We start from the raw sequence: 56941 nt of genomic DNA, 5'->3' as shown, positions 1-56941 counted from the left end.
TTCAGAATTTAAACAAATTGGACATATACAAGTCCATGGGACCTATAGGATGCACCCATGAGTGCTGAGGGAGCTGGCCAATGTCATTGTGAGGCCACTCTTGATTATATTTGAAAGATCTTGGCACTCAGGAGGGGTTCCTGAGGACGGGAAGAAAGCAAATGTCACTCCTATTTTCAAGAAGTACAAGAAGGAAGATCTGAGGAACTGGGATGGGGCTGGTTAACCTTGCCTCAAACCCTGTAAAGGTGATCGAGAAAATCCTCCTGGAAGCCAATTCCAGACATGTGAAGGACAAGAAAGTGGTTGGGAGTAGTTACTATGTGTTTATGAAGGAGACATTATGCTTAACCAACCCGATAGCCTTCCACAATGAGATGAGTGGCTTGGTGGATGAGGGTGAAGCAGTGGATGTTGTTTGTCCTGCCTTTAGCCAGGCCCTCAGCCCTGTCTCCCATAACATCCTCGTAGACAAGCTTATAAAGTATGGGGCTGGGTAGGTGGACGGCGAGGTGAACCGAAAGAGGGCTGACTTACCAGGCTCAAAGGGTGGCAATCAGTGGCACAAAGTCCCGACCGGTGCCTAGTGGTGTAACCAGACATTGATACTGAGGCCAATATTATTTAACATCTTTGTTAATAACCTGCGTGATGGGGCAGAGTGCTCCAGGGAACTCCTGGAAACTCCATCTGAAACTTAAAAAACCACTTTTAGGATGCACTGTGAGAGAGATCAAACACTGGCACAGGCATTTGAACTGCACTTTTCTCTATCAGGAAAGCAAATCAGTTCCTGCTCATGCTGTAGGGAACAGGCTATGCTATTAGACCTTCTCCATGCCTGAGAACATCTGTTTGTTATTTCAGGCACAAAGTCTGGATGTAGCTTTTCAGATGTTTTACCAAAAATTGGACTTGGAGACAGTGTGTACCAAGAACAATTATTATATGAGACTCGAATGCTGCTTGACTTTCACAAGGTTGAATCATAAATTTCTGAGTCTGTGCCATTGCCTGGAGCTGCAGTACCTGACCAGCCTCTTCATCTGTGAAGGGCTCCTTGGGTCCTGTATAGTACACGATGTGCCATCAGGTACTGCTGGATATAACCACAGCAGCATAAAATTCTAGTTTTCTAGAGAGTCTAGTGGCAAAACCAAGAAAAGATGGGGGCACACAGAGCTGAATGTCATTATGTCTAACTTATGGCTATTGCCTGCTTTCTCCAGTGGATGTTGCTGTGAGGTATGTAGGCTACATCTGTACTAGTAAATGAAACAGTCCAAGGAGGCCAACTCACCTTGAGGCCAGTGCAGCTCATGTCCATACAGGCAGACTCTCCCCCTCTGAGCATCCTGCCTGCCTGCATAACTCTTGGGTCATGCATGGGCATAGGCTAGCAGACTGCTGGTCAGATCAGGCCAGGACTGTGCCAGGGAGCAAGCTAACCATATGTTTTTTGTGCATATATCGCCACCCAGGACTGTTTGCTTTCCTAGGGCTATATCTGAGCCCCAAATTCTTTGTCCACTTCATGGGGAGGGCTAGGTATCTTTATGGTTCAATGCAACCTGTACTTCCATGGAAGGGGCTAGTTAATTTTAACAGGCTGTTGGAGCACGGTTTCCCAAGATGTGGACTGTACCTGATAAGGAGTTTAGAAGAGATGGCTGGGAAGGTAGTTGGGCATGAGAGTGTAAGTACATTAATACATTACTAGTGAGGGAGAGGGGCAAGAATGAATGAATTCACCTAGAGCAGGAGCATGGAGCAAAACTGCTGGAAATGCTGCTCTGTAGGAAAGTCAGCAGGAAACCATGAGGTTTTCTTACAAAACACTTGGTCAGTGTTGTTAGAAGGTTAGCACTATGAGAGCTCTGAGTCCTCTGGAGAAGAAGAGCCTACCTGCTCTGTGCGATTGCTGGAAGAGCTGGGCTGACTTCACCCTTCTGTCAGGGAACATGGCAACGTTGCTGCAGCTGGTCTGGGTGTCTTCTGCACAATACCATTGGGTTTGGAGGGCTCCCCAGAAAGCCAAAGACTTGAATTTAGATGCACCTCAGCCAAACGACGTTCAAATCATTAACAACTTCCCCACAGAAGGAGCCCTCAGGCTGTGTTCAAGGCTCCCACCAGAGAAGAGCACATGTAGGTCTGGTGATTGGGATGTTCACCTGCTAGGCGAGAGGTCTGAGTGGTCCATATTCTCTTTTTCTGTACTCTACTACTGACTGCTTAAATAATGAACCCACTCCCCAAACCCAGGACTCCTAACCTAATACCTGCCTGCTAGGCTGCAGTCCTTTCTGTCTCCTATGCCCTCTTCTCAGTTAACATTGAGTTGTGTAAGAACACAGAAATTATTTAACTCAGACAGACCAGAGGGGCAATAGTTTCCCCCTTACAGATGTGGATGCTTAGAAAAGAACATGAGAAACAGCCTGTACAGAATGATCCTTCCCTGACATATTTTCCATCTTCCAGCAGTGGTTTGAAGATTTCCTTGGACAGAGATGGCACCCAGACCACGGCAACCAGAATACTAAATACTAAAACAAAGAACAACAGTAGCAATAATAATGATGAAGAGCCACTATCTAGCTACTGTAGCTACGTCTTCTCTGTTTGTTTGGCTAATCACTTGCTGATCTGTCTATATTTTTGCCCCCATAACATCTTGCAGTGATCAGTTCTACAATTTACTCAGATGATTTAATTTTATGTACCCCTATCATATTTACCTCCCAGATGCCTGTTTTGCAAGAGTACAAACTCTAATTTACTTAATCTCTCACTTTCTTTCTTTTTTTTTTTTTTCCCTCCCTGAGAGTTCTCTTTGGCCTTAGCCATCTCTAGCTCTATTTTAAGTTTGTTTTTTTTTTTTTTTTTTTGGTTAGGCAGGCAGAACATTGCATGGTAATGAAGATGTCAGTACATTACAGAATTATACAGAGGTTTAAAAGAATGTTTTGTTTTCTATGGTAGCAAAGTCCAACGGGGAGGTTCAAGAATTTGCACCAGTTCCAGAGACCCCTTAGAAGATACATTCATGAATTGGTTTAGGTGCTCTGTGTGGAGATAAAGTGTGTTTGAACTCTCTGAGACAGCAAAGCATCTGGCCTTCCACTTTCTGAGAAGTCCTAACTGCAAGGGTCTCCTATGAACTTTAAGACAACACCTTTTATTTATTTATTTTTTCTAAGCCCTCGTTGAAAAAAGAGAGGCCACTGTTGCAGTTTGTGGACTGCCATTGCCCGTTGCTTACCTTCCAAACCGAGTCCCTCTGGGATGCAGGCATTGCTGGTTTGGACAGTGACTGGATTTACAGAGGTCTTAGAATAATAGAATTACAGAGTGGCTTGGGTTGGAAGGGACCTTAAAGGGATCACTTAGTTCCAACCGTAGGCAGAGACACTACCCACTAGATGAGGTTGCCCAGGGCTTCATCCAACCTGGTCTTGAACACCTCCAGGGATGGGGCATCCATAGCTCCTCAGGACAACCTGTTCCAGTGCCTCACCTCTAATCAAAACCTCCCCTCTTTTAGTTTAAAACCATTCCCTCTTTTCCTGTCATTGTCTGCCCAAGCAAAAAGTTGTTCATCTTTTTTATAAGCCCCCTTCAAGTACTGGAAGGTTACAATAAGGCCTCCCTGGAGCCTTCTCTTCTCCAGGCTGAACATCCCCAGCTCTCTCAGCCTTTCTTCATAGGAGAGGTGCTCCAGCACTCTGACCATCACCCGCTCCAACAGCCCCACGTCCTTCTGGTGCTGGGGGCCCCAGACCTGGATGCAGCACCCCAGGTGGGGCCTCACAAGGGCAGAGCAGAGGGGGGCCATCACCTCCCTCCACCTGCTGGCCACCCCTCTGTTGGTGCAGCCCAGGATGCAGTCGGCCCTCTGGGCCGCAAGCATGCACTGCTGGCTCATGTTGAGGTTTTCTTCCACCAGAACCCCCAAGTCCTTCTCCGCAGGGCTGCTCCAGGTCTTGTGATGCTCCCCACTGTCTGGAGGTGCCTGGGAATCTTGGAGATGAAATGTGAGAGGAATCTGGAGCTTAGGCCCCTGTAGAAGACAGCAAATGAGCAAGTGTCTGACATCTTGGCCCATCGTGGATAGAACTGTCAACATAAATGGACTTTTGTCCCTCCTGATCTAGATAAAACATTGCTCTAAGCATACAAAACCAAATTTTGTGTTAGGGTCACCACTGTGAGTGTGACATAAAGCTTCAGCTGCCATCCCATGGCAGGGTGACACAGCCATTGTCACGGTGCTGTGCTGGTCGCATTGGACCCAGCCATCCTCCCGCTTCACCCTCACAAAGCTCTCTTTCCTCAACAGCAAGTCCTGAGGCACTTAAAATGAATATTTTACCTCAGAAATGCTGAAGTCCTTTTTGATTTATATATGTCACACAGGAAGAAGCGGAGGACGGAAAACCAAGCTGTCTTCAATGAGGAGGAATCATTAGGAATTTCAGAAAAAGTGTTGCTGGTTGCATATCAAAAACCTGTTCCACATTAACCCCACACAGAGAAGCTCCCTGCCTGCCACGCCACATGCCAAAACTAATGAAGTAAGAACGCAAAAACATTCCTTGGCAATCATTTGTGGACCTCTAAGTGGCAAGGAGTGGCTCATAATTGGAGTGGTTGGTTTGTTTTCAGTCGTGTATTTAATTTTCTTTTCGAGATAAAATTTTGCAACCAGAAAGGCCTTCCTTCAGCCCTAACTAGAGCACCAGCTTTATGTCCCGTGGACCATCAGGCTCCACAGATGCCCTCACTCTTGCTCCGTTTTGTAGTCTTCCCTGGTTTTCTCTTGTTCTGCCCAGCTTGGGGTTCCCTCCCGGCTACCTCCCACTGCAACAAGTTGCCTTTGGTGGGTTCTCCTCCTCTTCTCACCTCTCCTATACGCCCTGAGGGTCTCCGTGTCTGCCGTCTCTTCTCCTGTCTCTGGATAAAAGCAGAATTTCATTTGCCTGTCTCCTGGCAGACAATTTACAGCTATTTTGGACTTCTTCTTCTGCCCACAACGAAATCTCAGCTTGTTCCTTTGAGATTAGCTGCCAGATAAGGTGAGCTTGGCCAAACCAGGACTCTTCAGCATTTCCCTCTTTTCCTTCTTCCTTTTTTTTTTTTTCCTTTTTTTTTTTTTTTTTTCGGTTAACCATGGGCAAAAAAAAAGACACACACAAAGGGGCTTGTTGTAACTTGGGCATTTAAACTCTGCCCTCTCCCTCAGTTCCCACGTCCAGACTGCCTAAGCCTTGTGGAGTCCTCCTGAGTAACAACAAAAGATAATGAGGCATTTCAAAGAGGGCTACGGGGTGGCTCACTCCTGTGTCTGACTCCACAGCTTTTCCCATCTCTTCCGTCACTTCAGCAGAGGGAAGAAGTCACCATCTCCTGGTTTGCTTCCTCCTGGTGCAGGGTTGCTGGCGTGCAGCTGCAGAAGAACATACAGCCTCCTTCTTCCCAGGCAGGCAGGGCAAAATCAGGAGGCAGAGCTGATGCTGGAGCGAAAGGAGCGCTTGGACAGGAGACTCAGTGGTGGAGAGTCTACCTGGGGAGACGGTAAGGCTGGGCAAGTGGGAAGTAATGATGAAACTAAGCCTTCTTCCCTGAGAGCCATCTCTGCATTTCCTCTTGTTGTGGTTTAACCCGGCTGGCAGCTAAACACCACACAGCCGTTCGCTCACCCTCCCCCCTCCCTCTCTGGGATGGGGGAGAGAAACGGGAAAGTGAAGCCTGTGAGTTGAGATAAAGACAGTTTATTAAGACAGGAAAATAATAATAACAATAATAATAATAATAGTGATAATGGTAATAGTATTAACAATAATAATGTGTAAGAAAACAAGTGATGCACAATGCAATTGCTCACCACCCGCTGACCGATGCCCAGCCTATCCCCGAGCAGCCGGCCCCCCACCCCGGCCAGCCACCCCTATATATTGTTTAGCATGACGTCAGATGGTATGGAATACCCCTTTGGCCAGTTTGGGTCAGCTGTCCTGGGTCTGTCCCCTCCCAGCTCCTGCTGCACCCCCAGCCTGCTCGCTGGCAGGACAGAGCGAGAAGCCGAAAAGTCCTTGGCCTGGTGTAAACACTGCTCTGCAACAATTAAAACATCAGCATGTTATCAGCGCTCTTCTCATCCCAATCCAAAACATAGCACCCTACCAGCTACTATGAGCTACTTAACTCTGTCCTAACTGGAACCAGGACACCTCTCAACTAGGTTCAGGAGCTGATGGGAGCTCTGGGGGAGCGGCTGAGGTTTGCTCCCACTCCTACCCAGGGAGGAATCATCACGCAGGTCGCAGAACTGGGAACCTCGTGTTAAGGAAGTTCCCATCAAAAGAGCTTTTGAAAGTAGCTGCTAAATCACTGGCTGTAGGGCCTGTCACAGCAGCTTATCTCCCGTTGGAGATATGCCATGAAGGCTCAGCACTAGGATTTAATGACAATTAAATCTGTCTTTAATGTCTCCTGGGAGGCACACATAGCCTGTGGTACCCCAGCACAGCTCACAGATGTCTCCTCAGGGTAGGTATCAGATAAAAACACATCTAGCAAATTACAGGTCCTAACGGCCAGTGGGCTCCGCCAGTGAAAGATGTCAACAAGGAAGTTGCTGGTACAGACCAAATTTATACACACTCTGTATTTTCTCACAATAAAAGGTAGGAAATGGGTGTGTGAAGCTGTCGCTGTGTCACCTCTCTCAAACTCCTTGCATGGCTGAGGAAACGCAGTAAATACAGAGCAGCTCAGTAGATAAAATCAATTATGTTAATTGCAATTAGAGCATTAGACTCACCACACCACATCATCTCTAGGGTCCGTCTGGACCAGTACCGTGCCTCCAGCTGTCACACATCAACGGGAGGCGCAGCCTGCAGCGATGCGTGCCTCAAGCTCTGCATGGTGGCATGCTGCTGCAACAACAAATGCGTTTGGCAACACAGTTTTCAGACTACTGAATGCCGTTGGCTGCATTAGGACAAAAAGGAAGATTAAAAACTCCCTTTCAGGATGGATGTAAGGCTGGAAACAGACGCCAGATCTGGTGGCATCCCAAACAGTGACGTGCCTGGCGGATTGTCCCCTCCTCTGGACAGCAGGGCCCTGGAGGAAGTGTTCTCTCCCCCCGAAGAGCAGCTCACCCTGGTCCACCTCGCAAAGAGTTACAAAGCTTTATAAAAACACAAGCACAGAAGGCAGCCAGCGACAAACACGGCGGCCCTGCAGAGCCTTCCCCTGGATACTCTGGTACACAGTTTGAATCCTCTGAGTTTCCTTTCTGTAGCACGGATTTTGCTTTTCCAAGGCAGGATGAGGAATAACGTCTTATTCTAGTCCTGGGTTTGGTTTCCGGGCAAGCACGGCGTTGCATCAGCTCACGGCAAGGCCAAACACGCCGTGCTGTTGGAAGCCGGAGTCACAGCCCGAGGGATGCAGCAGGACTGCCATCCCTCCTTCTGGTCGTGCCACACCTTCATATCCTCACAGCGTGAGTGGAAACAGGCACATACTGATGATACCACGCGTGCCTGGACAACAGGGAAGTGGGAAGTCAGAACAAGTTCCCAGGATCGTGTGGATGCCTTGGAAAAATCCCTCCTGCCCTGCCTTGCCTTGCCCGGGCTCTGCCTTTCACATCGCTGAGATGCTCACGGCGCGAGCAGCAGCCTGGTGGGGTTGTGCCCGGGGTGGGGGCAGAGGGGGAGCCCAGCACTTGCTTTTCCCCTCAGAGCTGCCTCAGAAACCACCACGGGTTCCCCTGTGGCTACCCCGAAACCAGCCCCAGCCTTCACCCAGCAAAAGCAGCAGGACTTGTGCCAGTCGGGCTGCGTCGTAAATAAGGGGTGCTCGCTGAGCTCCCCGAGCCGTCACACTGGGACGTGATGGGATTTGCACGGGTGGCATGGACCGAAGCTCAGACCAGAGGCAGACACCTGGGGACAAAATCCAGAGAGGATTTGGAGCTGAAATCCTGAACCTGCGGCTCTTTAGTTTTTCTCCTTATTCCTCCCAGGACAGTTATTTTCTCTCCCCAGCTCACTGCGTTGCCTCTGAATTTAGGAGGCCACCTAGGGCCGGCCCTGGGCTTAGCAGTGAGCCTTCACTAACCTCATCCCTCGCCGTGTCGTGAGCAGATCCCAGCGAGGACCGTGGCTTGCTTTGCGCTCTCCGTGCTGGGGATTTTTTGCTTTGCCAGCAATTTTAACACCGTTGTAGCTCAAGGACCCCATCAGAGTTGAAAGTGCATCTCCGTCATTCACAAATTACAGGCGGGGGAGGTTGGTAGCTTGGTTTACATCTGAGACACGAAGCCACATCTCCCAGCTGCCCCAACCAGGCCTGGCCTCCCACCAGTAACATCCCTTTCCGTGCTGCTCCGAGCCGGAGGCGCTCGAGCTGGTGCCAGGGGGCTGAGTAAGATCCGGGCAGGCCGCGGGGTGCGGCGAGCTGCTGGCGATGCGGAGGTTTTGCTGGCACGCTTCCCCGGTTTCCATCAGGCAGCTGCACGACGGGCTCCGGGCAAGGAGTCGCAGTGCCTTACACGGCCAAGAGAAACACTCGGCGCTCTCGGCCTCTGAATGCCCATGTTGTGAGTAAACTGAGGGGGTTAGCTGTCCGGCCCTGCCCGCGCGTGCTTCTATGGGAAAGGACTGGAAAGCGTAGAGCCCAGCCTAGTAAGTGGTTTAGGGGAAGGAATAAACTGAGCTGAAAAATGTCGGAGGGCCAGAGGTCATCTTGGCACAGCTGCTGCCTGGGGGACGAAAGCATGGGAAGGAGCAGGCGGTTTCAGACACCCGGTGCTCATCGGCTTCACTCCTTCCCACTTCGTTCCCTACCACGCCCAGCCTCTTTTTCCGCACATGACCTCTCCTCCTCCTTAAATAAATTCCCAGAGCCTCTTCAGGCAGCTCTGTGTCATCACGGGCTTCCCCTGCGAAAAAGGGAGAGTTTGGCCATGATTGTCCTGCTGCTTTCAGTTCACTTTGCACCTCTTAGCAGCAGAAAGTGGGGCTGGCAGAGCTGCGAGCCTGGCAGCGTCTTTATTTAATCAGTTCATTACTGGCCTCTAAGAATACAAGAGCTCTCAGAAGTGTCTGACCATTGCAGGAAACATACAAGTAACGAACCCTTAATTTATCAACAAGTACACAAATTTTACTTTTTGTGCAGGACAAAGGAAACTAAAATTTGCACCCTCCCAAGGCAAGAGCAACATACACAACACAACCCCTTGCTATCCACATGGACAAGGCACTATTTGGGGCGCCTTCATCAATATCTGTGCTGTCATCCGCATAAAAACCTGCTTTCTTTTTAATCTAATTGCAGTTAATGTGAGATTGGACTTCCTCCAGAGAAAGAGCAGTTGCTGTTGCTTCAATATTTACAAACTAACATTTTTCTAGCCAAAAGACAAACTCTTGGAAGCCAGCGATGAGGAGCCATCACGCACCAACACATCCATTTGTGATTTTGAGCATGCCTGTTAGCAGCTTGTCTCTGGGCATTACTCTCCCTTTGCTGCACTGTAGTCATTTTTACCTTCTCACTGTCAGGATGATTACAGATTTCCCTCTAGGTGTATGTAACGGGTAGATTTTGGAAGAACTGTGATTAAATTGAAGGGCTAAATTAATAGGTAAATACACATGGACTTAGAGAAGACTAGAGAGCCATTTCTTGTTTAACAGAAGACGTAGATTTTCACCCAATTGTTCAGTTCATAGACAGCATTTATGGGCGGTTGAACTTTCTTCTGGAAGCTGCATTTAGGTTTCCAAAGGAAACATATTTCTCCTGCGCAAGTGAAATGTTTATTGGGGAAACCATGTGGGAAAGCAGCTCTGGAGCTGGCTGCACGAACCAACCCCATCCACTCCCAGAAAGTGCTTGCACCGCTCTGTGCGTGCACACACAGGGAGCCACGTTTTGAAGATTTAGGCCACGATACAAGCGTAGCAAAAATAATTCAGGAAAAAAAAGGTACTTGCACCAACATAGGTTACTGTCAAGAGAAAACTGGTTATTGGTGAATTGTTTAGTGATGAGACCTCAGGAAATCAGAGAAACATCTTCCAGCTGAAAGCCAAGTGGAAGGCAAGAGTCAAATCACTGCGGTTGAACTGGGGCCAAAACATCATAGTGTTTATGGGAAATGCCAAAATCACCACGTTAATAGGGTTTTGGGTTAAGGAATGAACCACCTTTCACCTCAGGTGTTCGGTGCTTCTTCCCCTCCCTTTGCGGAGGAGTTAGTATTTCCATGAGAGCACCTGGTGACCGCAGGACCCAAAATCCCGAATCCGTAACTCGAGGCAGCGTCTCGTGCTTTCTGCTCAAGGTCAGCCAGAGCCTGCCAGCACGAGCTTGGCCTAGGGCTTGCTTCTCCACCTCCGAGTGGGTGCAGACACCACAGGCTTGTCTCTAAGGGCTTATTCAAAGCCTGCCCTTCCTGCAGCAACTCTGCGCTGCCCCAGGGCCTTCACCACGCCGCACGCCCAGAACAGGCTGGGGCACGTACCTGAACTCCTCATCCAGCAACCACAGACACCTTCACAAAGGAGCAGTAGCCTTGTGTCCAGCCTTTCCCATCCTTTCTGAAACTATGCAACACATTGGACACCAGAACTCAGGGCTTTTAAGTGCCAGGACAACAGCTAATAAAACGTTTGCTATCAGTCCTGAGAAGTTTCACAGTGAAAAACCAGAGTCTGGGTTACACGAGCTGTGCTTGCTACACACGCAGCTCTTGCTTCTTTGAATCTGAGAACAGGGGTTCAACTGATGCAAGTGACCAACACGTACTGCAAATTTTATTTTTATTTCCTTATTACAGAAACTAGATTAGCATATGCCTACATCTTGATTAAAACAAATTCACACTGCAGAAAAAAAGCGCACTTTTTATTCTCTAAAGCACACCTGTGAACACAGAACAAAGTCTAATGTCAGTACATAAAAGCTTCTTCTTAGTGCACCTCTTCATTGCAGTTTCTCCATTAGTCGTTTGTAAAAATTATTACACCTTAGGTAATTATATATGCTTGCGTTAAGCTTTGCAATTCACTTTTAGGAGTCAGTTAAGAAGCTAAATTAAAAAGGGCCCATTAATTTGCTTTATTTACAGTTGCAATGGCTAAATTTTAAATATGCTACAGTCACTCCCAGCACTGGCTCCCAATTCGAAGGATTAGTACACTCCATGATTTCCTTTATCTGTTTTATAGAGGGGATTAAGTTGCCCATACCTACAGGTCCGTAGGTACCTCAGCTATCTACATGAAGTACCTTATCAGAAATAAACTTGCTGACAAATATTTTTAATAAAGAGACAAATGAGAAACTCAACCTTTAGGAAGAGCCAAAAGGTCCTTGGTTTTGCGCAGCAGTTGCTGTCAACTGCAGTAGTGTGGGAGAAACAGAAGTTAAGCAGTACCACAGTCCAGAGCAGTTGTCTCTGCTACCTTTGTAGAGATCTTTATGTTCACTTCCCCATTCTTCCTCTCTTTCACTGCCTCTCCCCACTTACTGCTTTTTTGTTAAATCATTGAGAGATACTCAGGCAAGTTTCTGAACCATAGCAACATACTTGGGAGGGGAAAAAACGATGCTGCTACAGGGAAAAGATGTATTCACGTTAGTTCTTTGCTGCGGGAAACGCAGGTTACTAAGCCACAGGGCAGCCCTTACCTAAGACTAGTTATCAGGAGACAGGCAGACTTGTGTTATCTGAATAAAGATAGCTCTCTTCCTCCAAATTTTACGGCCTATGACTGGATGCAGGTCTTGTGGCAACTGAGAAACTGTTGTAGAGATTAACAAATTGGATGCACATGCATTTATCGGTTCTTACATACTTTCAAAACCAAAACGGAAGGAAGAAGTCTCTGTGAAGCAGGTAGGTCCAGAAGATTTTTTTTTCTTACACAATAAGGTAGATTACTCAGCACATTCCAGATTAAAAAAATTACAGTAAACATTCAGTAACTGGAATGCATATAATATACAAGTACCATTACATTTACAAAGCTGTCCAGGACAATTTTTCTTTCTAGAATAAGCATAAAAAAGTTACAAGCTAATTCACAATAACTTTAGATACAATGCTTATTAAAATACATTGATGTTAATCATAAAAATATTTTACTATTTACATGTACATTGTATAAACCTTAACAATAAGAATATGCCCTATTTAGAATGCCTTAAATGAATATTTAGGCAGATTGGCCCATTTTATAGTGCAGTATCCCTGTTTTGGTCTTCACACCATGAAGCTGTATCAGATTCACAGTATCTTAGCTAGTGCTTTGCTAAAAGGCTTGAACTTTCTAATATTTGAGAAACATTCATTACAAAGAGCCAGTTTTGTTTCCGCTTTGTTTCTTGTTAAATCCTACCCCCAATAGTTCAGGGCACTCTGCCTGGCCTTGTGCGATTTGGTTGCACTTCCAAATGAGGCTGTAATTCATCTCATCCGTTATCACGCTGTCTTGGTTGTAGTCCGGATGCTGTGCGATAAATTCCCTCATCCATCGGGCGACTGTCATCAGCTCTCCTGTGGGCAAGATCAAGTCAAATTTCACTGTTTATACATCTGATTTAGCAGTAAAAACGTTGTGTGCATTACATACACAATTAGTGAACAGTCCATGTTTTCAGGAGAAGCATGCTCCTACGTGTGTTTTTTTTTTTTTTGGTTATACTGTTACTAAACTTCAAGTACAACTCAGCTGACATATCACTGATAGCCCCAAACCCACGTAGCTGAAAGTTTGGTTTGAAGATCGTACCAGATCTTTTAATGAGCCAGAGCAGAGAGAAGTATCACATCCAGCTGCTGGAACAAGTGTCACCAACTTCTATTCAGGGTCACCAAGTGACACGCACCACTTGCTGGGGACCTGCTTTCTCGACAAGCAGCAGCTGGAAGCCAGCTGGATGCCAGTGCTTAGGGAGCCGAACCTTGCTCCTGCACACAGCATACGTAAGGAAACCTCCATCAGTACAAGTTTAAGGTAACTCTGCAAGTAAAACCCTACGGCAGGCTGACAGGATGCTTGAAGAGCCTAGCTAAACTTTTACTGCTCCCTTATTAGAGAGAGGGAAGAGCCAAAGGCTCTACACTTTTTTTTTTTCTTAAGAATATTATTAAAAAACAAGAGGAATCAGGTTAGGGAAAGCAAGGACGAACAAACAAAAAGTAAAAAGCATCCAACGTGTCATCAATACCGTTTGAAGATATTCTATGAGTTGTTTTGAACAGAGGTATACTAACACAAATCAGAAAAATTATGAAAAGTACAAGAAAGGAAAGTGTAATATGCAAAGTTATTAGAAATAAAAATGTTCCTCAAAAAACCCGTCATGTTTTTAAACAAACGAGGCCAGTGTTATACGCTTCTATGTGAAAAAGGGACAGAAGAAAAATACTCAAGAAACATTTGCTGAAGGCACTAAAAACTTGAGAGAAAACTCTCAAACAAATCAGAAGCAGGGGGCCAGAAGCAAGGCCAGGAGATGAGCAGAGCGTAACAGGAGACACAATCCTGAACACCCACAGCACTCCCAGCGCTGTGCAGCTCGTGCAACACCGACACCTGGTGGTCACACAGCCCCAGCACTCCACTGAAAAATGATTGTTTCTAGCTGTGTACATCTGTATAGAACTGTATAAACCTTCACCTTGAACACCGCATGCAGTTCTCAGAAAGAGTACGCTAGAATCAGGAAAACAGCACCACGCACCGACAAACGTGTAAGACAACTTCAAGTGAAAAAAGAAAGGACGAAGAGTATCTCAAGAGTGGAAGAGATTTTGAGAAGTTAGCACAATCATGAATGCTGATGAGAAGCGAATAGAAAAACGTTATCATCCCACAGTGCAGGAACCAGAAGGCTTATAATGAAGTTATTGGGAAGCACATTTAAACATAAAAAATAAAGGAAGCAAATTTTTTTCAAAGAACGTGTAACAAAATTGTGGCGCTCGTTCTATGACTTTGTGGGAACAAAAATATAGTTGCTTCAAGATGGATCTGACAGAGATCATGGAAACCACGTTTGCGAGCTGTTCTCAGGCACCATGCCAACTGTGCTACCTACGGCTGCGAAAATGCCCGCGCTGCAGACAGCCAGAGCTGGGAGAGCGAGCCAGCACAAGGATAACTTGCTGCAGCTCATCCTAACACTACTTTCCTGTACCACTTGGTGGTGGTCAGCAGCTGCCGCTTGCCTAGCACATCTGCAGTCTCACTGCGCGTGGTGACAGTCACAGAGCAGCCACGCTGAGACCAGCGAGGGCAATTCCCAACCGTGCTGTGAGGGAAGTGACCAACGAACTATGCCAGGGCAAGGCTAAACTCGCAGCAGCTAAGGTACCAGTATTAAACTCTCGCAAGTGCTGTGCTCACTGTTTGAGGAGAGAAACGTGACACGTGGCTGTTCGGTGGACGTGTCCCACGCTAGACAGCCTGCAATTCCGGAACATTTGATTTCAGATCAACAGTACACCAGAAAAATCCAGCGCTCGTGACTGAGAAATACGGCACAGTAACATGACGTCTAATGCTTCTTATTCTGTGAATTGCTGTTCTCATGAAGCTTCATTTAACAATCATTTCAAGCTTAGAGTTAAGATATACACCCTAGACGAACTGTCCTCACACCTTCTACATCTGTGTAAATCCAAGAGGTGACTTCTGCAGTGTCCACAGCTTCACATCACAAAGCAAAGAAGTTCTCTGGAATGGGAATACCTGTCCAGGCTCAGCCCTGTGTCACAATTAGCTCTTCAGAAACAAAAAAAGAAAAAAAAAAACTTTAAGACTGTTGCAGTCCTTTTCTTTTTTTTTTCAGCAGCATTTTTCTGAATGAAAAATGTTAAGAAAAAAAAAAAAAAAAGTATTTTTGAAGCATTGCTGCTTTGAGCGCTGATGTGCCTCAGATGTTTTCTACCTGCCAGTTTCTTTCCTCTCTCTCTGTTAAGCCAGGCATCAAATCCCTGGTCTATGTTAGCTGAGGGACAGAAGCCTCCTACAAACAAGCAGCCTTAGGACAGAACATTTTCAGTGAAAGCAGTAATTAATTACAACTTGTTAGCATTCTGAAGTGCTACTGAAGTATTAAATTACCAGGCAAGGAAGATTGCTGATTTTCACCTCACCTTTAAAAATGCCTTTAACTAGAAGGCTCTACAGCAATTACCAAGAATTGAAAAGGAATACAACATTTAAATTTAAAAATCAATGAATGCATCATATATAAATAAAAATCTGTGTCTCGACTTTTAAGACTAAACTTAACTCTCTAGCTAAACTTACAGCAAGAAAGGCACGTGAGAGATTTACACATCAGCATAAAGCTGCCACGGACTGCTATGTGCCCGGTTCTGAATGAAAGCATTTAGCCTGAATTTTCTACTCAGAATACTGTTGCATTTTAAGGAGCAGCATAAAAAGTCACTATACCACCTATCTTAGAAAACACTGTAGCAAGAGAAAGGCAGGGAAGAGCCTGGTTTACTTTGACTTGAAGGAGTTTCACTACTTCCAGAAGGGCTCTCTCACCAGGGAGCTAAAGACAAGGCCCCGTGCTCTAGCATATCAGAGCTTAATCCAACTTAATGCCAGCACGCTTAGGAATTGCACCAATTACCTGGCTATCAGACCCAGTCTCATATGCCCTTAAACCATTCGAGTTACAGGAAAAAGGGACTGATGTACAAACTACCACATTGTAGACAATACACTGGCAAAAGCAGCAGTGCTGAAAAAAATCTTGGAGATATAACTGCAGCTTAGGGGGTAGTGTAACAATTACTCCTGATTTAAGTTCTAAATAGATCATGAAACATTTCTGATCAGAATTAAACAGGACCAAATATAAGCCAGAGAACACATTTCAGTCCTTTGCTCCTATGATTCAGCACTTACCCAGACAGCCACATTTGCCACCAGTTTTACCAACTGATAATTAGAGAACATCCCAATTACTTTCTAAGTAGAAAAGTGCCAGGAAAATCAGTGTCTGAAAGTGTCACACATACCAGATGCTCTCTTTTTTATTAACTTCAGGTAGTTCAGGATGGTGCATCTTGTGTCCACGTCCACTTCCATGTTTTCAAGGTAAGAATTCAAAATTGGGATCAAACCAGGAAAGACTCCCTCCTGTATAAGAGAGCACAGTTAACATGAAACATGGTTGATCAGATTTCTGAGAGGATGGAGAGGAGGGGCGTGTTCCAGGTAGAAGAGGTTATGACCTTCCCATTGATAATTGTATCGATGCTCATTAAGATGTACTCTTCTGTGTCTGTGCCTGTCCCATTCTGCGCAGAGCCACATCCATCCACAACGACATTTCCACCTTCATAAGTGACAAGGGGAAAGGAAGAAGCAGTTAGAAGGCAAGAGATACACTCATCATCAACAACTGTGTTGCCAGATCACTTGCTGGGATACCTTTGCAAATATCCTTTCTGAAGTAAAACATTCCCTGCCGGACAGCATCTCTTTTCTGGGCCACCTTCATATTTTCATCCACCTGGAAAATGAAATATTGCAGAGATTTGTGATATTTTTGAAAATTAGGATTCTCCAAACCCTCACATTTTGGTCTCATTAATTGAAATATCCCCTATGTTTTTTATTATCTTACCCCACAAGGCTAAGCTCTGGAGATAAAATTTTTATTTCCTTCTTGAATGGTCCCATGCAAAACCATGAGGAGATCACATTCTATAAAACTAGGTCTTCATAGTATAATGTAAGAACATGCCATGCTAAGCTTTTAAGTTGGATTGAAAATAGGCAACAGGTTGCATCCTGTCTGAAACTTCTTTGCATATTCAGATGCAACATAAATGAGTACAGATGAAGAAAATTGTCATTTTCCTAGCAATACTTTGTTGCTTTTATAAACAAAGTCAATGAAATCTTTAGAAAAGTTATTATGAAATTTGTTTACACAACTAGCTAACTGAAATACAACAGTACTCAGACAGAAAAGATCAGCGCGAGATTAGCTCTGTTAGCCTTTATTCTTTTAATTATAAGAGGCGGGTTTACCAAAGGTTGTGCAATTAGGTGTTGCATTACCTGCTAAATTGCCTGGCAGGCTCAATTTGGTTTCCCCATCAAAAAACTCCTCATATTCTTCCTGCACCCAAGCTCTTTTTTGGTCTTAACTGGTGTTCATTTGTTAATGATTTTTGCACTTTTGAGACATTCCATATAACATAACTGTGAACTGTAAGTGCTAATCTACTTCATTAAATATGAAATCTGAACTCCCCAAAATAAGGAAGAGGACTTCTCTTTGTGGGGTTAGTATATTTCATACAGTAACAGATCATAACTATATGGTACGATTACTGTTCATTTGCAACTTCAGTATTTTTATCCATTTTAATTAAGAACCATAAGAAAAGCATCGGGACTATTGCTATGCCGTAGCCAGCATTGGCAGTGTTTTCTATTACACAGCCTGTCAAAAACCTTCTGCAGTACAAGATCTTCTTTAAAGTCACCTATAACATTGCAGGACTATCCCTTTAGAAAGGGATTTTCTGGTCAGGTGCCTCAGGAAGATGTACAAAGACGGTTTCATTCAAAACAGTTCAGCAATTGTGAGGCCGATATTAAGGAAAAAGCAAATTTTGCATGGCTAGTTGCAGTTGTGACCAGAATCCAGAGTATCTGCTTTCAATACTGAATAACGATGAGTGAGCTCAGCTTCCTTCCCTCTCCCCCAAACAAAAGCAAAATATAAACAATGTGAGATATAGGCCATAGTCATACTAAAATAAATAACTAAAGAAGCTTATTTTAACCTCCACAGATTACTTTTCCGACCCATAAAATGGTGGAAATAAGTCCTTTCCCATTCTTAAAGCAGATTTGTGACAATGGTCTTTATCAACATTTCTGTAGCAGTCTGACATTGTTAGGCACCACAGAAATTCCACCTCCAGCAGCAAGCGGGGCGTCAGGGAAGTATTTTGTTCAGCTTTCACTAAACAAGCATGAAGCCACACAGCAACCAAATACGCAAAGTACAGTACTTCATGGCTACTGCTCACTGAAATGCAGCAGAAGGTCTGTAGAAAGAGTTTGCAGTTGAAATGGAGGCAATGGCTTTATACTTCTGTGAAAAAGAGAACGACAAAGTCTCCACAGACCTGTTTCATTTGGCAACTGTAATAACATTTCTGCAGCAAAGCTTATACACTATTTATTCCTTCCTCCTTTTACAGAACTTGCACTAGAACAGATGCCTGAAGTTTAACTTTTATTCTTTCCCTGAATGTGAGACAGCAAGATAAACCTATGAGGAGAGCTAAAGTACCTGGCCACCAGCACTGAATGGCATAAACAACTGAAAATTATTACTGGGAGAATAAATTTAATACAATGTCAAATCTGTATTTTTAAATATATAAGTCAAAAGGAATAAGTGGAGAAAGAACAAGTCAGCATGATTTTGTATAAGCTGCTGAAATGTGGATCTTGGTGGGAAAGCAGACGTGGAAAAGTCAAGTTTGGCACCCTGAGAAAAAGCTAATTTTGTAATTTATGTTGAAGTACCTTTGGCAGACATATTTTGGCTTTGTGTAAGAGGAACAAAGATAAGATGTAGCTATTTTCTTACTGCTAAAAGCTGAAGGCAAAATTCAGATTATTCCTTCTAAGAACAAGTAAGACATCCTTGCTTTTGATAGTTTAAGAATTTCTGTGAAAAGTTTATAAATAAGGGTCCATCAGACATTTTTAAGAGAGCCATAAAATGCAAATGGAAGAAAGCTAACCATTTGTCTATAAAGCTTAACTCTATTAGATAGCAGTATTTTTTAATTTACTGTAGAAGTGAAGATGATGCCAATTATTTGTGCAGATTTAAACTGACTGAAAGATAGAAATGACTGTTCTGTAAGTGTACAAATGTTAATTCCTAGCTTGCAGAGGATAACAATCAACTGCGGTGAAAATATTGTGCAATTAGCAATAATACATCTGACCTTTCACACCTACCTTGGACAAAGGAATGAGAAAATCCAGTTTATATGACAGAATCACTCTGGTTAGCAGTACCACAAACACAACATAAGCAGAGTTTTCGAAGTCTGTTAACTGGACCTAGACATGAAAGGATTAGAGATTTAATTACTCTACTGGGAACACGCTCATACAAATAGATGGCTATCTGGGAGAGTTTCTAAGTGTGACTCAAGCATTCATGTTGATACTTGTATTCACACACACTCTACTAGCAGAGACGGTGATGTACATGCTGGAATCAAGGCCTTCAAATGCACAACGCAGTGCACACACTTCAACAAGCTCAACCCTTTAATCCAATGCCAAAGCACACTTGTGTTTCAAAAAGCTAATAACTTGCATCTTTGGGCTCTCTGTGTAATTACAAATGCAGAATAGCTTTTAAATTTCTACTTAGGGGATTCAGTTCAAACAGCTCTGAAATAGACAGCTATAAAATAAAAGCACTTATGAAACACAAAATAGTGACTGTGGAATTGTTCAGTACCAACAGAAGTACTGGATAAATAAGGTCCCTGGAAACTAAATGGCTCTTTGTTTGCAATAGCTTTAGTACAAGCCTAATTCCTTTGCCCATCACCCCAAATCCATTAGCATGCTTTGCTGTGCTACAGTGGATTCTCCTGTCAGTTGCATTCCCACAGTCCCTGTCTGATTAAACACTGCTGTCCAGTTCATTTGTGTCTGGCAATTCAGAGGGGAGAAAACACAGCATAAGTAATAAGGGTCTGATACTTGATGACAGCAGGCCCCATACTCTTCCACTTAAAAGTGAACGTGTTTTTGTGCGTACTGACTCTTTCCTTACCTCCATAGGCCTGAATTCCACTCTCCATCCTATATCTGAATTTGGAGGAGGTGGCTTAAATCTCATTGTCTGCCAGTTTGTAGACTGAATGTTCTGCAAAGCACATGAAATAATCTGTCACAGTCTAGATACGCATCAACCTATAAGATCAAAGCAAAGTGAACAAGTAACTACTGTCTTAGGCGTTTTCCAAGAACAGCTTAACAGAGAAATGCTTCCAAACTGAGTTGCTCAACTTCCTAAAAACTATAATGTAACTACTCATCCTAGAAGCAGATATGCTATACTTCTCATGCTATTTTGTTTGAGGATTACATAAAAGATACTAGGATGTGTTGAGATTAAGCTGGCCTTTGCATAAGAGATTGATTCATCCAAATGTAAAAATACACAGTATTACTATATATATATATATTTATAGCTATAATTTTTATATGATTATACAGATTTTAACAAATCTATATAAGACACACACATGCATAAGAGACATCACACACAACAGTTTTCAGGAAGTCACAAAAAATGCAATTCCCCATAACAATTATATAACTACTTTGGGCCCTTTGTATTTTGTTGGATATAAAATAAGCTATCATCTTTTTCTAAGTAAATAGTGAAACAAAAATAGGTGCTTACAGCTACAAAGTCACATGCTAAACAACTAGCTTAAGTGAAAAATCAGGAAAAAATATTCTTAGGTAATACAGTCATCCTCCAATTAAGCAGTACTATAAAGAAACAACATTTTACACACATATATACATATCTACTAAATTCCTCTAAATCAGATACAACCTCAAAATGATCAGATTCATTTGCATCATCTAGATGTATTTTCTCCTCAAACAAAGTCAGTGGGTCTCGAATGAACAAGTGTGCAATATGCTGTGCCAAAAGGTGGTCAATACCTACAAAATGAAAATTCAGAGAAACATTTCAGACGTTGCAAAGCAGGCTCTAGGAAACAACTTGATTTATAAGAACCAAAAATGAAAAATTCCAATTCCGCAATACTACCTCAACCCACCACATCCTGTTAAAGTTTAAATGATTACTTTGGGAAGGAAGGAAATGATTAAATAGAAAAATGAACAAGTTCTCCTTTGGAAGTGGCAACTGGATATTGGTGTGGCTGCCATTCTTTCCGTTTTCTGATGCAACTCTGTGCCATGTTTCCTAATGCAGTTCTGCTCTCTCCACAAAGATAAACATTAGTACATGAAACACTAAACTTCCTAAATTGGAATTAGGGACAGTTTATAATTCTATTTTATTTTTTTTTTATTTTTAATTTCTCAAGACCACAATGCACAGATACTTTCTGAGTAGAGTCATTATCAGGGAAGCATGATCAAAAAAAAAAGCAAAATGTAAAAATATCCCCACACACTGCAAGCATAATTCTAAACCTGCTCATAATGAAGCAAACACTTACCTTCCTTTATCAGGTGCTCGTAGATATCTTTGTCTATTGTCAAATCAATGTCATTGTATTTCTCACCACATTCAGATAGATAACTGTCTATGGAATCATATCTGGATTTACTGATTCTATAATGGTTGTTCTTCAGTGGCTATATAATTTAAGAATACAATATTTTAACAGCTTGTTAACAATGTTACCTAAGTTTTGCTCACTAATGACACTTATGTGAGAGTTATTATCCTGTTTAAAATATCCTACAGCCTCAATTAAAATTATTCAAAGTATGAATCTTAAATGGAAACATTTTCCTGATGTAACAGAACATTATCACCCCGACTGTCTGGAAAGCGTTATTATCCCTATTATACCTATTGCAACACATACCGATGCAGTTTCATTCAAACACATTGTTAGAGATGTTCTTAAACCATGTAGTTCAAGAAGTATTTCTAGTATTTTTTTTGTCATTGTTCTTACTTCCCTAAGCGTCTTGGGTGCCAATTCCTGAAGTTCTAGCAACTGGCTCTCTTCACGTAGCTCCAGTTTACACTACTAGATTACTCAGCATCACCCGCTATTTAACTCAAAGCAATTTTTGCCTTTCGGGCTTAAGCACAAAATGGAAATTTTAAACAGAGGACAATTTTTAGCAAGCTGTGGAGGAGTGAAAGTGGAGTTTTACTAGAATTACATACCTAACTGAAAACATATATGCTAACATTAGCTGTACAACCAAGATGACTGTTTGCACCATCTCTCGTGCCTTTACCACAACGACTGCCACATTCCCTCATTAGGGATTCTGATGACCACAGGCAGAATTTGAAAGAATTTGAAATACTAAAGGAAGTTAAAAAATTTTGCCTGGAAAAAAAAAACACAAAGCCAACACGCAACAAAAAAAATGGACACCTACTACCTAAATCACTTACCTCCAGCCCCCTCTCTTCTCGTGTTCGATCATCCACAGATGCAGAGATTACTCCCCAGCGACAATCAATATCGGACACATAGCCTCTGTAGAATGGAGATGCAGCACTCAATGCCATCTAAAAGAGAATAGCCTGACGTGAAAACAAAGGACGAGCCAAGGAACCAAACACACTGTCTTAATCCTATAGGGAAGAGAAATTTGCTGGCCCAGAAGTAACTGAAGTACATACTTCAGTTTAGCATATAGATGAAGCCCATGCCACAAAGTCTCTCAATTGCTATCTCCACAAAATGCCTAGACAAAAGGTTAGTATTGCTGACACGACAGCTTATGCTCTCCAAATGTATTACCTCTACAGATGGGCATTTAAAGAACAGAAAGTTGATACAGGTAGAAGCAATTGCATAACAAAAATCAGCAAGGATTGTGCTTGCACACCTCTGAGCTCCAGAAGTTCACCTGGCAAACATTTTATTTTTGTTTAGCTTATTGGCCAGGCATCTTAGCAACAGAGCTGGAATATACCTCACTGAGAGCAGGAGCTCTTCACCACCTAAAACAGGGCAAAACTTTATTTTAACACCCGTTTCCACAAGCTTACAAAAGGGACAGAAGGTGAATCTATTATATGAGACCAAAGCTAAAAATTCTGAAGATTAAGGAGCGATTTTAACTAGTTTCCATGAAAAACTCTACAAACTTTGTTTCTAAAGTAATTCAACTAAAGTCTTGTGCAAGAAGTCTTCTGCTTTGTGGTATCACACACTTTTCTTTAAGGAAGACTGTAAAACACAAATACACATGCAATCCAAAGTGATAGCTCAGATACATTAAACATATTTTGTCGTCAAATAAACCACACTTAATGTGACAACATAGTAAGAGACACCAATGCTTTCCCCAAAGTATTAAATTTGTTGCTAGTATTTAAGCTCTTAATTCCGATTTTATTTTTCACATGTAGTGGCTTGCACATAACGAATATCTGATGTGACACAAGTGCATTACTCACCACAATGGGGCAGATTGTGGCTAGCTGATCATAGAGATACCTCGCTTCAGAAATGCTGCAAGCCTGGAATGTTACCTGACAGAGAGAGGAAGGACAGTCGCTATTACAATTTTTATAATCTACCAGCAGCATTTATGTTACAAGGTTCTTTCCCCACACTTCCCATGTGTACTAAAGCATTTTATACCACAGCACTTAGGCTGTGACACCAGATACATAAATACTTGCCAGAACCAAAGAAAACTGAGTTAACATCTACAATACACATGGGCTGATAACGTGCATCCAGGAAACAAGCCAGGAACATGCTCATTTAAAACAACAGCCGAACTGTTGCAGATGCAACATTTATTTTATGTGACAGCTAGTCCTCTTTTAAAGAGCTGTCTTAATTTCAACATGCCTTTGTTTGATACTGCAACTGAGAAAAATAAGTATTTTTATGTCTACTATAATATATATGTTACAGTTTTTAAAGAATACAGTTTTGCCTGTATTAGAGACCAGGGTACAACAAAAATAAGCATTATTTGAAGAAACTATTAATGATATGGAAGTTCCACCACACATAAACCCCTGGAAGCTATTAATTTCGTAGCAACTTTTGGTGAAATTTGCTCAGGGCAGCAAACACAAGATGTGTTTCCAGTAGCAGATCTTACTCACCAGACTTGCCAAACCACTACTTTATGCGCTTGAAAAATGCAGAGAGGGCCCTCAAAACTGTCAAAAGATACTAAATGGACTAAAGGCCTCTTTCCTTCTTCTCAGTTTACGTATCCACAGATCATGGGATAATCTAGGTTGTTACAGACCCTTGGTACCACTATCATGACATTATGCAACCAGCTTCAGCTCTGAAATCACCATTCTTGCTTACTGTCCTGAAGAATGAGAGCTCAACACAGATTTTCCTCATCCACAGATTACAAGTCTACAGTCCCCAAAACCATACACATTATTCTTAATCTGACACTGAAGTCCTCCTCATCTGCAAGTAAGCTTCAAAAAAACCCAAACCCATACCCAAAACCTCCTGAGCTTGGCACATGAAGCCTGAATACGGGCAGAAGCACAGCACTTTGCCTAGCCACTCACAGGGGACAGCGTCTTTCTCCCCACCTTGCAAGAATTACACCATCACTGCAGATGATCCCAACTGAACCGCTCAGGACATTATTTCTGACCTTGAAAACCTCTCCAGCCAAGTCACAGTCTAGGTGTGTAGTGAGGAAAAGACGAAAGGAAGTTTGTATAGTACAAACTCCAGAAAATAGGTGGGGAACACATGTTTTTCTTCTAGTTGGCAATTAAGAATTAACAGTTAATATGTAAGCAGCTGCTTACAGCACCTACCAGCTTTATTTTCAGTCTCCCTTTGATGGTAACAAGAGTACTGAATCTGAATTTTATTCGACCATTGATTTTAAGGATGGTGAATAGTAAAACAGGATTCTAAAAATAGGAATTTAATATGTTTTTAAACAAGTTCATACAATGACCAAGTTAAGGCTGGATGGCTTTTGTTGGTCTTAAATAATAAAAAGAGATGGTATAAAACAGGCTGTATCAAGCTTAATAAAAATGTTTATAGTATTGACTGTTTTTACACTTTACTACTTCAGATTCTCCCTGGTTTACCCAAATGGACAAGAAATCTTACTTAGCTGCAGTCAAAAACATTTTATCTATTCACCTTTTAAACTTTCTTAATCTCAAATAGAATTGTTTGGAATGTGGCTATTTTTGCCAGTGTTGTGGAACAAGAGGTGCTTGGAAAATTTCCTTTAATCCTTCAGGGACTTAACACTAGCCTCTACCTCGCTCTGCTTTGAAGTCAGTGGTGGCAACAGGCCCATTTTATTGACAGTCACATACAGCGCTACTACCTAAGCCATCATCCCCTAGCACTGGGTTACTGGGATAGAGAAATTATAATAATAATTAAAAAATATAAAACACAACAACAAAAGATACTGAAAGAATTAACGCACTCCCAATATACAACACCTGGATTTAAACTAAAGGTACCTGAACTCAGACACATGAATGAAAACAATAAAAAGGCATGCATTAACAGGAGAAAAGAACCAGAATGTCTCCCAGTACACTGCAAGAGAAAACAGCTACCCACGTGGATTTGATACGTCCATGGTACAAGCAGTAAGAAGAAGGCCTCTCAGTAGGTAGCTAAAATATATATGAATGAGGAATGTGTATACAGGAGCTAACATAGTTTGTAAAGAAAATGAAACCACACAGAAGAGAGCTACTTATTTCTTAAAGATGTTCCAATAACTTCTTGTCACTTTGTTTTTATTGTTCTAAGAATTGGGAAAGGCAAAAAAAATCAAAATGAATAACCAAAAAACCCATACATTTCTACTAGACAGTTTGTTTTCATTCCCACTGTATCCTGTGGTTATGCCTGAAGAAAGAAGTCAGTGGAAGATCTTTCACGCTTGAAAAATGCTGGAGTTCCAACAGAAGGTACTTGATCAAATGAAAGAGATGTGACTAGTTTAAGCAAATCCTTGCAGTAAAGCATCCAATTACATTTGAAAATTAGCAGAAAATAAACCTAATTCCCCCTTTTGCCACTCTGAAAACGCATAAACTATGTGTAATCTCTCTAGCTTAACAGAAGGCAAAACTTTTTTTTAAAAAGGGAACAGTTTAGGGAAGACGACATTCAGTTACATCTCAAAGGCAGATGCATTTTACCTGAAGACAGCAGTTGCCCATTCCAAAACCCATAGCGTCCATATATATATAGTCTGGTTTAGCTGCTTTTGCTGCTTCTCCATCATCGTTGGGAAATGTTTCAATAAATGGGGACGGCGTGTTCTTATCTTTAAATACTGGGTGGAAAATACAGTTACTCAGTAACTCAGAGTAACAGACTGAACATTTTTTTTTTGGAAAAAGAATAAAAGATGCATTGGATTTACTCACTTGGTACATTTATGACAACCTTCTCTCCTCTTCGGTGCCGGATATTTCTTGTCAGTGTACTAAAAAAAAGAAGAGTTCAGTGAAATATCCAAAGGTTTATCTTTATGAAAATAGTTTCAGAGTTAATTCCTCATTAATTTTCATGATTTCAGAATATCAGCTTCCTATTTGTTTTACACATTTTCCTTCAGGACCCTTCTTTCCCTGGTTTACAACAGACCATAACAGACAGCACTGAATTTTTCTTCAGTGAAGCCAGCCCCACTCAGAGGAACCTAGCAGGCAGAAGCAATAGGCAACTGACCTGAAAAATACAAGGGTGAGCAAAAAGGCACTGCTTAGTTTTTAAATAGAATGATTTTGTTTCTCCTAAGTCTTATCCTTATAATCAAAACTCCTCTTGAACTACACAAGTAGTAGTATAGTAGTATACAAGTAGCATACAAGTAGTATGACACCATGCTCCATTCCAGAGTAACTTGGGTAAGTTCAGAACACTGAGATGTTGCTGGAATAAAATGGACTGTGACATACCTGAATAAGAACTAGATTAACTGCGAACAAAGCGTTTAATCATGGGATTTCAAACTGGAAACAATTTTGCAGTAGCATAATCAACACCTTATGTCCCATAATGAACTACTATATAAAGTTACTTGAGCTTAACAGTTTAAGTCACTTTGACAGAAAATACATCATCACAACCACCTCTGTCCAACTCCTTGGGATATGTGCAGCAGCTAGCCATGTAGTTCTCTATTGCAGGTATGCCTATGATTCTATAGCACAGAAAAAAAAATCAGCTCCTCATTCACAATCATGAAATGCTCTTACCTAAACCTAGGATGTTTATTGATGGCTTCATCTGGAAAGAAGAGGGATTTTGAAGCTCCTCCTTCTACTGGCGTTGGCGTATATTCTGGCACTGTAAATCCAGGACACCCTAACCTATATAACACAACAATGAGAGTCCAAGTTGTAATGAATACAGACTGTGATTTTTAAAAGGGTCAGATGACCTAAGATTAAGATCTCAGAATACAAAGGAATAAAAAGATTTTTTAAAAACTTGCATCTAACTCGGATTACTTCTAAAGTGCTTTTCAAGACTGTTACCTACCCATCTGGAATTGCCTGAAAGGGTTGCCATAAAAAGGTCAGTACTTGTCAACAGCTGGCTTCTGTGGTAGTTAAAACAGACTCTTTTCTTAAAGCATTACTTTACCTCTGAACACTAAACACAGACCTTTTCAGTGGCCGAAGCAGGAAACTTCACAGCATTATACAGAGTAAGCTCACACATTTTAGGGCATTAGCACCTGTCATTAATACTGACATGCACTGGCATTCGGTGCCTCGGTTTTTCTCTACAGGCTGCTGGTTAACAGTCAATTTCTGACATACGTAATTTACCCAGTTCTGCCCCCAGCAAACTACCTCTGTTAAAAGGACGTACCTAACTCTGTAATAATTAGAGGTAGTTTCATGTGTTTCACACAGGCATATGTCATAGCAATTTGTGATTTTCAAACTTTGAAGAACTCCCTAATGGGAGAAAAGTAGGAAGTAACAAAAAGTTACACCTATAAGGCATAAAATGCCGAGATATGAACAAGAAAATCAAAATAAAACGCTCCTTTTTGGAGCCTTGGAGGATGTAAAAACAGGAAAAAAAATCCAGGAAAAAGTAAGTTAGCAAGACTCCACTCAAACAAACAGGGACTTGAATGGCAAATCAGTGAAAGGCAGAAATCAGAAACATTGTTCTCCCTACACAGCCTAGGGAGATCAATCTCTAAAGGATTCAACTATGAATCATTCCAAAGATAAGTCACATGCAGACTGTACATATTATTTACTAGCTTTAACTGAATGAAGTCTAATGTATTGTTCCCACAGTCATGTAAAAACTATTTATCCGGATCTATTTAGTCCTTGTGAGATTGGCTCTGAAATCTTTGTATACAAAATTTATTGAAATAATCTTTTTGTAAGGTTGCAGGGCAAAATGCAATTCTGTAACACTGAAAACTGCTTACTATCGGAGTTTAAATAAGGGCTCATTACTATAGAAATATCTGGTATAGTTCCCACAAAGAAGAAGCATAGTTTAATCAATAGAGGGATCTTAGGGTAGAAGACATGAGGTGTTTTGGTACCTGATTTTCGTTGCTAAATCACATTTTGTACTGTTCATGCTCTTGGCAAGAATTCAGGGCATTCTGTACTACACAAGAAACCAGCCAGTAAGGCCAAATGCTTCTGTTCTACTGCAGATTTTATTTATTTTTTTCTGAACTATTTTAAGCATAATTATCTTCATTCATTTGACGGACCAGGCTAGTTCAAATGAACACATTAAACTCCCCTTAGAACTGTTTGAAAGGAAAGTCACAAAGTTCAGTTTCTCCTAGTCAATGAAGAACATCCTGAATGTACTTTTCCAAGAGTCTCCTTACAATGATAAGACGAAATCTACCCTTTGTAAGGATGCTATGACCTCAGGAGAGGTGCACTCCTTTCTAGATTCAATAAATACAAGACTATAGAAGCTTTACATCTCCATTTTGTAAAGGTAATCACATTCCTTTTCTACTGTGCTCTAAGTAATAAAAGGAAGTATGCATGTGCTTCAGTGAATACGCAGTATTAAAAAATAGATCAGGTTAGCCAAATTTTATAAGACTGCTATTTATAAGGATCAAAGCTTGGAAAATAGGTAAATGGAAACCTTTACCATATCAATTCAAGATTGCAGGCTACTCTGTATACTATACTTTATTACGAATAACCAGGTTTTCTCTTCAACTGTAAAACCATCATAGATTAGAAGCAGCTTAAAAATATAAAAGATGCAGATTTGTTTCTGTCTCACAGCAATAAAAAAATTTAGAAAACATGGCTGGAACATTAAGTCAAACTACTTTAGTGGAATCGTATTTTGCTCAGTTTCATTGTACAGTTTAGCTATATAGTAAAAAAGAAAAAAGCATATATGGAGAATAAAGAGAAAAGGAAACAGTGTTACACTTCTCAAACAACAATCTCACCTTGGAAAAGATGTCACAGTGCAAACAGCCTCATTTTCTTTCAGCACAGAGGCAGCCTCTTGCCTCCTTTTCCTCATGTTGTCTTGTACGGTGTTGAATTCAGACATGGTTCCCCCATACGGCTGTCCAGGTGTCCCTTCAATCATATAGCTTCCATATTCTGGTCGCCAGAGTGTTGGGTGGCTTTAGTAAATAAATAGCATTATTTATTTAAGTATTTATGCAACTTCAAAAAAAGATAGGTTATTAGCATAAATTTTAGACAAAGGCAACTTGTAAGAAAAACCTCCTAAAGCTAATTATTTGGTGGAGTAGAGTACCACAACATTCCTTCAAATAGATGTCATCACTTGGAGACAGTTAAGAGAAATTAAGGAACAGTTTTGCACTAGAAGTGTTGTTGTATAATGCAGTAAGCAGAAATTGCCTGGGCCGACAGCTGCAGCGTCTGTCTCAAACTTTGTTTCTTGGGGTTGTAACATGTTATAGCACAAAGCCTAACAAATTATTCTCCATTTCTTATTTCTACTGCCTGTGGAAACCTGGTCAGATTTCACAAATGTATCGGGCTAAGAAATGAAATGAAGTTTAAGCACACTATTAACCCCTGAAAAGCAGCCTTCTTTCCTGACAAGCCACCGCACCTCCATGGAGCACAAAGGCAGAGCAGCATTGTCCCTACACTCCTCCATACAGGAACAGTTTCAAGCACGAAGTCTTAAAAGAAGAGAAACTGCTTCTTGTAGGCTTTCAACAGTCCCTCTACCAAGGAAGAAAAACAGGAAAGCCTTACTGGATGCCAGGGGTTAAGGTACCTAGCAAGGAGCAGACAGGCCCAGGGCACAAAGGCCTTTTATCACCACAGCAGTTTCTCTAACTTCCTGTAAGCTTCTGGCTCTCTTCAGCCAAAACACTTCACTATCTCTGGTCTCATTTCTCTGCTCTAGAAAAATAGATCTGTTGCCATTAATTAGAAGGCAGTTTGCAGTTCCCTGCCTAGCTGGAGTAGGGATATGACCATCTTATTACTGCAAACTCCACAGGAGAGGATGGGGAAAAACTGCCCTGCCATCTTACGCCTAACCTTCCTAATTCTGCCAAAAATGGGACAGTGTTCCTATGCAGACAGTGTTCCTACAGAGAGCAGCTCTTACACAGACCTCATTCGCTCCTGTAGCCAGGGATACATGGCTCAGTGCACACATGCACTTTACCAGGGAAGGAAGGTCTGGTATACAATTACTGTGTACACACAGACACAAAACCAGAGCAGGACAAAACAAATACATAAACTGAAACTTCTGTGGGCTCACCATTACACCCTTCATTTTCACAAGGCATAACATGAAAGGTGCACGGACCGCATGCAGGTGCGCTCGAAGCCTTTCACTTTCTGCACCCCAGTTTAATCTGCAAATATTGGTACCGGTGGTTTACAGTTTTACAAAGAGCGGACTTGAAAGTTAAGGTAGTTGTACAAAATTCTGTATGGTATTGTAATGGGAAGAAAAAAAAAAGCAACAGGAAACAGCTACTCACTTGGGGTTTATCTTCTCCCCCTTGTCTTGCAGCGTCTGAAGAACGTCTTCGCCATGTAGTGCTAAGCGTACTTTCTTATTCTCATGGTCAAATTTTACTAACATATACTCCACCTTGTAAGTAAAAAAAAAAAAAAAAGTTACAGGATGAGATTTTCTTCACACACAAATTCACTGGCGCATGAATTTACGTATCAGCTATAAAGGGATGACAGATGTCAGACTGAACTTCACCTCTACAGAGGCTTAAAACCATAGCTATCTATGAACGCAGTAAACTATACTGGAGAAGACAGCTGCTTGCTCATTTCATCTTGAATGAAGAACTGAAATCCCTTGAAATCTGATTTGAAAATTCTTCTCTCCATTTTTAACTGTGGTCACTTCAGATTCCGAATTTGCATTTGCCTCCATTATTGAAAAAAACAAACCATGCAAACTCTTAACCACAAGCGTGCGTCTGTCATCCCACAGGTTATGGTCTCTGCAGCTGACAAAAAACAACAAAAATCCCCTCACTTACAAACAGGACATCCATTTATACCAGCCACTTGTTGGAGCTATAAAGACTGCTGTGACAGAGCCTCATTTACAGCACAGAAAGCCCACGGTCGTAACGAACGGCACCGGCCCTGCTATTAATGCACCCCAGCTCTTGGTACAGCACTGGGGCTTCCACCCCTTCTTGGTTCAGCCTTGCTTCCACAGCCCTCCTTGCCTCCCTGCCCCGCGGCCTGCCCTCCTGTCCCCACAGCACCTTGCTCCAGGCCTCTGCTCCTCCATGTCCCCGGGGCTGTCACCTCCACCCGCTCCTGGCTCCACACCGGTGGAGAACTCAACCCAACCAGCCGCTAAAGAAAGCGGTGCCAGTGCTGTGCCCCAGATCCGAAGGAAATGGTTTGCCAAACAGAGATTATCTGAAAGCCATCGGACTGGGAACACCCCCATTTCAAACCTCCTAATCTCGACGCATACATGCTATCAAAACTCCCTTAAGGCCTTTTAGAGCACCACCTGACAGCCGCCTGGACATTATAACCCTTCGATACTTACTGATATAACTATTTCCTGACACATATTTGGAAGGGGATGCTTTGCCTGCCAAGTAAAATCAGAAATCATACATGGAAATGCATCACAAGGGCAATGGCTGTGAAAACTCCTGGCTGGCCCAGCAGCGATACACAATGCTTTCTGTTTGCGGCTCTCAAGCCCCTGCTTCCATGACTTTCACCACTAATCTAATGCAAACATCAAGGTCAAGTTGTAAATGTAAACTGTAATTCCACTGCTAGAATTTATCAGTCTTTGTGCTGTGCTACTCAGTTATGTTTTCTCACTTTGCCTACGACGGCATCCAGCAGTACTTACTGAACTCCGCTACTTCGATGCCAGAGGCTCAGACTCACCAAGACGCTGATTTTGGAGATGCTGGGTCCAAGCTGGCAGCAACCTCTTTCTGTACAGAAGTCTGTGAGTATAGGAAAACAGCCTGCCAAAGCACAGGAAAGCTTGTGCGGTGTTTTCCAGCACACTCTAAGTGGATTTGTGGGCTTCCCAGTCTTTGGTTACTTTGGCATTCACAGAAGAGTTGTTGCTAGCTGCAGTGACAATGAATGTAATCCTCTGTTGGGATTTGTGATTAAATCTGAAACAGCATTATCCGAGAATGTTTGTAATTCTACAGAATCTGATTAGACAAATCCTGCAGGGACTCATTGAGCAATTATGCATGTTCTCAATATTTTTTAAGATCAAATCTTAATCCCCTAAAGAAAAATGATTTCTAGTTTCCTTGTAAGATGCTATTTCTTTGCGCAGCATGTTTTGTGGTTTGTGTGTATTATGCCACAACAATCTACTCAAGATAACTACACACAACAGTCAACCAGAACTCACTTGAGAACTGATTTAGTTATTATCGAGTACCAGTCGGTCTCTCACTCTCAAGTGACACTTGACCCGTGATTAGTGGTGATATAAAAGGATTTCTTTCACACCTTCTGGTTTCCTACCACAGCCAACACCATCTCCTCCAGCTTTGGGAAAGCTTCAGCCAACTTATCCTTGCTCAGACCCAGCCCAAACTAGAGAAGGTACATAACTGCAGTTCTCCAAGTTACAAAGACAGACGTGTGACGGGGTATTGAGCCCGCTGTGCTCCTGGCCTCCCACCACGCTGTCCTCATGGTGCCTTCAGCAGGGACTGAAAGCAGAAAAAGGGCAGAGGAGTTGCAGCTGCATTTGAGAGACGCCGAAGACCAACATTTGTCCACTATTCTAATTTATATGTTCCCGCGATTAGCCTCCTATCTTAGTAATCCCTCTCCAAATCTAATTACAACAAGCTGGTAGTGTGTACACTGTACTTCTCTATAAGCCGTATTATATACAGCTTAAAAGTTTCACAAAAGAAAATTAGCCAAAAGAATGTAAAGAAGCATTAAGCCAAGAAGGCAACATGAAAGAAACCGAAACGTTTCATGATCTGAGTGCTGTAGTGAATACATTTATGCAAACAGCTTTAGAAACAACTGCTACTCTTCTGCTACTCTTGCCTCTGGAAAGATTGACTAAACCTTCAAAATTGTCTTCACACACAGAAGATCTGCCATTAATTTTAATGAGAAAAGAAGAAAGCTTCAGACAGCTGCCAACGATTCCAAGTAACCCACAGAGTATCTTGCCAACAGAGGGACCGACTGAATGGGCATCCTTAAAGAATTTAACTTAAGCTCTTCAAAAGATTTAGCCTACAGCTAGAAAAAGGGAAACAAATTCACAGTTCACACATTTTTACATTTAACTTCAGCTCTTCATTTACAGACTTTGCACATGTTTTTTATCCACAGTGAAGTTCAGAGAGTTGCGGCCTAGCTGAAAGCATCAGTATGCCCATGAGAGCTTTGACTCTGAAAACGAAGCATGTGGGGCTTCACCCAGCCTTTGTAATACATTGTTTTGCCAAACTCCTTTATAGTTCACTTTTTCCCCTGTTTTTAACTAGTCTACCTGTAAGGGAAGCGCACCCTGCCACTGTAAGAAAGGCAGACGCCACAGACCCGTATGTCCACCTGGGGCTCTTGTCCCAAAGCAAACCAAACCAAACCCTAGATGTCTCTCTTCTCCAGCCAGTGTGCACACTATGAGGAGGCACAAAAGCCTGCCACTCGGCTCCCCCCTGCACAGAGGGGTGTACAACACGGTTTCAGTGGACTAAACCCTCTGACCACCAAGGGTTTGTCCAGCTTGCAAAAATGTGGTGGACACCTCACCAGGAGAGGGAACAAGAACTTGGCCAGAAAGGTTGTGAAGTGAAAGCTGTAAATCCCTCCACGCGTACAGCAAATCTAGAAAAAGGTCAGAAGTTAAATGCATTCAAATGACAAATAAATTCTCCACACAAAATAAATAATATTCAAGTGCAACACATCTACCTCTGAGCCAAAAAAACCTATTCTTTACCAGCTTCCTTCAACTACTAACCTGCAGCATACTGCAACTACAGAGCATTTCCACATCAGTTTCACTCCACGGCCGTGTCTTCTACGAGGGAGGCCTTCACCATCAGCTTGCTGTCAGGACAGTACCTAGAATAGCCTTGCTTCATTTGTCAGGATTACTTCTCATAGCTGGCTACTGGAGAAATGTCAGGCTTTCAAAATTCTTAATGTTGCTTCTGTAAATACGACTGCAAACAAGACCTTGAATCACCCTCAACTGGGGAAGAGCCAAACCACTCACTCCACACGAAGCCAAATAGTTGTTACTGGACTTGCCCGGCAGCAACATGAAAGCTAATAGTTCTCTGAAATTGGGCGAGCATGTCTAAAACTGTGTTTGAATGCTAGAGTTCACAGAGTTTTATTTGACCATAATTGCATGTATTCTTCCTGCAGAGAACACGCTACTTAAAACAAGAAAAATCAGCCAAGCAACTCTTCAGCGGCAATGCTAGCAGCTTAAGAGGACTTAAGCTGATGCAAGCCCAACAGGGTATCATTGTCCAAATACGCACCTTGGCAGTGGCCAGCTTCCCAGTATCAGCTCCCCTCCCAGCACACAACTAACACCGTTATGCTAAGTACACTAGGAACAAAGCCTGGCTAACATTCGGGCGAAAGCCTTTGCTCCAGAGCGTTACCCAGGTGCTTTTAACATACCAACTATTTTCCACGAGGCATGCCTGTACGTAAATACTCAAGTAAGCATTTCGTCTTGCAGCTCGGTAAGGTCAGAAATACGGTGCTGAGCAGGCTGAGATTCTACAAGGGAGGAAAATAAGTCAGAAAGAATTATCTGAAAAGGAGCTGCTTTTGAGAGGAAAGCAGGCAAGTTTGCATGCTCTCTGCCTTGTCCATCCTCCTGGGAAAATCAGCCCTCTGCACTCGCCTTTTACCTGGGCTTCTGATCGTCTGCCTCAGGCTAAACCTGATCACAGCTGAGTCACTGGAGACACAGAAGAGTCCTGGATGACTCACAGACGACCCTAGAAGACAATCTTTGTGATGCTTTCTTCCCTAGCAGTGCCTTCACCGGGCAGCCACTGCCACAAGTATTTGGAGCAATTGTTGGAGGCACTTTATAATGCCAGTTCCACAGCAATCTCTTCATGCATGCTTTCCCCTTGGCCTGGAGCTTTAAGAAAAATCGGAGGTTTTTCCTGACACATGGCTTTTGCTGACTGTTCCCAGAAGCCACTACAACATTTAATACATATCTTTCCACGTAGTACGCCTCATATGTTTATGCACACAATAAATAACAAAACAAGGCAACCTTTCTCCTCAAGAGCCTCAAACAAAACAAACAAAACAAAAACTCATTTCACTAGTTATTAAGCTACATCATAGCAAAAAAACTTAATTCCCCGATACGTTTATTGGTCAGTTAATGCATCATTAACATGCCACGTATCATTAAAATAACAGCCTACAGAAGAACAAAGTTTTAATAATCTGACTGCTCATCAAAAAAACTCTACCTCAAGTCTTCAGTGCTAACATGCAGAAAGGAGATTCTTCTGTAAGCACGTGTACTTGCAATATATGTAGAGTTTTTTAAACACAGCTATTTTCTCACCACCGCTGTCATAAAATGTGGAGCCACAGTAATAACCAGATCATGATGCACCTTTAATGAAAGGTTTACTGGCCCACAAAGGACAGCCTAACCCCTGAGGGAGTGAACTTAGGAGGCAAACAACTCTGGAATCGCAGCAGAAGCCTTTTTCCCCATTTCTCATCAGCAAGCCTCCAAGCTGCTCACTGGCACAACACAAAGCACTCCCACGCTCATGGGATTACAATGGCTATTTTCTGTTGTAAATTTTTTTTTTTTAAATCTGCTACTCAAATGTATTTCCCAAAATGCTTAATTTTGATCGAGCAGACTCAAAGTGGCTAATGCAATAACCAAAGCAGTCTGCAGCTCTGCATGAAACTAACCTACAGAAATCGTGCTCTAAAAACCAATAACAAAAAAAACACAACTTAACTGATGTTCATTACATTGACAGTTTGTACAAAACTGAAGTACTTTTACACCACGCTAAGATGATCATAGATACAGAAGAGGATGTAGCGTTTCCCATTTCAGGCAACCCAACCAGCCCCCGTGAAGTGCTGCTGCCCGCTGCCCTCCCACTTGCCGACATCAGGGCTGCAGATTTTCTTCTTTTGCATGATACGACGTGACTAGAGGATGTCCTGTGTTGCACATACCGCAAACCAGGAAGCTGGGTTACTGAAAGCTAAATCTAGAGGTCATAACTCTTTGCATGCTTCTCCAGAACAAGATGTGGCACATTAGGGAACAAGGTGCCTCCTCTTTGATCGCTGCACTGCGTTACGTCTGAGGTAAGACTGTAAAAGATTAGGATAACGTTTAGATTTCTGTAGCAAAAGCAAATTTATGGCACTCACAGATTTTTAGATTTAAGACAAAAAGGCACGAGTGTTTTTGGCACAACTATTTTCTAATCCACACAAGCTAGATGTTTTAACAGACTAATAACAGACCATTTCTTCAACTGTGAAGCAAGACGTTGCAAGCTTCCAAGTCGCCTCTTGCATCACAAAGAGAGAAAAAAATAAGAGCAATTAAAAAATCCTTCCTGTATTCATCCTTCCTACTCAGCTTTTCTAACACTATTAACTAAAACAATGCATCTGCACAGCAAGAAGAGGAAGTCCCGTGGCAAAAGAGGAATTATGCTGAAGCAATAGACAGTAACTCCATGACAAGATTATAACAATTCATTTGACATCCACAAAAGGCAGGAAGTTCACTGTGAACAGAATATTTCTCTATCTGAAATACAAACAGCAGATAATTGAAATTCCTCTTATTGAGATCTGCGATTGCAGAGGAGGAAATCAATGCATATCATGGGGCTTGGTCACTATTTATGACAAATTACAGCGTGTTTACGGAAAATAAGCAATTAAAAAAACCTTCCAAAACGTTTTCCATGAATTGCAAAGTTAGCTTTTAAAAAAAGCATCCCACTATAAACTATTTGCTGCAACACTCAGTCTAGTTCAGCCAAATACCAGTAGGATTAGACTAATAAACTTTATGAAAGCAATTCCAAACTAATAGAGAGCAGTTTATATAAGAAAAGTAAAAGTAGAAGCATAATGTGAGCAGAAGCAAGGACTGGAAAAGAGGTAAGGCAAAGGACCTATATCTGCATTTTCACTTGCTAGGATTGGAAGAGTTGAGAATTGCTTTTGCTTTCCTATATCACTTTGGGGTAAAGAAAATACCATGATGTACAACTCTCTCTTTTTTTTTTTTTTTTTTTTTTTCCCCTCCAGTAGTCAGGGACAGCCTCCCAAATCCCAGCCCCTTCCTGGTGCTCTGGAGCTAAACTTCTCAGATGTTTTCTCTCTAAATCTAAGCATTTTCTTCAGCATAACGGCTGTAGACTTGTGGATATTAAGTATTTTGCAGTTTTCTTCCTGTTTTCACCCCTCTTCTGCAGCCTGGGCAGTTTTAAGCTCAGGACAGGCCACTGCAGCAATACCGGCTATAAAGAAACTTCATAGAAACACATGCTAAGAAATCCGGAAATTCCATAGATACAACCACTAGATAGAGGCTATCAAGGAGGTTATCACTTCATGCATGTTTTGATAGCTGGAGGCTTTAGGTTCAGTTCCCTTTAGGCATTCCCTTACATTTCCCGCAGGAGGATTAAGGCAGGGCAGAGATGCAGTTCAACAACTATCAGCCGACGCATCCATTGCAGCCGCCCCTGCTGTTTGTTCTAAAATAAAGGAAGCACAAGTTATTTGTAAACAAACAACGTCACCGTCCCCTTATCTAGTCAAAGCTCAAAGTATGATCAAGCAGACACGTGACGGATAACCAAATCGTTCGCGAGTGCTGCCCTTCCTCACGTGGCGGGCAGGCGGGCACATCGATTAAGACAGCCACCATTCAGAGGCATCCAGACACGCTGCATCTGGCAGGGGGCCATCGCGGGGAATTTCTGCATGAAAGAAATTGAAAAATGCATTCTGTGGGGGGAATTTTGCTGGGGGAAGGGGGGCCAGAAGCCATTGCCTTAAAGTGACACAGCTTTTTTTTTTAAAGAGATATGAGGATACATTAGTGGTATTACAAGCACAAGGTTCCCATGAAAATTCTTCAAAAAAAAAAAAAAAAGGGAATTTCTGCACACCACTACTTAGCAGCAGTTTGGACAAAGCGAGAACTTGAGATCTTTCCTCTTTACTCTCCATATTGAGAAGAAAAAACTTCCAGCTCCTAAAGCTAGCTACCTCTCCTAAAATAAATTCCCCATGATCAGAGTATAATATTGATGGTGAGTCTGTATAATGACTTTTTTTTTTTTTAAAGAGCATCTCTTATTGACAGCCAGGAAAATACAAAAAATATTTATCGCTTTTCTGTTTTCTTTGTAACATACACAGTTAAAACCTAGTTGGAAAGTTTCAGAAGAACATTAAAGAAGCCCCATGAGCCACTTGAAGATTATCTAAGTGGCTTGGATAGATGGACATATATCTTGCACTGTGTGGATTTTAAAAACACATATTGAATAAAAAACGTAATAAACTGTATACTTGTCATCCACCTAAGTGTCCATCTTAGCTTTAAAGCTATCATGTGGCACCCTATTCCACAGGACATCTAGACTTTGTGAAGTAATTGTCTTAAAAGGACATCTGCTGCTTTTCTGCTCCATTATCTTACCCAAATTTCTTGTAAAATGAGAAAAGCTGAATGTTCTTCCTGCACACCGCGATGCTCTCTGAACCTGCTTCTTTGAACAGTCACTGTCTTTTCTTGTTTCCACCTGAATTCCTCTTTGCATTCACTTTTGTGCACGTGTGTTTGTCTCTCTCACTAGGCCTCTATTGGCTTTTAGAGGAGTGGTGACCAAAACTTCATCTGTGCGTTCTAGGGACAGGAACTGTACTTATTTCATGCAGTAGGTGAGCTAGATTCATCACTGTTAAAAACACCCTAGACTCTTTCTGGATTTACAGGAGTATCAGACATCAAACAGGAGCCTCAGTGTGTGCGTGTCTGAACCCCAAACCCTATCCTTCAGTTGCAGCAAGTATTTCACCAGTCTGAAAATCCACGGGCTGTGATGCAGTGTCACTGAACATCGTGCTGCTGCTGCTGCCCTGAAAAAAACATACAGCCTGCAAACAACAGCAAGACGTTAATACTGTAGCTAGGTCCCTGGGAAAAAATCGTTCAAAAGGAAAAGGAGTTCTTCTCACGGCCCAGGCTTTCCTTAGGAAAAAGGAGAAAACCTTAAAGATTGTCTCACCAGGAGTAACACCCGTGGCTTATTGTGGTAAGAAGCCCTTTGGTTTCTCTTCTTGCAGCCTCTGAGAAAGGCTGCTTTGCTGCTTGCAACTGGAAGTGCTGAGCAGCAAGTGTACATTTTTTTCTAATCCACTGGCATGGTATAATTAAAAAAAACTAATGAACAAGGAGCAGAGTAAATCAAAAGTAAGAAGAAAGATTAAGGAAAGAATACAGATCAAAAGGACATGAAAGGACTGAGAAAGAGACAAATGCATAAAGAAAAAAAGTCAGGAAGATTTCAACTTGCAAGCAGTGGTGGCACATTTTTCACGATGCCTCACGGAATTCAGCATCAGACCCATTCTAAAGACGGCCAAATTTCACATTACGTTTCCATGAAGACAACAGCTTTCTACAAGCTGGAGATGCCTGTTAAGTTCTGTGCCCCAGTGCTGACAGTAGCCAGGCCCCCGTGCAACAGAAGGGTCATTATGTCCAATTGCACTGAACAAGGCCGGGCAAGTCAGATTGCCGCTTAATTCACATGTACTTTCAAATAAAGCCAAGTTCTGCCCATGCTTGCTTTCTACAACCTTCCTTCTGAGGGGATCTCCCTCTAGCATACTTTTTTCAACACCTTCATACACCGAAGCAGCTCTCCCTTCCTCTCTACAGTACTTGCTCCCTTCAAATTCTCTTTTCCAATTCTTCTTCTCAGTCCAGACAGGGATTCAGCCTGCAGAGCAGTCAATCTGCCCCTTTTAGCAGTGAAAAACACAGTAGAAAAACATAAAGTATCCCATATACGCACTCGTGTATGTGCCTGCACGTGTGCACGTTGATGTCCTTGCACACTCACGCGCACACACAGCACAAAGGGATGGAGCTGGGTTAGCCAAGAGCCTGCCATTCCACTTGTCTGATCCCAGCATCCACGTTAAGCTGCAAAGGGAAATTTAAGCAACAGCCGTCAGCTAGAGGAATGCAATCGGCAGCCACGAGGCGCTGCACAGCACAGGAGATTTGCTGTGCACTAGCACACAGGCCAGCTTTTCAGAAAAAAAAAAGCCGGGAAGCAACAGAATAGGCTTTGCCTTACTCTCAAAAGCTCCGAACAAGAGTTTGGTACCAAAAGAGGTACCACTAACATCTGCCAAGCATCCCAAACTAATTGTTTCGTGTAGTACCTGCTACCTCTGCTGGAGTTGTAAAACACAGCCCTGAAAAGGTGCAGCTTTTTGCATTTGCTGCACGTGGAAAAAAAAAGTATTAAAAAACAATCTAATGACTCCTTACTCTGGAAACCCACAGATAAGCATACGCTCCTGGGTGGGAGAGAAGGATGGAAACACAAGGAGAATGTGAGACAGTTCTGGCTAGCGTGACGGTTTCCTCATCAGATCTATTTGCTGCCCAACTTTTGTGGGCATTAAGGCAAGGATAGCAAGGAGGGGTTTGACGAGGGATAATAAAATAGTCCGGTGTTTCGTATTTCCCACAGCCAGGAGAAGCCAAGCATAAACAGGGAGGCCAACGATCAGTCTGAAACTAAACGAGGCAGAAGGATGATTAAGAGGCAAAGGCCCTTCACCTGCAAACGCAGGTTCAAAGAGACCTTTAGAAAGACTTTTTAAGCAAAGTCTTATTTCTGTGCTACACTTGTGGCCTTTTTTTTTTTTCTTAAACTGTTGCAAAAACTTTGTGGTTGTAGAAAACAGTCCAAAAAACAGATCCCGTAAAAAAACAAGATTGTTTTGGTAAATCCCTTGGTTCTCCTACTACAAGGCATTACAAGGCTAGATAGGGACAATCTTTAATATATCCACATTGTCTGCAGTAGAAGACAAACTCGGCATGCACTATGAAAGTTGGGTTTTCCTCCTAGCAGTCATTAAAAATGAAGTAAAACAAGGTACCTTTTGCCAAACCTGGTCTCAGTAACATCTTGGGAATACAAAAGTAATTTTCTTTACTCAGATTTCATCGCTACCATTATGTGAGGCCTGTCATCTTCATTCTTGATTTCTATCTTCAAGAGTTTTTAAGACAATAGCAAACCCTCAGGCTACGACTTCACACAAGAAGGTCGAAGGGCACAAAAGGCTTTTTAATGAAAATTGTCCAGTGAGTCAGCTGAATCATCTAAGCTGCATATGTGTGGCTATCTAATAACTAGCTATTTGAAAGAAAAATGGAAAATGAGTTTACTGTTTTCCCCACTACCTACAGCACAGCTGAGCAAGTTGTAGAGACGGGTACGTTTCTGTGCTCACAGAGCAGCAGACTGGCAACAAGTCTCTGGCACGCTAATAGACTCCTAAATGCTGTTACATAAAAAATTGCACAATACAGCAGAATAAAGATAAATTGCCACACCTAAGATTAGTATCATTTGCTAAAGCAATACGCAGATTATGAGCCCAGTTACTCGAACTTCTGAGTGTTCACAGGCACTTCAAACGTGGCTCCAAGCTCCTCGTCAGAAGCGCGGCAATAAATCATATTGCCCTTAAAATTTCGCCTTATCACTCTGTACAGGACAAGATGTGAATCTCATTAAAGAGCATCACCCTTTACCATGCACAAATGCTTCAGTAAACTCTGCCACAGCAGGGACGAGGTTCGCAGGGTGCAGTCCCGCCGTACAGCCAGGCTTACCAACAACGAGCTGCTGCTGCAAGGGGCGCTTCTGCTCACCCCTTTCCTCCACAAGTTCCTGTTACTTTCCCCACGTTAACCAGAATTTGCTGGATCTCAGGGAAACAGCAAGAAGCTGTGCCGAGGAAACAAGGCAGCCTAAAAAGCTGAACGGGGGAACAGCTTTCTGCTGGTTTGGCTCCTGGGAGCAGGAACACCAGGGGAGGGGAGCTGAGCTGAGCCAGCTCGCTTGCAGATCAACCTGGGCTGCATGATGAAACCTCACCCTGGGAAAACAAGGCCAACTAGTAAGTCACACTGAAAAACGAGTGCCCCGCATTAAAGATTCACGAGGAAAACCTGGAGTCTGAGTCACAGGGACACCGTCTGCCCCAGTTTTACTCCTGAGCCCAAGCCTGTGTGCGAGGCTGTCAGCCCAACCTCAGCCACACCAGATGCAGGAACACGGACAGCAGGCAGGGACAGACAGCTGTGTATGCAGTATCCCAATCCACGCCGCTCCGGCTGCGAAACCCTACAGCGCAGAGCGGCCACCCTGCCACACAATTCCCTCCACGGGGCAGCTTCTTATGGCACAAAGCCCCCAAAACCCCACTTATCCCCTGGAAAGCGGTTCCCTTGCTCGGATGCTTGCCTCGCTGATGTCCCGGAGCCTGTCGCTGGCTGCTTGGAAGGAAAACGTGTTGGGGACGGGGCATGTCGGGGACAGAGCGAGGCCTCAGCTTTCCCCCCGAGGCTGTATCGCGACAGGCCAGGCACCCCCGGGGCCGATAATAACAATAACAACGTTACTTGGGGCTCTCCCCTTCCCCCCCCCCCGAATTATTTCGGCGTTTTAAAGCCCCGAGGCCCTCCCGCGGCACCTGCGCGGTGCCGGGGGTCCGGAGGAAGAGGAAGGGAGGAAGAGGAAGGAGGGGATGAAGGAGGGCAGGCTGGCAGGCAGGCAGGACGGGGTGCCGCTCACCTCGTCGCCCCACTTGAGGACGTCCTTGTGGCGGTCGCGCAGGGCGCGGTAGATGTGCAGGAACTGGAGGATGCCGTGCTTCCGCACGTGCTCGGCGTGCCGCCGCGTCTCCTCCCAGCTCAGCGGCGAGCCCTGCGACAGCAGCCCCATGCCGGGCCGGAGGGGACGGGAGCGGGGCTGCGGGGCGAGCCGCGACCGGCAGCGGCAGAAGCGGCGGCAGAAGCAGCGGCAGAAGCGGCCGCCTGCAGCCCGTGCCCGGCGCCACACGTGATGGCGGCGTCGGGCCGTGACTCAGCACTTCGCGCCGCACGCTCCGCCCCGCGCCGCGCCGCCGCCGCCGCTCGCCGTGGTGGTGCCCGAGAGCCGCGGTCTGGGCCCGGCTTCTTCCCCCGGCCCGGCCGCCGCCGCCGCCGCCGCGGGGGGGGGGGGGCCCCTTGGGGACCGGGGATGGGCGAGCCGGGGGGGTGCGGGGTGGGTGAGCGCGGTTGTTTGGTGTGGTGTTGAAGGAGGGGGGAATAAAGGTGTTTGGAAGTGAAGCTTGTGTGTGTGGTCTCTGCTAGGAGGGTGGCCGGCGGGGGTGTGAGGGGGATAAAGGGGCTGGCTGGCTGGGGACAGAGGGAAAGGAGAGCAGCTGGGCTGGGCCTGGCACGAATGGCACCCGAAAAGACAAGAAATGGGTGAACGGTCACCCCCTCCTGCACGGATGAGCTTCTGCACTGACACACTTCGTCAGTATAACCTCTAATGTTACACCCAACTGGCTTCAGTGAGATGAGCACTTCAGTCCTCTTGAGACATACATACATCCATATTTCAGATTTAGAATGACATTCCAACATGGTACATGTTCAACACTCTCAGACTCAGGGTCTGATTTTTGTGTGGTGCTGTGTGGAGTTGGGAGTTGGACTCGATGATCCTTGTGGGTCCCTTCCAGCTCGGGATATTCTGTGCTCCCACTGCCTGCAGTATCAGAGAACTCGCTAAATAATGGTATACTCAGGTGATCTTCCAGTTAACGGGCTTTTCTCAGGCTGCAAAGCAACGGGTTCGGCACAGCTAGGCATGGGGAAAATTTCCTCCTCAGTCCCAAATCCAGCCAGCGCCGTGAACCTGGGTATGTGAGCAAGAGGGGTCAGCCAGGAATGTAGATCCGTGTGGAGGCAGGAGGCACCCTATCTGCTGGGTGTCACCTTGACCAGGCTGATGTTCCTGATGAAAAAGGATGCTTCTGTGGTAAAGGGCCTACCACCGGTCCTAGCTAAGGGTCCCAACTAAGAGCTCCTAAAACGTGGACGGTGTACAGACAGCTGTTACATGTTTTTTAGAGATCAGAGCATACCTCTGAAAAGAAAAAAAAGTGCATACAGATGTTTTGAATGGATGGAATAAGACTCAGAAAGATACCTCGCCTTCCCAAGCCATTTCTGGTCGGGCTGCAGCGCCCAAGTGAGCTGTGACTGCACCCTCTTGTGCCAAGAAGAGGCCCGACTATGAAGAGGCTAAAAATAAGTTCATTATCTGAAAGCTGCCTCAAAGGGAACCCGAACAATATTCATCTCAGAAAAGAGGAAGGAGGGAAATGTCATGCTGGATATCTTAGATTTGATACAAAATAGAAGAAATGCTATATCAGTGTTATTGGAAGTGTTTTCTAAATGAAGAGACAGAAAAAAAAAGGAACAATGTTACATGAAGAGAAAGACTCGCTTCTGAGAAGAGTGTCCTTTATGGATACCATTAAAAAGTGAGGGATATAAGCAAGTCTGCAAAAGGAAATTCATTCTGCCTGAGCCCTAGTTTTTCATTCTATATACACAGCTATTTCGTCGTAGGCCTTAGGGAAAAGCATGGCTGGTATGCAATAGGATTGCATAGTTAAGGGTTTGAGGATTAGTAGAATATTTAAAATGTGGTACGGTCTACTAATGGATTAATTATATTATTAGATATTTCATTAACTGAATGACTATTGACAAAAATTGCCTAATTGTCTTTATTCCAGGATATGAGGTACCTCAAGGATAGTACAGGCTCCCAACACATTAAAATAATAAATCTAAAATGCGTTAGTGGAAAGTAGAAAATAGTAAAGTAAACCCATGTGAATTTAAAATGTTTTGTATCTTGGGTTATTTTTTAATGACTAAAGTTTGCATGAAAAGGGCAGCATTGGCAAAACCATTACAAAAAGAACAGCTGTGACCATTATAATTACAATTACAGGTTTCATTTCTAATGCACTGGTTTTATGACTTTTTTAAAACTCATGGTTTTGGCTAAGGTTTTCATTGCGGATCTCTAACTTGAAAACAATTCTGTTGCTGGTACAGTTGTAGATCTGGAGAAGGCCTGTTGAGTTTGAAGGAAAAGAAAACAATCTTTTCCTTCAGTTAAAAAAATCCCACAAATTTCTCATTTCTGAAGAATTAGGAAGTCAAAAAATCTTACTATTGACAGCAAAAGTCTGGTGAGGTGTATCCCTCATGTGAAAGGCAACTTCTACTTTATTTTTGGTCTGAGAGGACAAAGAGACTTTATGTGCTGACCTGTGTGTTTGAGGCCACCAAAGGATGAAGATTTACACACCAGTGCCACCACGCTGCCACCTAATCTTAGTTTTTCTATAACTTTAAGGTTCAAACTGAGCACCTGAGGAGCCCCATGCACCCAAATGCACCCAAGTAGTGTGAAATGAGTCTACTAGTGGCCACTTTCCTTTTGTTGGGGCAGTCAGGCCCAGTTTTGGAGCAAATATTACTGTATCAGAGCAAACTCTGATTGTTGTCTTATGAATCTGGGCAAACCTGTCCTTATTACTTAGGATTTATGCTCACAGTTAGTTCACTTTGCTGTTTGCGGGCTGTGCTGCTGAGAGAGAAGTCTGTGAAAGAATTGGGTATTTTGTTATGATCCCAAGGTGCTTTGAGTATGCCGCCGTGTATAATTGACTGTAATTGTTCTGTATGTTTCCAGCAACATACACAAATTTTCCAAACTACAGTCAGCCTTATGATAATGCAGGGTGCTATTAAGCAGTATCTTCATCTCTTCAGCTGGCCGCTAATGCTACTCTTCGTCCTGAAATTCAAGAGCACATTTTCAGTGGCTGTCTCTCCACAGTTATTTATATTATGCTAATTCTTGAGTTATTTCAGGGTGATTATCCACTTTTTCCCCCTCATTCTTGTGTGCCTTATCAACTATCAAGCTAGTACACTGTTTATAACAGAAAACCAAGACACTTTTCTTCTGCACCAGTAAAATTGATAAAAATGTAAACTGCTTTCTCACATCGTAATCTTTGGCCTAACAGTGTGACAAATCTGCTTTGTTTATGAGGTGTTTACTGTCTTCAGCTGAAGCTATTTTTTTCCTTCAGTTCTAAAAGTATGTGTTCTGGCAGTGCTGGGGTGTATGCAGCCTTTTTTCTTTGTAGGGGACTGTGGCATGGAGGAGGAGTATAAGCTATTCTAATGCTGACAGCATCACATGCAGAAGTATTCATTTATGCATAGCATAAAATATGACTTCAAGACACACAATTATTGTGTAATATCTGCATATGTGCATAATGTTGTATAATTATTTCCAGTACACTTAGAGTGATGTATAATTGCTTTCAGAGCACATAATATGAAAAAATAAAGCTTCTCCAGCCATCCATATAGGGCTGTAGATGATGTGATGAGTTTAGCTCAGAACCAATATTCCCAGACCCAAGACATGACTCTGGACAGACCAAAGGAAAATCTTCTGGATTCATCTTTGAAACAAATTGTTTACTAGAAAAGTATTTCATGGAGAAGAAATACTTCCTCCTGAAAAACATCCTTTACCTAAACTTAGCAACATGGAATTTTTATAAGGCAGACTCAGTCCAAATTCCACTTAAGCCTTCCCTTTGCTCTGAGAAGATCTGTTTTATAACTGGGCCAAACCACTTTATTAGTTCCTTGTCTCCTGAGTAGCTGCTTTTCAGCCCCAGCTAGGGATTATTCCCAGTTCCTGAAACTGTATCTACTTATCAAACAGCAAATTACCATTTATTTGGCAAATGTGACCAGGGAGTGTGGCTTTAGTGCATTTTCAATGTTATTTATTTATTTATTTATATTTAATTTTTTGTTTGTTTTACTTTGGGCTCAGATGAAGCAATTAGAATTGCTCTAATCAAATTACGTGTCCAGTTAAATAAATATCGGCTTTTTCTTTTTGTTCTCCTTGCTCTGATTTAGAACAGGAACTTGATGGAGGAGCCTTGCTGTGTATGAAAAGGAACACAAATTGTTTGCATACAGTTGTAAAAAGGAAATATCTATCTTTTTTCCAGAGGTGGAAAATTCACTTCCAGGTGAGATTCAGCTGTTTTTTTTTTTTTTTTTTTATGATAACATTGATGCAGCATAACACCCAGAAAGGCCTGTGCTAGGAAAAAAAAATATTTTAAGAAATAAAGATATGCTGAAGTTACAAAATCATGGGTGATCTTACTTATCCTTGCCTTGAAAACCATTAGAAAAGCATTCTAAAGCTGTCTAAATTCTACTAGAATTTAGATGAAGATCAACAGAGATATGGAAGAGCTTTCCAGTTAAAGTAGTCATGGAAAACAGCCCATGAATTTTTAAGTTGGAGATGATAAGGTTGTTGGAAGGGGATGTATGGCCTGGTACCTGCAATGGCGAGGAGTTGGCCTTAGTGTTTATATGTTCCTGTCTTCGTAGAAACTCCCTAGAGTACAACCCACTTCATCTTTTGGGCATCTGCTAAGTTGTTAAATCAGCTGCCACGTAATCTAAATAAAGTAGCTTGGCGCTTCAAGAATATACCTACAGGGAGATGTGAAATGCTCATGGGTGAGACCAGTCATAGAATTACAGACTGGTTTGGGCTGGAAGGAGCCTTAAAGACCATCGAGTTCCAACCCCCTGCCATGGGCAGGGATGCCACCCACTGGACCACGTTGCTCAAAGAACCATCCCTCAGAATGCTTCCTTTTACCAGCTGTCACTAGACATAACAAGTAAGAAAGTAGATGTCTTGGGATGAGGCTGATATTGAAGGGAATAAAGAAACACATGGTTTTCTTCATGAATCCTCAGAGAAAATTTTTAGAGTAGCATTGTTCAAAGCGATTATCGAGTTGACATTGCTGAATCTTGTGTTATTCTGTGAATGCATTGAAGGGTTCAGCAGGAAAAATCCACTTTCATAGTTTTAGAATAGTATCTTTGGTAGGGGAAAAAAAATTATTGTCTTTTTTGATCCAAATTTATGCTTTCAGGTCTATAATTTATGATGTGCACCTGTGTCCAGCATTGACTCAGGTGAGCAGCAGATATGGTAGTTGCCTTCTTTTGAGCTAGAAGACCTCCAGGCATAAGGCACTGGAGAGACCTGTGCTCAAGCAATTATTTCTCAATGCAGAAAGTCTTCCAACTAGTAACTTGAACTAATAATCTGTGTCTGTTAAGAGGAGAGTCACAACACTGAAAAGCTTCAAGTGAAGGATCTTCAAATGAAGGTCTTCCTGTTCTGCAGTGAGGAAGACGACTAACAAAGACCAATTCCAGTCAAAATTTTAATGCTGATTCCTCTCCAAGCTAATTTCTCAATTAGTGTATGAAAGACACTGTTGCGACTTCTCAAGTATTGCTTTAAAACTCTTCTTTTTTCTTGCTCTCAGCCTGTTGTTCCTTGCTTGATGTAAGGAAACTATTGCACTAGGATTAGATTCGGTCATGAGCCTGAGTGGTGGGCTTCTACTTTTTTGTAGGATTTCTCATTCATACAGTTGGCTTTGAGGGTTGGAGTTTTTTACTTATACACTTCAATGGGAATTAATCGTGCCTTTCAGTCTGTAAAGTTTCACGCATTTATGTGAAAATCATCATTTTTTTTTCATAGCAAGCTTGTTCTTCTTGCAAAGAACTTGAATTTCTAGTTTCTTGCTAGCTCACATGTTCTTTTGCTGTGACTATGCACAATATGATTACGGTGTCTATTGAATCTGGCATATCTAATCTGGTCGTGAGTGCTGGTAGGGGTTGTAGCAGATACTGTATTGCGTGTGAGTTATTCTGTGTGCAAACTGCTGAAATGCTACCTCTCAGAACACTCTAGTCTAGCGATGCCTGTTGCATCTTGTTCATCTTTTAGCCCTGTTGCACCTTTCCTCCTGCCACTGTCTGAAGACCGTAGCAATTACAGGCCTGTCAGTCTCACGTCAGTGCCTGGTAAAATTATGGAGAAGATGATCCTTGAAGTTATTGAAGTGCACCTGGGGGACAATGCAGTCATTGGTCCCAGCCAACATGGGTTCATGAGGGGTAGGTCCTGCCTAACAAATTTGATTTCCTTTTATGATAAGATCACCCATCTAGTTGATCAAGGGAAACCAGCTGATGTGATCTTTTTGGACTTCAGCAAAGCTTTTGACATGGTTTCCCATAGGATCCTACTGGACAAAATGACCAGCATACAACTTAAGAAAAACATCACACGATGGGTTGTGGTAAATGGGGCCACATCTGGCTGGCAGATGGTCACTAGTGGGGTCCCTCAAGGCTCCATTTTAGGGCCAGTCCTCTTCAATGTTTTTATAAATGATTTGGATGTAGGACTAGAAGGTGTTTTGAGCAAATTTGCTGATGACACCAAACTTGGAGGAGTTGTGGACTCGGATGAGGGTGGAAAGGCCTTGCAGAGAGATCTGGACAGATTGGAGAGCTGGGCGATCACCAACCACATGAAGTTTAACAAAAGCAAGTGCCGGGTCCTGCACTTGGGACGGGGCAACCCTGGCTATATGTACAGACTGGGCAACGAGACGCTGGAGAGCAGCCCTGCAGAGAGGGATCTGGGGGTCGTGGTAGACAGCAAGTTGAATATGAGCCAGCAGTGTGCCCTGGCAGCCAGGAGGGCCAACCGTATCCTGGGGTGCATCAGGCACGGCATCGCTAGTCGGTGGAGGGAAGTGATTGTCCCGCTCTACTCTGCACTGGTGTGGCCTCACCTCGAGTACTGTGTGCAGTTCTGGGCACCACAGTATAAAAAGGACATTAAACTGTTGGAGAGTGTCCAAAGGAGGGCGATGAAGATGGTGAAGGGCCTAGAGGGGAAGACATATGAGGAGCCACTGAAGTCACTGGGCCTGTTCAGCCTGGAGAAGAGGAGGCTGAGGGGGGACCTCATCGCAGTCTACAACTTCCTCGCGAGGGGGCGTGGAGAGGCAGGTGACCTATTCACTGTAAACACCAGTGATAGGACCCGCGGGAACGGGGTTAAGCTGAGGTAGGGGAAGTTTAGGCTGGACATCAGGAAGAGGTTCTTCACCGAGAGGGTGGTTGCACACTGGAACAGGCTCCCCAGTGAAGTAGTCACTGCACCAAGCCTGTCTGAATTTAAGAAGCGATTGGACTGTGCACTTAGTCACATGGTCTAAAATTTTGGGTAGACCTGTGCGGTGCCAGGAGTTGGACTTGGTGATCCTTACGGGTCCCCTCCAACTTGGGATATTCTGTGATTCTATGATCTATTCCCTTGGAGATTCCCTCTCCTAAAAAATCACTCATCATTGTGTCCTAATCTCTCCTAAAAAGAGTCGTATTTGGTGATATTCACAAGATATGAAGTGCTTCTAAGAAAAGTAAGAACTTCCAAATTATTTCCCAGTTTATCTTGTTTCCGGCATCTTCTAAGCTGGAGAGTCTGTGTTACAGGACTATCTTAATTTTGTTTCTCCAAAAGCTGACCTAGTTGTTTTGTTTTTCTTTCTTAGTAAGTAATAACTGTAATGTAAAACAAAAGAATTCCAGGTGCTCAGTGATGAAGTAGAAGACCGACTACCTTCTCGTCCTCTCTGCATGCCAAGCTGTTTTATTTAACATGTCATTTCATTCACAATGAATATGAGAAGCAGCAAAAGTCCTTTTTAGGCAAAAGATGGGAAAAACAATAGAGGCATGACCTGAAATAAAGGCTGTGTGCAACATCCTTCCAAAGGCTTTGCTGACAGCTCAGTTTTCCAAAGGACTGAATTCAGACGTGTGCAGTTTAATAAAGTGGCTGAATTCCTTCATTATTTGGGGTCCTCCCACAGGTAGGACTGTCAATCTGTTCCCTTTTCTTGCATTGAAAGAAGGCACACTGAAAACTCCCAAGTCCACAATCAACTTCTGACGAAAACAACCCACAAAAACCCCAAGCATTAGTTAAATATTAGTTGAAACATTCACAAGTTAGTTGAAAAGTAGAATAAATACACCACATTTTTCTCTTTAGCAACTAACTGCCTTTTCTTTCCTGCCATTCCCAAATTGTGATATATTTATTTTATATGGAGAGGTTTAGCAGCTAAGAATAAAATACCGGTCCATAGTGGAAAATAGCATCATCGCTAAGAAAGATTTGTTAGTAACAGCTCGTACCTGGGTTTTAACACAATATTTCAGCCTTAAGTGTTTTCCAGACTGGGAAAGAAAAGCAGAGCCCATGATCCGCTGTGCCAGGTACACCCCAGAGGGGTGGAATGGCCATAGGACTGTGCTGTGGCCCTGCCTTTGGGCAGGCCATGGTGGTGGCCTGGGTTCCATCATCCCACATGGAGATGTGTTCTCCTGCCCAGCAGCAACCTGGACAACAAGCTTGTCCCATCCTGGCAGCAGCTTCACGCATCCTCTTGTAATCAGGTCTCCTTGCCAGGAAAGCAGACGCCTGGGAGGTGTGTAGGTACCTAACATGAAGCTCAGATTCTTCTGCACCCACTCACATTCAGGTCAGGTCCAGCTCAATGTACTGAGCTGTCACATTATTAGATCTGCAAAGCTGGAAATATCACAAATTTCCCAAGACAGGGTCTGCCATTTTTCCCCACTTTGTGTAGCTGTTCATTGCCTGGCGGCTTTTTGTGTGTTGCAGCTCTGTCTCCCGTAGTCATTCAATTCTCCTACTATATTTTCAGTTATGGTTGATTGATTTGTGGTGAGAGTAGTCAATATTGACAAGATCGTTCATTCTGGAAGCCTTTGGTCATGTAACAATGAACCAAATGGCAATAATCCTCTTGTGTTTTAAAAGGGGAAGCATATAGGCATTTGTACCTTAGAAAAAACAGCAGTGGAAACAAACTAGCCTTCAAGAGGAAAATAAGATAGAGCAGGACTTCATAAGATTAGAGCCTTTCAAAACCTTATTGAAAGCTTTGCAAGCCCCTAAATGCAGAGTACAGAGTCTCAAAAAATGATCTGATTCAAACATTTAAGTCCCAGGCAGTAGCTTAATCTTAAGAACTGCATCTGGTTAGAAAGACTGAGGCAGTCAGCAAGTACCCTTTGGTATTTTACTGATAACCAGGACATCATTTTCCTTTTAAGACTAACCCACCATTCACATAGCAAGAAAAATAACAACCTACAGGCTTTTATAGGTTAAAAGTAGTGACAGTACTAGAGTCACTGCCATTGTGAAAATGTTGAAAAGCAATTACAAACTTTTATTGAGTGCCATACCTTAGTTCCTGCATGACTTATGGCTCTGATGGCTAGTGAAGAACAGTTTATTTTCAGACATAATTTTGCACCAAAGCATTTTTTTTCAGGAACATATTGAAAACCAGGATACCTTGAGTGGCAGGTGTGGAGAAAATAGTCTACTAATAGTTGCTCACTGAATAGTCTCCAGAGATCAATTACACCTTCTTCAGTTGCAAGTTTATCTCCAAATCTTTAATTACAAAGTCCCTGCATCTCACCTACTTCGTATTGCTTATTGTGTGTAATCTACTTCACATGGAGTATGAAGTTCTACTGAAAACTTGAAAATTATTGGAAATGCGTTCTCCTCTTCTCTTTAATGAAACTGGTTGCTTGGTGATTTTCTAAAGGTTTTAGGCAGAGCCCAGTGCAAAATCAGAATAGTGAGAGGAAAACTTGAAAGAGGAAAACACTGAGAGAAAAAAATCAGTATTTTTTTAACATATTCTTTGTGTAACTTAACACCATTCATACCTCCAAAGTGTTTTCATCAGACAGGTGTATACTCTGGAGAGAAGTTGGAAATGTTTTGGAGGCTCCATGTCAAAGAGAATTAAAGCAGAAGATGCTGAAAATGTCTTTTTTTTGAAAATTGTCTAAGTGGAGCAATTGATACAATTTCAAAAGCTGGCCTAGTACTTAGCACTATAGAACTTTTTAATATGTTTGTATTATTTATAGCACCTCCGAGGAACTGTCAAGTGGGAGTAAGCATAAACAGCTCTCTATATACAAGTAGACAAATTAAGGATCAGAGATTTCAAGCTATTCTGGGTGGGATCCAGGATGCTTCATTTAAGTACCTAGAATAATTATTGCTTTACCTTAACTGTAGGTCCCCAGCTCCAGGGGCAGATCCAGGTATCTTAGGGTAAGAGTCTAAGTTTCCTATAAAGCCTGCTGTGAAATTACTGTGTAAGAAAGAGGAGAGACAGGTACATGTGGACATGGGTACTGGGACCACCAGTGAATTGGGCAGTGGCCCGGCAGACACGGCATGTCATCCTGCTGTCTCCTGTCCCCTGTGCTCGCACTGGCACAGTCATTTGTGCATCTGTGTAGCTAACTGGAGCCAGGAACTGGTTAGTGGCATCCCTGCCCCATGTCAGCTTTTCAGGGTAGAGCACTGTGCCAAAGAGGACTGTTGTAAAGGTCAGGACTAATGAGAGACCCGCCGGGCAAAGCCACGTATTCCCTAGCAAACCCCTGACGTGGGACTTGGACCTTCTGGTGGTGACCTTCTGGTCTCCTGGTGCAGAAGATCAACAGAGCAAGTGAATGAAGTGTGCCTTCTCTCCCTTCACCCCTTCTCAGACTGGTTCCCTTTGGGAGGCTTGACAAAGCATATTCTCCTGGCCATTCAACCACTGACACTAAAGCAATGATCATAAAATAATAAAGATACGCAAATAGCTCTTGAAATAGAGCTGCACCTTTGTATGTCAGAGTCTGCGTTAATAACCTTGCTTTATTGCAAAAGCGTGCAAGGTACATGTTTCGGTTGTTTATATTCCCTGTTTCAGCATAGACTCTGTATACATATATATATATACACACACACAAACATATATATGCCTGTCATGTGGCATTCTTGAATATTTTCATTTTAAGCATGAAGAAATAGTTAATGCTTAGCAGGTGAGGTAAGAGTTGGAACCCAAACCAAGCTTTGCATTAGTAGATCCCTAAAGGCTCTGTTGTTCAACTATTTGAGGTTTATAGAAAATAACTGCCTAGTTTCTCCTCAATGCCTGTAAATGATTCTTTGCCTCAGATTCTAACCCTTGCTAATACTGCCAGTAACAATATTACAGTGCCCGTGTGGTAAACCAGTCATTCGCATATGTATCTTCTTTAATCTTTGCCCAAATCCCCATTTCCGCGAAAGAATGCATCGGGCACAAAGATAACAGTAGAGGAAATTTAACCCTTGCCCCAAATAACCTGTAACATACTGTAATGTTTTATCACAGGAACTGTACTTTGCACAGTTATGTAAAAAAGAGTATGTGCCTGCCAAACCCTGCTCCCATGCTTGGTGGTGCTGACACCAGAACTCCCTTCGGTTTTGCCCGTGGGATCAACTGCTGTCACCCATTTCTTTCCAAAACTAGGGCCATAGGATCCATTGGTGCTCTTGCTCCAGGTGGAGACAGAAAGGGCAGTGCCAAGGCAGTGATGCTGATGTGTTTTCTGTCCACGCACAACACAAAGGGGCAGAGAAGGCTGAAAGGGTCACACAGTGTGGGCTATTCTAGTCACACAGCAGATAGAATAACCCGCCAAAAGTCTTCATACTCAACATAATTTCATCTAGTGCTAGTTATTTTCTTCGCAGGCATTGAAACAAGAAATTGTGTTACCTTTTAACCTCCCTTTTGGTATATGGGTTTTAGTCCCATGGATCATCCTATGAGAAACCCTTGTACTTCTGAAATTTCTCATGACTCCTGTTCCACCAATCTGCTCTAATCTTCCTTTCCAAAAGAGCTGTATAATCTGTGGCATTCCACCAAGGAAAAAGCTTCAACTTAATTGTGTAAGAGTTGCTCAAAATCCCAAATAAAACCCTATTCATTACTATGTGTAACAGGAGGTTAAATTTATTAGTGAGCAAAAGCGTGTTCCAGACATCTCATGAGTAAACCATGTTCTCAGCTAGGTCAGCAAACACTAATGAAGCTGAAATGTCAATATGCCATTTCCATTCTGAACAAACAGACCAAAAAGATCAAAAAAGAAGTGTTGGTCTTCCGCTGAATGGTTCAGGTATTCAAATAATTTTCACAGAATCACAGAATTGTAGGGGTTGGAAGGGACCTCAAGAGATCATTGGGCCCAACCCCCCTGCCAAAGCAGGCTCCCTAGAGCAGGCTGCCCAGGTAGGCGTCCAGACGTGCCCTGAATATCTCTAGAGAAGGAGACTCCACAGCCTCCCTGGGCAGCCTGTTCCGGTGCTCCATCACTCTCACCATGAAGAAGTTCTTTCACATGTTGGTGCAGAACTTCCTGTGCTCCATCTTGTGGCCATTGCCCCTTGTCCTGTCCCCACAAACCACTGAAAAGAGGTTGGCCAAATCCCTCTGTCTCCCACACCTCAGGTATTTATACACATTGATGAGATCCCCTCTCAGTCTTCTTTTCTCCAGGCTGAACAGACCCGGGTCTCTCAGCCTTCCCTCATAGGGGAGATGCTCCAGGCCCTGTATCATCTTTGTTGCCCTCCACTTGACTCTTTCCAATTTTGCATCCTACTTGTATCTTCCTTTGGCAGCTTGTATTCCTAGGAAGATCTTCAGCTCCTGAAAAGAATGGGTGGACTATGAGCTCAGTAGTGCTACTTACTGCCTGTGAGAAACCATATCGCGTAAAGGAAGAGCTCTGCAGGTTGCTGTCTCACCACTGCTCCCATATGCCACATCAACACTGCTGTTAGAAGATGTAGCCATAAACCATGGGCAGTCGTGGTGTTGTTGGTGTTACCACACTTGTTTCTCAGAACGTGTTGCAGAAAGAAAGACACGCTCCTAATTGACCAAGCAGGTTGTGTGGAGGTTCTTCGAAGACAAAAGTGCTACAGCTAAAAAGAAATGCACAGCTCTCAAGGGACATCAAGGTGCTTTGGAAGTGCCTCACTAGATGTTACTGTACATTTTAGGCTTTTAAACACGTTTAATATCTGGGCTCTGAGGTAGTTTTCTCTTGAAGTTCTTTATGTTCTCCATTTATTACACTATTGCTTACTCCTCTGAGCCAGGCAGTATAATTACTGACGGGCTGCGGATGACTGTTAAGACAAGTCTATAGGGCAAATAACAGAGAATTAGTGTCTGCAACAAAGCTGCCAAGGGTGAAGTTATGTGTTCAGTCTTAACATGATCTAATAGCTCATTTCCAGGTACAGGAAGAGGCTCTGTGCCCTTCTTGCTGCTCTCCTTGTCTTAGCCCTCTTCTTCTCACTTGCACTGGCTTGTGCACTGTCTTCTGACCTTGCACAAAGCTGATTCCATTTACTGGAAACAAAAGAATATTAAACTGTTAAAAAGGGGAATTATTTGACTCAAACCATGAAGGTACTGAAGAGCACCAAAGCTAATTTGGATTAGGATTGGGTTGGGTCTGTTGGGTCTGGGTCTCAGGAAAGGAAGAAGAGGAAGAGGAAACAAGATCTTTATA

The 56941-nt window shown here is 42.9% G+C and overlaps 1 protein-coding gene across 2 annotated transcripts; it reads right to left on the bottom strand.

Annotated features, from left to right (window-relative positions):
- Positions 1–10833: 10833 nt before the first annotated feature.
- Positions 10834–43507, bottom strand: GCLC (glutamate-cysteine ligase catalytic subunit). 2 transcript variants are annotated; one of them, XM_048078079.2, is made up of 16 exons: positions 43230–43507; positions 30813–30925; positions 29274–29456; positions 27058–27171; positions 26224–26282; positions 25993–26129; positions 23269–23343; positions 22255–22371; positions 21332–21470; positions 20692–20804; positions 19897–19989; positions 19062–19166; positions 16494–16575; positions 16295–16398; positions 16079–16199; positions 10834–12589 (listed from the first exon to the last, which is right to left on the bottom strand). In XM_048078079.2, the coding sequence occupies exons 1-16, from the start codon at positions 43377–43379 to the stop codon at positions 12384–12386; spliced, it is 1911 nt and encodes a 636-aa protein (XP_047934036.1). In that variant the 5' UTR covers positions 43380–43507; the 3' UTR covers positions 10834–12383. The 2 variants fall into 2 exon arrangements, with proteins under 2 accessions (XP_047934036.1, XP_013027727.2); XM_013172273.3 differs by lacking the exon at positions 43230–43507 and adding an exon at positions 34298–34321.
- Positions 43508–56941: the final 13434 nt, after the last annotated feature.

Source organism: Anser cygnoides, chromosome 3, assembly GCF_040182565.1.
Source record: "Anser cygnoides isolate HZ-2024a breed goose chromosome 3, Taihu_goose_T2T_genome, whole genome shotgun sequence".
Classification (NCBI taxonomy): Eukaryota; Metazoa; Chordata; class Aves; order Anseriformes; family Anatidae; genus Anser; species Anser cygnoides.
The sequence above is the reverse complement of the archived record's forward strand: the minus strand, read 5'-3'. Positions and strand labels throughout refer to the sequence as shown.

Coding starts and splice junctions, on each gene's coding strand:
- GCLC (XM_048078079.2), bottom strand. CDS start 43,379: ATGGGGCTGCTGTCGCAGGGCTCGCCGCTGAGCTGGGAGGAGACGCGG. Junction 29,457..30,812: donor GGGGAGAAGATAAACCCCAA/GTGAGTAGCTGT, acceptor TATTTACTAAAG/CCACCCAACACTCTGGCGAC. Junction 22,372..23,268: donor CCACAATCTGCCCCATTGTG/GTGAGTAATGCA, acceptor ATTCTCTTTTAG/ATGGCATTGAGTGCTGCATC.